This window comes from Heterocephalus glaber, unplaced genomic scaffold (genome assembly GCF_053883595.1).
Source record: "Heterocephalus glaber isolate CG9 unplaced genomic scaffold, H.glaber_assembly_v1.0 deba00001428, whole genome shotgun sequence".
NCBI classification, from domain to species: Eukaryota; Metazoa; Chordata; class Mammalia; order Rodentia; family Bathyergidae; genus Heterocephalus; species Heterocephalus glaber.
This window is the reverse complement of record NW_028258293.1, coordinates 31330721-31387549: the sequence shown is the minus strand read 5'-3', so window position 1 is coordinate 31387549 and position 56829 is coordinate 31330721. Positions and strand designations below refer to the sequence as shown.

At 38.6% G+C, this 56829-nt stretch overlaps 3 pseudogenes; all 3 read right to left on the bottom strand.

Moving 5' to 3' along the window:
• Window positions 1-16925: 16925 nt before the first annotated feature.
• Window positions 16926-17870, bottom strand: LOC101715324 (vomeronasal type-1 receptor 90-like; annotated as a pseudogene).
• A 16452-nt stretch (window positions 17871-34322) lies between these two features.
• Window positions 34323-35187, bottom strand: LOC147828058 (vomeronasal type-1 receptor 90-like; annotated as a pseudogene).
• An 18440-nt stretch (window positions 35188-53627) lies between these two features.
• Window positions 53628-54563, bottom strand: LOC101715673 (vomeronasal type-1 receptor 90-like; annotated as a pseudogene).
• Window positions 54564-56829: the final 2266 nt, after the last annotated feature.

The following is a 56829-nucleotide window of genomic DNA, read 5'->3' as shown; positions in this document are numbered from 1 at the left end:
GAATAGGGTGGAAGTGCCTAGTCTACCACAAGGACCTCTTTATGACAGCTGAGCTAGTTGTCATATTCCTTTGTGCTGAGTCACTGTCTTCTCAGGCCAAGGGACAATCATTCAAATGTTTTTTTCATACTGATTAAGTATTCCACCTCTGGAATGAATAATTTCTTAAATTTTTCTTATATTCATAATGTTTCAGTCTAATACCCCTTCAAGTGCTCTCCTACTTTTCTTTGCCTTGAATAAAGAGTGGGAGATGCCTGTTGCTTTAAATTAATATCTGGCTCTGCTGTGGCAGCTCATTCCATCCTTTGGCTTTCTATGAATGCAGATGCCCCTGAAGGAGAAGCCTGGCTCTGGGCAAGGATCACTATGCACCTTTGCTTGGAGGAGGAACCTGTAGGGAAAGCCCAGTATGACATTTAACTTTGTGCTGGGAAACTTCCCATGCTCATGGGGAGCTGGCTGCGGAGGACGTATAAAGAGATGAGGGAGGGGCCGGGGATTTAGCTTAGTGGTTTTGCCGCCTGCTGCACAAGCGCAAAGACCGGAGTTTGGTCCCAGGTACAAAAAAAAAAAAAAAGAGAGAGATGAGGGAGAAAGCCTGTGCCCTCAGGGATCATGGACCACAGCATCTTCTTAGGAGCCTGGGGTTACTCTTAGCTTTGCACATTTTGAGACTCACTGGTGTCAACCAGCCCAGGGTTGACTTGGCTCCAAGGGACTGTACAAGCTAAGGCCAAGGGAGATCCCCAAATATCACTTACTTTGGGGGTGAAGGTGGGAGACATATTGCTCTTATAAAGGAAGAGCTAAACATGATTTTTCCATTTTCATATTTATTGGTGTCAACTTGGTTCAGAAACCATGCTCCTTTCTGTGTATGACTTGAAGATTAAATATAAACCTTTTGGGAAAACAAGAAACCTCACCTTGCTGAATGTCAATCACAATGTTCTTATTTCAGAAAGGAACACAAGGAGAGCAGTGTTTGCAAGCTGTGGTTGGTCTCAGGAGTGAGACTGCCTTGGTGTATCCTGGCTCTCACCAGGCCTTTCTCCAGAGCTGTGTCCTGTACCTGCATGTTCGACCTTGGCCAAGATCTGTCTCCAATGCCACATGGACTCCTGGGAATCAAGTGTTCAGGACCTTAGGCCACTCGGGCAAGCTCTGGATTATAGAGCAGGGTGGAGCCAGTGTCTCCAGATGGCTCCCGTGAACAGCCCAGCTTCTGAAGGCAGTCTGTGAGGCCCTTCTTAATGACACTTAGGCTAGGGTACAGGGCACTTGCAGGGACTATGAGATTCAAGGTGGGCTACAAGATGTGGTGGTTTCCTTTTTAAAATTTCAATCTCATTCCCTCTCATTCTCTTCCACTCCCCCTCCCTTTCCCCCTTCTTCTTCTCTCTGGACTTGGGGCCTTTGTACTGAGCTACATTCCCAACCTTTTTTGTACTTTTTTTTTTGGTACCAGGGATTGAACTTGGGACCTTGCACCTGCAAGGCAGGCGCCAGAACCACTGAGCTAAAGCCCCAGCCCTCCCAACCCTCTTTTATTTGTTTAATTTAAGAGACAGTGTCTTGCTAAGTAGCTAAATTGGCCAGATTGGGCTCAAACTTGCAATTCTTCTTCCTCAGCCTTCCAGAGTGCTGGGATCACAGGCATGTCAGCCTACCACAGTGGGCTTAAAAATCTATCTTTGTATTACATAAGTCATATATGATCCTACTTAAAAATATAGATAAGGCAAAAGAAAAATATTAGGACACTTCATTTTGGTTTGTAATGTGAAAAACAGAACTACAGTTTGGCAGTGTGATGTAGGCATGTTACCAAACCTCTCTGACCTTGGATTCTCCATGTGTAACAGGGGACAGCAATCTCTCCCCTCTTGTGAGGGTTACATATGGATATCCCTCAGCACAGGTTGGGGAGTTTTTCAAGGAGCCTGCATTTTGAAGACAACAGGCAAAAATCCTTTGGGCTCAGAGTTTTCCATAGAAAGTGCCTTAAATCTCCCCCAGTGTAGAGTGTATGGAACTTCAAGTGTCGGCTTGTGTGTAGGGCTTAGGATGTGTGAGATATATTTGCCTTTGAAATCTGGGCTTTTATTCAGGGCAGGCAGATGTTCAGGAAAAGCCATGGGATGTGAGAACCAGGCTGGGGCAGCAGATGCTTTGTCACTGTGAGGCTCAGTTTAGGATGTACTTGGCTCATGGAGAAGGTGCAGCCCCCACGAAAGGTCAATGGTGGGTCCCCCCACCCCGAGTTCAGAAACATATGACAGGACTACGCAGGGCCCTGAAGAAGGGTCCATGGTCAATTCTTTTGGTGGCCCTGGACTAAGTTGTCCCTACCTTTGCAGCACCTTGTGTGTCAATTCAGGCTGCATCTTCTTCCCAGTGGACTGGACTCAGGAATTCTATTTCTGTCTCACCCTCATTGTTGAAACCTTTTCAGAATCTCCTTGGCTGAGGGTGCTTTTGTGAACTTCTTTACAGAGCCTCAAGGCATAGTGTGGTCTCTGCCTCCTCCATGAAGCCTTCTCTGATGTTCCAGCCAAAAGTAACCTTTCTATCCCATGACTACCACAGTGCTGGCTCCTCTCTTAGGGCACCAATATCTGATACCATGCATGAATTAGCAGTGACTCTTGTGGTTATGATAGAAGTCTATAAATTGCTTAAGTCAAAAAGTGAATTTGAGGAACTGTAAAGCCTATGTATCTTTCAAACTCAGCTAGATGGAGGTCTAATATGATATCACAGTTACCGTTCTCTCTTCCGCAAGTTCCAGGGCTGGTTCTCATTGGCCTGACTCAGGTCACATGCTCATCTCTGAGCCAATCACTGCACATGGAGGGATCTGATGCTCTAAGTGGTCAGGTTGGGTCACATGTACATGGAGCGTAGAGACTTAGCCAAGTCATTTGAGCTAAGTGTGAAGAGAGGGGTCCCAGCATGAGTGGGCCTGGATGCTGGGCAGCCAATCCAACTACGTTTGCCTCAGTAATCATCAATACATAGGCCGGACCTTACTGCCAGCTGTAGCTCTGTGTGTTCCTGCATGTCCTTGTCCACACGCCCTTTGTGCTAGATGAAGGAGCCAAATATGTCAGAGTGGCCCCAAACAACTTTCTCTCTGTGGCATATTTGGAGAAAGGAGAGGCAGCCCTGCCTTTTCATCTTGAGCCACAGGCATCTATTACCTTTATTCTGACCATGGCAGTAGGTGAGTTCTACTTATCTTGGGAGGACATTTCTACATGATCTGGCCTGGTGCCATTGGAGGGCATGAGCATTGCATTGCTAAGGGTTCAAGACCCAGCAATCACCACCTGGGTTTCAGAATGGCCACTTCCTGGAGCATGCAGGACAGGAATTGGAGAGTTGGGTTCCCTTCCATCACTGAGCCTGGCTGTGAGGTGTGGGTGCTGAAGCTCTGGCCATAGAATAGTATCATCTATTACCACCTATATATCATCTAGGAACCACTTTGATATCACCCTGGGTTTTGGTAAGATAATCCCAGGTACAGAAATGCTGAAAAGCAGTCACAAGGCAGAGATAGGACCCTGTGTACTGGGAGTGACATGTGCCTGGATAGTTAGCAAAGTCCTCTCTGAGAAGGTGACATCTGAGCCCAGAACTAAATGGTGAAAGGAGCCAGCAGTGTGAAGAAGAAAGGCTGCTCCAGGTGGTAAGAACAGCAAGGGCATAGGCCCTGAGGCTTCTCAGAGACTCCCATTTTGGGGAGCAGAGCAAAAGTCAGACCAAGTATTGCTCTGAACTCTGAGAGGCAGGATGGAAGGAGTGTGCAGGACCTGAAGGCTGAGTTGGTAGATTGTGTTCTACTCAAGTGTGACCACTATCAGAAGGATTTAAACTAGCAGACCAGCACCATTGAGATTCTTCTGGAGCGTGAGGGAGCAAAAATAATTTAGGTTACCAGAGAGGGGCAAGCATGGTAGTCAAAGAACCAGGCTGATGCAAGGAGGGCGTGGGCTCACAGGCAGGCCTGGGAAAGAGCCAGGGCCAAACCCTCTTAGGTTACTGTGGGGCACTCAAGACTTGGGATTTTGCAGCCAATCCTTTCTCAGACATTGTAGCAGCTAAGCACTGCTCTCTGCTGGAAACTCTGAGCATTGCACCTGGTGTTTCAGCCTGTACCAATGGAGAAAACTTCCCTGAAAATTTACAGGAGCATCCATAACATGGAAGCTTGCCATCTGGAGTTCTTGAGGTCTTCTCCTGGCCTTGCTAGATCTTTGCTTGCTTGTTTGACCCTAGGGACAAGGATCCCATACTTTCCCTTTGGAGGTAGTCTGTTCTGACCCTGCACAGTTCAGAGCAGCATGACCCTAGAAGGATGCTCTTGGTTTTCTCCTGGTCTCAGCCCTACCCTCTGCACCTCAGGATCACTGTGTGTGTCTGTGTATGTGTACTGACTGGATCCCTGATCCCTGAAAGACTGCTCCAGGCTTCAAGCTGTTCCTTCCCTGCCTGTCTTCCAGAGGGAGGTCCTGGTCAAAGAGAAGCCCTGAGGTGGAGGTGGAGGTCCTAAGAGCCTAGGCATTCACAGAGCATGTGATTTTCTCAAGAAAGTCCCTGCACACTTACCTCTGTGTCACCTGTTCTCTGCCTGCCTGCATCTTGGTGTCTGTGGTCACCTGTAGCAACTCTTGGTCGCCCTGAGGCAGAGGGAGGCTGACAATGGGCCTGGCGACAGCAATGGCAGCAGTGAACACAGGGGCAGGTAGCAAAGCTGTTACAGTTGAATGGGCCAATAATAGTCCAGATTCTTGTGTATGATGAGGAAAGAATTAGCAACTGTACATCCAGGAGTAAGTAGAAAGCAGCTATGTTTATTAAAGATCACAGGAAGTTGTGTTCAGGGACAGTCCCTATCAACAAAGGTTCTGGGGCAACTGAAAAGCACTGCATGCCTGGTCAAAGGGAGCAGCACCAACATTAGAAAGAGGGAAAGAGGGCCGGTAAGTCAGGTTTTTAAAATTTAAAGGCTAGACATCTCTACTTTTGGTCCCCCCACTGAATCTGTCACCTGTGTTTTCACTTAGGGCATTGGCTATCTCCTAGGCATTTGTTATTATTATTATTTTTTTACCGCTTTTAGGATAATGGAAGCAGGAATAACTATTGGGTGCTGAGTAGAGTTAAATGGAGAGAAAGGACCCACTTGGCTTCTTTGTTTCTAACTGTATTAGAGCCAGAGAGGCTAGTGGACCAGGCTGAGGCTTAACAGGAGCTGGGCCTCTCTGTAGGACTGCAGGCTGCCCAGCTCTGGGTTTTCAGAACCTTCTACAGCTGCTTCTCTTCTTCTGCAGTAGCCACAAAAGGTGTTCTCAGGGAGGGCAGGAGGAAAGGAGAGGAGAGTGGAGGATGGAAGAGTGGGCAAGTGATGGAGGAATGGGACCAACTACTGCCTTCCCTTGGTATCTGTGGAGTATTAGTTCTAGGACTTTCCTTGGACACCAAAATCTGCATATGCCTAAGTCTCTTACATAAAAGGGCATTGTATTTGTCCACAACATATGCACATCCTCTTGTATACTTTTTATTTATTGATTGACTTATTTTTTTCCATTAAGTTTATTGGTACATTTTAGGTATAAAATACAGTTACGTTCATCTTTGGGATCTTGTACCTTTACATGACATATCTTGGTACTTATTTTCTTGTTCATTCCCCTGCCCTCCCTTCACCCCCTCCACCCTTCCCTGTTTACAAGGACTTTGTTTCCATTTTTATCTTTTCTCATATTTTTTCTTTTCCCTTCTTTCCTTTCCCCTACCCCTCCCACTTTCCCTACTCCTTTAGACCTTTTCTTCCTATTATATAATATCAATTATACACTTTTTAATTACAATATCAAGATTTAGAGGACATTACCACAGATTTTACAGAATTTAAAAGGATATTGAAAGCACATTACAAAAATCTTTTTTGAAATAAATTTGACAACTTTTATGAAGTAGCTTGGAAGACAAATTAATGAAACTGACTCTGGAAGAAATATAAAATTTGAATAGCACCTATTAAAGAAAGTATATTCCTAGCTTGAAAACCCACCTATATGACAACAACAGGCTCATATACATTTTAACTGATGAATTATATCAAACATTTAAAGCAGAAAAAAGAAGGAACACTTCTCCCCTCATTTTAGGAAATCAACATTGTGCTACTCCTAAAACTAGATAAAGATAATAGAAGAAAAAAGTATGAAGATAGATAAAAATTTGCTTAACAAAATAAACTATTAGAGGTCAGATTCTGCAGTATGTAGAAAGTGGTTTTATTATAGGGATGGCACTGTTGGTTCAGCATTGGAAGATCCACCCCCATAAGTTATTTTAACAGAGGAAAGGAGAAAGCCATATGATCCTATCAGTAGTTGGAGAAAAAGTATTGGACTAAATTCTACAACTGTTCATGGTAAAAGCTATCAGGAGATGAGAAGTAGAACAGAACCTTCTCAACAGATCAAAGACATGTGCTCCATACTTCCAGCAAAAATGCCTTATATGAATGGAAAAGATACAATACTTTTTCCTTAAGGTGGGGAACAAGGTCAGATATGCCTACTTTTCATCTGTCCATTAAACTTTGAAACATAGGCCCAAACCAAAATAGTCTGGCAATAAAAAGAAACAAATAGCATAGGATTGGCAAGGTAGAAGAAAATCTTTATATGTAGATGAAATGATCATCTACAGAGAAAATACTAAGAAATCTCTAGGAGCCCCTAGAACTTGTACCTGAATTTAGCAGGATTAGAAACACAAGGTATACATAAAAATTCAGGTGTATGTATACTTGCTATAAATAAAGAATTGAATATTGAAATTTAAGAGTTATGTAGGGTACAAAGGACCTAGAAAAGTAAAAAGAAAAAGAAAAAAAACTGTTGGAAGATGTTTAGTACCTAATTGTAAGACTTCCTCTAAAGCTACAGTACTCAAGGCAATGTTGGTGTAAGGAAAGACATATAGATCATTGGAATAAAACAGAGAATCTAGAAATAGAACCACACATATATGGTCCACTGAGTTTTGAAAGATTATTTAACATTAACATTTTATAGAATATAAACTCAAATCAAGAGCAGAGGAAAAGATAGTGTTTTCAACAAATGGTACTAGAACGCCTGGTAACCGTATGTAAAAAACTAACCTCAATCCTTTATTTCCATACATAAAAATAACTTGAAAGGATCTATGAACCGAAATATGAAAGCCTAAAAGTATAAAACTTTAAGAAGAAATTATAAGGGAAAATATTCATGAATTTAGGGTAGGCAAGAATTTCCTAGAAAGAAAAAAAATTGATAAATGAGATTCCATCAAAATTTTGAACTTTAAAAGACATCATTAAGACAATGAAAAGTAGTCCTTAACCACAACATATTTATAATACTTATAACCTATGACCAGAATATATATTTCTCCATCAATTTTGAAAGATAGTTTTGCAGGGTACATCAATCTGGGTTGGAAGCTATTTTCCTTTAGGGCTTGAAATACATCACTCCAAGCTCTTCTTGCCTTGAGGGTTTGCATTGAGAAGTCTGCTGTGGTTCTGATGGGCTTTGCTTTGTATGTGATTTGTTTCTTTTCTCTAACTGCTTGTAGAATTTTCTTCTTCTGTTGGGTTTCTGGAATCTTAACTATTATATGCCTATGTGTAGATTTTTTTTTTTTTTTTGATCAAGGCTAGTTGGAGTTCTATATGCCTCACTTATCTATATGTCAAGTTCTTTTCCCCTTCTTGGGAAGTTTTCTGCCATTGCTTCTGTGAACAATTTTTTATGTCGTCTGCACTCTCTTTTGTTTCTTCATTGACTCTGATCAGTCTTACGTTATTCTTCTTTGCATCATCTAGCAACTGCTGGATTGATTTCTTGTGGTCCCTTACAATTTTAAAGAAAGTTTTCTTTTCCTGGTCACTAATTGCAAGCTTATCTTCTGTATCTGAAATTCTGTCCTCACATTGGCTCATTCTGCTGTGTAAACTTTCAATGAAGTTTTTAATCTCCTGGAAATCTGTTTGCATCTGTTTTATGGATTCCATTTGTTTCCTATGTTGGGATTCCATCATGTTCCTCAGCTCCTCTGTTTTTTTATCTGTGTCCTCTCTAGATTTAATAATCATGTATTGCACTGTGGGCACAATCTCTGCTGTTATCTGAGAAATTATTTCTGATTTCATTTTTTCCAAATCCTCTTTTGTTGCCAGTTCAGGGAGTCCAGGTGGTTGAGTATCAGATTGTTCCATCACATTTCCCTTTGGAGTTGCCTTAGGTGATTTGGAAGTCTAGTTTTCAGACTTGTTTATGTGTCTTCTCATTTCAACAGATGCAGCCTGCTGTGCCTTTGTTGAGGCAACTTTTTGCTCACTCAGTGGTCTTCAATTCTCAGCAAGCCACATCGCAGACTTTTCTCTGCTGCTCACCAGTACACTAATTCCTGGGCTCAGAAAGATGACCTTCTTGATCCCTGAGCTGACCTGTTGTCTGGATGGGCTTCTGGCTGGGGCCTGTGCACACTTTGGATGGTATCTAGGTGTGCCACTGGCTAGGGGCCCTAATTACCTGTTGTCTGGCAGGGACTTTGGCTGGGAGCTGTGCACCCCAGTTCCTGGTGTGTGAGCAGCTTCTGGCTAGGGTCTCACGCACTTACTGATGGTATTGGGGCAAACCTCTGACTGTTGCTTGTGTGCCTGTGCAGCTCTTTTCCAGGTGGGCCCTTGGCTTGGGCCAGTGTGCCCCAGCCTCTGGGGTTGGGGCAGAGCCCTGGCTGGGATCTGCTTGTAACTGCGCTGCTCTGGTCCAAACTGCTGCTCCCCCAATTAAGGTGGTCTGGTGTGCCGTTATTGCAGTGATTTTCTTTACTTTTCTGGTGGGCTTTAATTTTCATCAAGGAGCCTCAGAGAGGCCCTCTTTCTGTTGTTCACTTCTGCTCTATCTTCTTGAGCTCAGAACAATGTCCTTTATGACCCCTGCAACTCTGCTGTGTGGATCCAGGTAATGGCTTTGCACAGCCACAGGAAAAGGGGGTTGAGAGGTTGCTGGCACCCATGCAGCTCAACTCCTCTGTGCTAGGGAGGGGGGCTCTGCACCTCAGCACTCTGGGGTGGTGGTATGGCGGCCTAAGAGGTCTGCCTCCTCTGCACTGGGAGAGGGGTGCTCTGCTCCTCAGCACTCTGGGGCAGTGGTACTGGCTGCCCGAGAGGCTCACCTCCTCTGTTGGTGGGGGGGCTCTGCTCTTTGGTGCTCTGGGTGATTGATTGATTTTTTGGGGACAGGATCTTGCTATGTAGTCCAGGCTGGACTTGAACTCACTTTGTAGCCTGTCTGGCCTCAAACTCATGGTAATACTCCTGCTTCAGCCTCCCAAGTGCTAGGATTGTAGGCTCCTATATATTTTAAATCATCTCTAAATGAATGCCAATGACATGGAAATAGTTATACTATATTGTTGAGGAAATGGTGACAAGAATAAAGTCTACATATTCAGTACAGACACAAAACTTTCTGAAATATTTTCAGTAAGTGACCAATTGAATCCACAGAATCCAGGAAGGACCACTATACTTAAGTATAAAGCTCAGTGATTGTTTCCTAGATGTCATTCCATCAGCTGTCACGGAAACAGACTCATCAGGCATTTTGTGAGTACTACATACCAAGCATGGTCTAAGCCTTGAGCCTTCATCAGTGAACCCACTACCCTCCTGGAGCCTACATTCCAGTGAGGAAGCAAGACAACCCACTACTTTCTGAGAGTAACAGTGCTCCAAAAGTGGAGCTGGGGCAAGGCACTGAGGAGGGAAGGCAAGGAGCAGAGGTGGGTAGGGACCCCTCTGGATGGCTGTGGTACTGATTGAACTAAGCCTCAATGATAAAAAGTCTGGAAAAACCCACTTTGGGGAAGGCAGGAACCTCATGCAGAATGAGTTGTTAGAAGAGAAGTATGTGGGTGGTAAGAAGGGAAAGAACATGTCAAAGACAAATATGCTTTTAGTCAGCTCCACATATTCCCTCACACTCCACGCACTCCCCCTGTGGCTGAGCTCCTGCTCAGTCCAGGATCTTGGGAAAGGCTCCAGTGGGCACCACTGATGCCTGGGTTCCAAGTGCAGTCCACCTTTGCCTATTTCTCTGGACAGGTATTTTTGTGCATGAGATGGACCTTCTGGGCCTGGAACAAACTCTGAGATTGCTGCTGAGATCATGGAATCACAGGATGTGAGGTCTTCTTTGTGTGTTCCCTCATGCCCATCTGAGTGCCAGGCACACAGCAGGACCCTAGGAAAGTCATGTCAAATGAGGGATGCCAGGCTGTGGAGAGGGAGAAGAAAGGCTTGGGCAAAGTGATGAGCTTCAACCCAAGGCCCATCTGTTCAAAGACTCCCTTCTGTCCTGCAAGAGGCCTGTTGAGGCTGTGTGCCAGACTGTATAAGCACATCCTGTGGAGAGCTCAAGGATACAGGACAGGCAGGGAAGACATAGAGAAGGGCAATATGAACTCACTGTGAAGCTGTACCTTGAACTCCATGTACACACTATATGTTGTAAACATGAACTAAAAATAATAATAACAATAATAATGAAAACAGGGAAAGGAGATTTAGAGATGGAGGGAGGGAGGTGTGTGGGGAGGCAAAGGAGATTAAAAAGGAATCAAGACGTATTATGTACATGTGCTTATTGCTTAAGATGAATGTAAGCTTCAAGTACTGCAAACATGTGATAATAAAATAAAAATTTTAAAAGTCACATTTTATTGAGGAACTACTGTGTCCCAGGCACTGGAAACATAGTAGTAAACAAAAAAGATAAAAATCCTTTTCATCTTGGAGTTTGTTTCTTTATACAAGGTACTATGGTACCTTGGTTCACTAACTCCAATTCTCTTCATGATTCTTGTCACAAACCAAACTGGGCAAGAACCAAATCAAATTTCCCCATAAGACCAACATTGGACCTAACCGTTGAATTTGATTCAGTTCTTGCCCAACTTGGGTTGCGACCAGAATCATGGAAAGAACCAAGTTCATGAACCAAGGTACCATTGTATAGTCAAAATATAAGGGGACTGTTTAAATTTTTAAAAATTATAGTAAAATACACATTCCCATTAATCCTTCTCAAAGTACTACCTCTTGCTTCAAATGCACTTATCATTCTTGCCACTTTCTGAAGCAGTTCTGAAAGTCCTCTTTCAAGTGTCTTTTGTTATGCTACCCTGGCTGCCTCAATGTCCTGAATAGATTCAGTGTGTTTACCTTTCATGGTCATTTTGACTTTGAGGAGGAGCCAGAGGTCTCACAGTGCCAGATCCAGTGACTAATGTGGATGAGAATACACTGTAATTCTTTTATGAGCCTGCCTTCCTGTTGGATGGCACATCACAGTAGTGTTTACTGTATTTTTGATCACTTCTCATAAAGATTCATGTAAGAGTACTTCCAGGACCACTTGGAAAATGGCAAGAACAGTGGGATAAGTATGTTCAAAGCAAGGGGGAGTATTTTAAGGGGAATTAATGGCAATGTGTCTTTACTCCAAGGTGGGATGTGAGGTGGAAGATAGGTGGAAATGTCCTCCATCAAGGTTGGGAAAATTATAGAAGACACAAAGATGAGTATGGATCTCTTTTATTTTCTTCTGCTTGGATAGCAGTTACAGCCTAGTTTATAAGGAAAAACAAACCTAACATGACACTGACTTATTCAATAGAGAAGTTTATTCTTCTCATACATGTAAGATTTCATACAGGTCTAGTTTGGGAACTGCCTAGTTATCAGGTTTCTGTCTGTCCACTTCATCATTTTATTATGTGGCTTCCATCCTCCCTGCTGCTTCATGGCCCATAATGGTAACTGGATCTCCAACCATCCCATCTGCATTCCACATAGTCAGAGAGAAAGAGTTTAGCTTGTAGTTGACTTAATTTCTTTCACTAGCTTTATCAGAAGGTTGAAGGAGTGATTTCCACCTGCATCTCGCTGTTCAGAATGCCACTGTGAAAAATGATTGTTGTTTTAATATGCAAAGGAAAATAGATTTGTTGTTACAAGTGTGATTGCTGCCAGTTAGCCTAAATACTAAAATAAATTATATACTTGAGTAAATCCAGATCATAAAAGAAGGCCAAAGGAGAAAGGGGTTTGATGTGATGAAAATAAGGGCTTTCCCTACAGCTGTGGTGAGAAGATTTTGTCAATACTAAGAGGCAGAGAGATGACTGACAGGGAGAGGCTGTTGAAAGAATGGACTAAATGTGGTTTTTTTTGAAATTGGAATCTAGAATGTAGCTGTGAATGTTACAGAAGGAATCTCTTGTGGTAGAGGAGGTGATAAAGTGTGGGAATGGGAAGCAGAGAAATCAGTGTGGAGGATCCTCAGAAAACTAAAAATAGAATTCCTGTAGGATCCAGCTACCCCACTCTTGGGTATGTATGCAAAAGAAATGAAGTCAGCATGCAAAAGAGACACCTTCGTGCTCACATTCATTGTAGCACTGTTCATAACAGTGAAGATAAGGAACCAGCCTAGGTGCCTGGGTATAGGCATGTGAGGAAAATATAGTGTAAATACACAGTGGAGTGTTATGCAGCCATGGAGAAAAACTAAATTCTCAGGGAAATGATTGGAACAGGAGGACATCATGTTAATAGAAATTAGCCAGACAGAGAAAGACAAGTTACACATGTTCTCTTTCATATGTGGAGACTTAAAAGATAACCTACAAGTAGAAGAGGGATTATCAGGGACTGGGAAGTAGGCTGAGGGAAGGTTAGGGAGGGGGTGGATGGACATGATCAAAACAGAGTATATGCATATATGGAAACATCACAGGGGATGCCATTACTTTGTAGAATTACTGTGAGTTAATTATAAAAAGCGGACCCAAGGCCTCCAGTGCTCAGAGAGAGATTGAGTCCCTGTTCAATAGGCTCAACCTAGGTCTTTGATTCACTGGCAGGTAAGTCCCTCAAACTTTTTTTTAAAAATGTTGGGATGAAGTCAATAAACTACAAAGGGGCTGCAACCAAAATTCTATGCATGAAGCAAAGAGCTGGGTTGTGGAAGAGGGAGTAATGGCAGGAATTTACTTCCCTGGCAGATGAATCAAGGCCAGCCTCATCCTGTTCTGAGACACAGGACATGTGAATATGGTGAGGTCAGAGGACACATCCCTCAGCTGCTCCTCAGGTCCTAGGAGAGGGCAGGGAGGGCTGACTTGGGATCCCAGTTCTGGGGGTGGCATCTGAGTTTCCCACTGTGGGGTGACTTATCCAAGCCATATCTCTAACCCACGTGCAGGCTGGGCTGGCATGCAGGGACCTGTCCCCGAGTCTCCCAGCTGCCTCAGTGAGTGGTGTCAGAGTCAACCCTGGTCCTTGGCAGTACTGAGCAATTATTTCCAGCTTCTCCAAGTCCTGAGGACCCAACAAGGTCTGGTCTGAGGAACTCTCCTCTTCTAGTTGTTTAACAAGTAATCATAAATTCAAATTCTGTGGCATGTTTTGTTAATCCAAGTCACATACACATATTCAGTAAAAAGCAAAAATACAAAGGAAGTTGAGCTCCTAGGAAAACTTCATTTCAGCCCAAAGCCCATCTCTTCCTCTGGGGCTTCTATATGGGTGTCTCATGTTTGGTGATCAGAACTGTTCCAGAGAAGGCTCAGGCTAGTGTCTCCTCTTCCTGGGGCTCTTCCTTATTGGTGGCCTGGAAGATCCAGCCCTCCTATCTCCTTGGGAGACCTTTGCTGCCCAGCCCCCTTCCCTTCCCCACAACAAGATTCCCCAGGGAGTTGAGACACTCTCCTTACGTCACCCTTGCAATGTGGCCACCTGCAGTTTCATGGAATATTGGCACCTGAGCCCTCTGAGGCAGGTCAGGGAAAACTCTAAGACTTGGGGCAATCTAGTGTAATGTGCACACTAGAGTGTGTACTGGTTATTCTCTGCATTAGGTCAGGCATGCTCTCTCTGCCAGCTGATTACTATCTGCATTAGGTCAGAAGAAAGGATGAGGAAGCTGGGTGTGGTGGTGGACTCCTGTAATACCAGCACTCTGGGAGGCTGAGGTAAAAGGATGATAGGTTTCAGCTCAGCCTGGGCAACTCTGTGTCTTAGTGTGTGCTGTCTCAAAATAGAAAACAAAAAGGGCTGGGAAGTAGCTCAGTGCAACAGTCGTGGGATCAATGCCCAGTTCAAAAACAAAAAAGAAGTGAAAGAAAGGGCAGGGAAGAAGCAGAGCTACTGACAGCCATCAGGCACTGTTGCAGGCATGTGGCTAAGCTCATGGTTTCATCCCTATATACTTGTGGCTGCACATCAGGGAGACATAAAATTCCTCATTTAATGACCAGTTCTGATCCTGCAGCTAGATCGTTAAATGAATTGGTCCCTAAATGTATGTAGTATGTGCATTACAATATTCAGAACAAAGAAATGGTCAAAAGGAGCTCCAACGTGATGACTTTGCCTTTATTTGCATAACTCTTACATGCAATACTGTAATATGTAACAGAACATAAAAGTACAGTCTTGTATTGTACAGTACAGTCAGCAAAAATTATAGTACTATGTAAACAAGGTGCATGGTACAAAAGGACATTAAAACTCTATAAACAAGATGCACAGAATGGTACAAAAAATAGAGATGGGTGACAAATCTGGGTAGCGGGTTGTAAGTCTGAACGGTTGTTAACCAGGTAGGCTGTTAAAGGAGGACCATCTGTATTGGCTGCAGGTCCTGCAAAATACTGGATGTGGGGCCTTGGGAGAGTTTCTTCACCTCTCTGAGACTGGGCTTTCTCATTTGAGAGTTGTGGCTCCTGACCCTGAGGCATTGTGGGGGATATTCAAGCACTGCAGGGCTAGAGGGAGGATTATCTTGGCCTGGAGGTTGGCACAGAGCTTTCTAAACACTTGGTTTTCTTTTCAAGAAGAAAATTTGGGAAAGTAGACAAGATAAGTGTGTTCCCTTTGCCTCCTTCAGTGGCCCTGGACTTTCCCTACTCCTGCAGGTGACTAGGCTGGTCAAGAAGTGGGTAGGTAGATAATATTTAGTGAAGTAAATCAGACATACAAGCTTAAAAATCACCTGGTCTCTCTTATACAAGAAACCCAACATATAAGCAAAGTGCAAAATGAAAGATAAATAATAGGAAGTAGGGAGATGGCTCTTTCTCAAATGAGAAGAGGATCAAGAAATAGGGGGACAGAAAGGGAGGGGTAGGGCATGAAATAAAGAATTAAGATGTTATGCACATGTACTAGTCTCCACGAGGAATGTAATCATTGTGCACTGCAAATATGTAATAATTTTAAAAAACTGAAAAAAAAAGAAATGGATTGGTGGATAATTTGGGCTAGAAGCCCTATGTGGCACCATCTTGCCCTTTGTGGCTCTGCCACAGGGCTGAGTAGGATGGTGCTGAGCCAGGCCACATTCATCTCAGGTTGAATATCTGGGCTTTGGTTTAGAAGAAATTATTACAGATAGCTAGGTTAGAAATTAGTATGCAGTCTGAGAGGAATTGGGCCCTTGAGGAAGTCAGCACAAAAAAATAAAGACATCAGAATTGTGGTTGGAGGGAAATCTGAAGAGAGCTAGGCCTCAGGATGGAGATGCAATGGCCAGGCCTTTGAGATAAACAGCAATTTGAGGTTATACTATAATTAGCATCACCTGGTCCAGAGGACTCAGGTATCAGACACATAGTTGGGTGACCAGAACATCTGGACCTCTATTCCCTTCCCTTTCCCAAAATGCCTTTGTTCTTTCCATGTGCCCTTGCTATGTGACTCATTTCCCTATTGAATCAATATTAGCTAAGCAGGTATACTTGTAATCCTATAGGTTGACTGTAGTTTGACCCATGTTGTACCCACGTTGTGAATCTGCTGTATAAAAAATGTTTTTAAAGAAATTCTAAATTTAGCATGTATCTATTTTGTATGGCTATAAATTCTTCAGCCAGAAGAAAATAATTGTAATGATTTTATTTCATGTTTTCAAAAATGAAAATTACTCTAAATTTTGATGTTGGAAACCCTATAATATTAAAAAAGATATAAGGATGGTTGGAATTATTGAGTTTCTGGTTTCCAAAGCAAGCATAAAGAATTGAGGATTTGAATTTGTGTTATATTCTGCCTTTCACTAATGCCTTTTCTGTATTTATAATGTATAGATTTTCTAAGACTGTGCAATATGGCAAAGGAATGGATAATTAAACTTGTTACCATTTTGTGGTTATTTACTGATATTATTAAAATGTCTAGAGAATTACAACCATAGTAATTTTCTTTCGTGGAATTTGAGGAGATTTTTCCTGCATGATATAAGGACAATGCTTACATGTTATCTCATACAAAGTTACTGATATTCTTTGGACAACTTAGATCTCACACACATTATTTAGCAACTTATTAACATTATCAACTGGTTTCTTCAGATTTCATGTTTTCTTTCTCAAATTATTTTTAAATAAGTTTCTTGAAGTATAACTAAAATAAAATAAATTTTATACATGAAATATCCAAATTAATAAATATCAACATATACATGCAGAACTATAATCATGATAAGCACCAAAATTTTTTTCTGCACATTTAAATTCCCTTCTTCTTAGTCTATTTCTATAACACTTATGATGCGGTTCATTTTTTAGAGTTTGAAACTGGGTAAGAGCTCTAGTTGTAACTATTATTAGAATTAGAAGCCCAAATTTCCTTGGAGAGTTATAGTGCTAAATTATCTAGCATATTCTTGTCAGACACATATATGAAAGTAAATATACTACATAGAAAAAGAATAACTCCATATATTTCAAGGAATCCACAGAAATGTAAAGTATTTGCTCATCTTCAGGGAAATTATCCATCACTGGATAATCAAACTTTTACTGTCTTTGCTCCACATATATATTAAAGTGATTATTTGTTTTTCAGTACTGATTAGTATCAAAGGACTTACTGTGGCATAGCCATTGCCCACCAGCATCTGGACACAGTGATGAAGGGTCACTTTTCTATGACATTCCAGAAGTGAAGGTAATAGCGTAGTCCAAAAAGTACATGACCATAAAGAAACTCATAAGTAACAAAACAGTCCAAATGGCCCTTTGTTCTGGGGATGCCTTTGAAGACAAGCTGTTGCTGCCAAGATGCTGGGATTGTCTTTTATGTCTGAACAAGAGAATCGCCATATATCCACTTGAGAGCACCATGAGCCCTATAAAAGAAACATCTCGGATGGTCATCAGTGAGAAATACATGTACTGGAGTAAGTAACTAATAGGCCAAAGAGAGCAGGATTCAGTGAAAAACATAAGGTGTGAGGTCATATTAGCAGTGGTACCAGTGGAGATTAGGAAAAGACTACTGGTGAACATATTAAAGATCCATAAAAAGAGAAAACAAAAAAGGTTGTAATGTGAGGATTTGTGCTTGAATTTTGCCAAATAGGAGCTTCTGGGGCTAAGGATGATGGCCTGGAGGACACTCAGCTGGCAGGTGGTGCAGATAGAGAGGCCTCTCATCAGTCTGTACAAAGAGAAAACAGATTTACATATGGTATCACTCCCCAAACTCTAAACCCAAACATGTCTCTGGTTATGAAACTCAGGATTAGTAGCATCACTGTATGGATAAATGCCAAGTGCCCAATAGTCAGGTTGTTGGGTTTGGGCCTGTGCTCCAGAAGAAATTTAAGGACATGAAAGAGAAGCAGGACAGTGTTGGCAATGATTCCAATGCTGACTTCTAAGAAAAACATGATATGTAGGCCAATAAACTTGTAAAGTGTGTTGTTTTCATTCATCATCATGGAAGAAGTATATATATAATCTTTGAGGAGAAAAGCACAAAAATTATTCATCTTAAAAATTAACACCTTCATCAACCTCAACCATCACTACACCTTTATTATGGTTGATAAATCCCAACATGTATTTTTCTCCATTCTGTACTCAAGTCCACCTAACTTCCTCCTGGATGCATTATGGCTCCCTTTTCTGTCCCACAGCTTTCCAATCATGGCTGGTTTATGGTTCTTACTGCCTGGCTCACGTAGTAGCTCTGCAGTTAAATTTTCATTTTGTGGAAGGTATTTTTGTATTTTTGCCTCACTTTGATTTTTCAAAGACCCATTCAGTATCTGATTTGCTTTTGAATGTCCACTTATTTATTTAGCATATTAAAGTTTGCTCCTGTGATGTTCCCAGAAAGAACAACAAAACATAATCTGATTTTCTGGTTATGAGCTTTGTGGAGCACATACTATCACAAAGCACATGCCCAAAATGGTTTTGTTTTTCGTGTACTCATAAATGACATAAATTTATTTCCTATACATCTATTTTATGTCAGTTATAACATATATCCTGCTAATGTTGAAAAGAACATCCTTAAGAAATATATAACAACATTAAAGATAATAAATATCTTAAAATAACGAGGTGACATGAATTAAAATATAAATTATAAATTTGTCATTTGTGTGATTTCTCTGAAATTTAGAGTATATTTTACTTTTGTTTTAAACAATTCTATTGTTACCAATATAAAATCTTCTAGAAATGGCAAGGCAAATGTTCAAATCATCAATTGAAAAGATATTACTATATTATTTTCACCATCACTTAGGATGATAATAATTTAGGTAGGGTAGCTGGCTGCAAATGCTATATGTTTGTACAAAATACAAGATATTGTGGCATCAGGGAGTCATTACATGAAACTGGCAAATCTTTGGTGCATCAAAGTTGATCCCCTGCTCCACAGCATTAATCTAAGAAAGCGACAACATTTGATGTATTTATGATCACCAATTTATATTAGCTTCCACCGAGATATGACAGAAAATATAATTGCCTCCAAATTTTATAGCTCACACACATATTAGTGAAAAACATATCATAAATATCTTTGTACTGTATTTGTATATAAGTGATATAACTAGAGGTATAAAGCTTTTTCTGTACTAAAATATTATTTTGTGAGGTAATATGTTCTGGAGAATATAAATTTTCATAAAAACAAGCTAAAATAAATTCTTTATCATGTTGTCATCCAGCCATGCCTGATCAATTCATACCTGCCTAGCATTGCAGTTTAGGAGACCAGTGGATGGGACAGGAACTCTCTCCACCAGCAGAATGATCTCATAACACCTCCTGGAATGAAGCTCTTAGGAGAGAGAAGGCACCTTGCTGGCCTAATGTACCAAGCAAAAAATCTCATTTTACACAGTGAAAGGAATAAGCTACTCTCACAGAAACTTGAGAGTAATAAATAAATGAATAAAGGGCTGGGGATTTAGTTCAGAGGTGCCATGCCTGCCTTGCAAGCACAAGGTCCTGAGTTTGATCCCCGGTACAAAAAAAATTAGTAATAAATAAATGAATAAATAATAAATAAATTGAAGGAAAACTGAGACAGAAGAAAGTCCTGAAGTAGTTCACATTCATAAGGCCACATTGGGAAAGAAGTAGGAAAGGCGTAGTGGGAAGCATATGGAAAAACAGAACATAATTGAAGTAATAAATGTCATAGGGAAATCTATTCATTGTTTTTGAATACTCAACTTTGAGAACTCTTGTAGTAAATAATGAAGGCTGGAATACCATGAGGAGAAATGTAACACAGTTCAGTTTCCCAATAATACCCTGATTAAGGAAGAATTCATTTGAAACATTATGTTATTTTACCATTTTCAAGACCATGGGCAATCTTGTGGTACATAGTGTCATCAAATGGGCCAGAACTAATTTAGAATGCTCAGGGTGATTCACTTAGCCAGTGGCCAAGAGAGAACACAAGTACAATATAAAGAGAACTGTCCTCAGAGCTTTCTTTCTATGGCCTTTTGAGTGGTCAGATTACAGGGTGAAGGAAAGTACGGAGCACATGTTTCCCTTCTCAGATGGAATATAAACATAATCCACATATTGTTCTTGTCATCAATCAATTGAGTACTCTTTGCTCTATTTAGGCAAAGAACATGAATTAGCAAAGTATAACTCGGCTGGTGGATCTGTACTTTAACTGCCAATGGCCTTGAACATTCTGGGCTCTGAATGTCTATAGCCCTCAGTGTTTAGTGTTCCACATCTGGTTTTTAGGTTCCTCATTGTTGCTGCTGGACAATACCACCAGTCAGTACCAGTTAATGCCAGTTACCATCTATTGAAACTGCTAGTTGCTGGTCTGTGCTACTGTTAGACACTGCTGCTATTCAACAACAATCAGTGCTAATGGCTTTTTCACTACCAGTTGCTGCCTCTTGTCACCATCCCCATTATTGCCTCTGATGGGATTGGTCTCTGGTCAGTTCTGGCTGGGACCACTGCTTACTACTACTGCTGGTCTTGGTCACCAATATCCATGATTTCTGCCACCAGTTTCTAGAACTCTTTTGAACTAGCAGTACCTAGTGTTTGTATCTCTTTTTAAAGCAAGGTCCTCTGACAACATGACCCAGGATGAAAATCTTGAATAGATTTAAAGGACTTTCCAAGCCAACACTATCCTAGAAACAAATGAATGCATAGATTTACAGGACCACTGAGTAGCAAGGTTCTATTTAGACAGGACAACAAAACAGAAGGAGACCTCCTAGACTAACCTGAGAATTATGAAAGAATTGGTCTAAATTTATGCCTGCAGCTTGCTGATTGGCCCAAATTAAAACTTCTGATTCAGTCTTAATGATTGGCCCAAATTAAATTCTGCTATTTGGCTCAAATTCAAGACTGCTGTAGTCCGATATCTTCTTGGGTGGTTTTGGGGTATAGAGGGCTGATCCACCAGTTATGATAAAAGTTTGGGGGAACATACGGCTGCTTAATTGACAGCTGCTGCACCTCTGCAAAAATGGTGGAGTTAGGCCAGGGATTTAGCTCAGCAGCACCGTGCCTGCCTTGTAAGTGCAAGGTCCTGAGTTTGATCCCCCCTACAAAAAAAAAAAAAAAATGGTGGAGCTAATCTAGGTATAGCTGTCCCTTTTAGGGAAGCTGCACGGGGTCTAGCCATGTTGATCATGGTTTATTTGGGCTTGGGAACCTTGGGGATGTCAACAATTGCTCCAGATTCCTTCTTGATCTCTCCTGATAGGTGCAATTCCCTGTAAACCCCTTCAGAGAGGCAGTAGCTGCACCTAGGAGTGGCACTGTGGCTGTCAGGCAAGATGTACCTTCTGTCAGAGCAGCTCAAAGCTCAGCCACAAATTAACTTCAGGTGGCAGATGGACACTGAGGCAATTTTTTTAGTTCTTTCTCAGAATACTAAGGGAGTGTGAAGAAGAGTGAGGGGAAAGGGTATGACAGCTGTCCGTAGAAACATGACCCCTTCTAGATCTTCAAAAAAAATGAAAATGTTAGGCCATCAGTTCTACTCAGACAGGAGAATGATTCATATCTAGGACTTAACTAGGTGCCTTAGATACACAAAAGGGCCTAGTTGGGTGTGTTACTACAATACCCTATAGGTCAACTTCACATCATAGGTATAAACACAAATTTAAAAGTTTCAGTGCAAAGTGACAAGATAATATCTTCCTTGTGAATTGATTTAGCAATCAAATAAAGACATTTAACTCTGAAAAATGAATGCAAAACTGAAATTAGCTGATTTACTGTTTTATATATAAAGACCCACTAATTTTATGTTATTAAATTAAACCATTAAAAGTACTAATAAAATAATTTATCCTTGCATTACAGAGTAAACCATCCTCTGGGATGAGTGATGGTTGTAGCTAGATAGCTCCTCTGAGTATACCAAATTCTTCACTAGGCTTCTTTTCCTAGCCTGCCTAGGACTCTCCCACCTTCTGATTCTTCATTTCTGGAATAAGGTGACACTTACCTACAGGGATGTCGGGGTTTGGGGTTCAGTGCACACGAGAAGAACTTGCGTAGTTTTACGTTAAAGATCTCAGTGTATTTCTCCATAAGCCTGTACTTTCGGTGTTTGTAGAAAGGTAACAAGATCCCACTGGGGAGGACAGAAACATGAAATCCTCAGTGGGACATTTCAATTGTCTATTAATTTTCTCTTGCTCTCTGCAAGAGATCACAGCCATCTCAAGAGAGCTATGTTCAAAACTTTTCTCTAAGTTCCCTGGACACATAAGTGTTAGGGAGCAGATGGGCATTATCATGTAGATGATAGCAATTCTTTCATTTTGATCCTAAGTTTAACTGAGTCTAAATTCAAATAATGCCTTCTAATGTCTCTGCTCAGTAGTTAGAGATTCCTGGAAGTTTCTTTGAGGGCCCTTTCCCAACAAGGTGTCACAGGCACACTCTTCACTTGTCCATTTTCACGTGGAGACACTGGTTTTTAGGGATTACTGGTCACATATCCTATGTTTTCAAGTTCTTAGCTTGTGATTTAGAACAATGAGTTTAAAAAGATAAAATGCCCTTAATCTCATTCATGAGTCAGAAGTCCTTATGGCCTAATCACCTTTTGAAAGCTCTACCTCTCACCTCTCTAAGCCTTCACATAAGCCATTAAATTTCAAAAACTACTCTTTTTGGTACTGGGAATTCAACCTAGGGCTTTCATACCAAACCACATCCAATACCCTTTTATTTTTTATTTTGAGATACGGTGTTGTTAAGTTACATAGGTAGTACTCAAACTTGTAATTCTCCTGCTTCCACCTTTCAGAGTGCTGGGATTATAAGCATGTACTGTGGTACTCTGCTTCAGCCCCTACATTTTGCAGGGGGCAAACTCAAGCAATAGCACAACTTATAATAAGAAGCATGGTCAGTGGTGAAATATAAAATGTTTTCATCACTAGGTCAAGAAAGGAGAGCAAAGATACCTATTTTACCATTTATCTTCAGTATAATACTATTGTTCTAATGTAAAACAATGAAAGATTTAAAAGAAAAGACATATGAAAAATCAAGCAATTCATTCCTTACACACAAACAACATGCTCATGAATAAAGAAGATACAATGTTGTATTCATCAGAAATACAACTAAAACTAAGAAAATTAAGTAAAAGTCCCAAATAAACATTTATAAATGTCAATTGAAATTCTATTTATCAGTCTAAAGGAAAATAAAATTTAGACATACTATTAGAATGAGCTAAGTTTTTGGGGGAGTGTACTGGAGATTAAACTCAGGGATGCCATACTACTGAGCTACATTTCTAGCTCTATTATTTTATCTTTGAAAAAGATTTGTATTAATTCCTGTCATTTTGTTGTTTTTCTGTTAGATCTTTACTAATTCTCCCTTGATTTTCAAGTATTTCTCTTCTATGTCTGGGATCACTTTAAGTATCTTCTGGAATACTGTCTTAATGGTCATGATTTCCCTGTGTTTATTGCTTGTCTTGGAAAGCTTTTAGTTCTCCTTCAGTTTGGAAAGATTGCTTTGCTGGATATAGTAACTGAGGTGGACAGTCACTTAGTTCCCTTCTGAAATGTACCACTCAGTTCCCTTCTGGCTTTTATACTTTCTTCAGAGAAGTCTGTAGTTACTATGAAATGGATTTGATTTATAAATTATGTGGTATTTTTTCTTTGTGGCTTTCATTATTCTTTTTGTGCTGTGACCAGTTTCATTTAAAAAATGATCTAATGAGGGAAGGTTATTTCCTGCTCTTTCCTCTTTAGGATTGTAAATGTCTCCTATACATTCATGCCCTTATCTTTCTGAAGATTTGAGAAGTTTTCTGCTGTTATTTTACTGAAGAGATTTTGTAGACCTTTATTCTGTACCTCAGCCTCCAGTTGATATTTGATGCCACTGTTGTCACTAAGTTTATTACTATAGCTAAGGTGACATTGTTGTTGCTGTGAATTGGTTTTCTTTGTATGCCAATATTTGGATTTCTTGGGGATCATAAACAATACTGTGGCTTACTCCCAAAGAACCAGGCACTGGACCAAAGAAGCCACAAATGCCAGGATAAAAAACCAGCAAACAAAAAAATAGAAACATGAAAACATAAGGCAACAGAATGCCTCCAAAAACTCCCAACTCCCCCAAATCCAGTTCAGGGAGAATTGAGGGGGAGGAAATCAGAAGCTACACAACAGAAAGGGCATCAGTGGAGGTAAAATAATTCAATAGGTGCATGGAAAGCTGAAAGAAGATGCAATTACAGTAATCAGATGATGACTCTAACAAAACAAATGATCAGTGAGTCTAGAGAAGACACTAATAAAAATCTAGTGGAGCTAAGAAAGAAGTGCAAAACATGAATACCCAGCATAGGAAAGAATGGTAGTCTGTCAGAAAGTTCCAAATAGAAATCTAGATTAAAAACACAATTGAAAGTATGGGCAGTACCCGGGAGGAAGCTCCTCTGCTGCCATTCCATGCTCCTAGGGCAGAGAAGCTGAGCCAGTCCCAGCACCTAGAAGTAAGCTCCCCCACCACCATTCCATGCTCCTAGGGCAGAGAAGGTGAGCCATGCAGGTGCCAGAAGTACCCATCCCCCGTGGAAATGAGAAGAAATGTAAACAAGCCTCAAAAACAGACTTCCAGATCACCTACAGCAAGCCCAAAGGGAAATGAGATGGAACAATCTGATACTCAACCAACTGGACTCTCTAAACTGACAACAAAAGAAGATCTGGGAAAAATGAAATCAGAAATAATTACTCAGATAACAGCAAAGATTGTGCTCATAGTGCAAGGCATGATTAATAAATCTAGAGAGGATACAGATTAAAAAATAGAGGATCTGAGGAACATGATGGAATCCCAACATAGGAAACAAACAGAATCCATAAAACAGATGCAAATATATTTCCAGGAGATTAAAATCTCCATTGAAAGTCTGAGCAGCAGAACGAACCAATGTGAGGATAGAATTTCAGATATAGAAGATAAGATTGCAGTTAATGACCAGGAAAAGAAAAATTGCTTTAAAATTGTAAGGGAACATGAGAAATCAATCTAGCAGCTGCTAGACAATGCAAAGAAGAATAACACAAGACTGATTGGAGTCAATGAAGAAATAGGAGAGAGTGAAGATGGCATAAAAAACTGTTCACAGAAGTGATGGCAGAAAACTTCCCAAGCAGGGGAAAAGAACTTGACATACAGATAAGTGAGGCATATAGGACACCAGCTAGACTTGATCAAAAAAAATCTACATATAGGCATATAATAGGATTCCAGAAATCCAACAGAAGAACAAAATTCTACAAGCAGTGAGAGAAAAGAAACAAATCACATACAAAAGAAAGCCTGTCAGAATCATAGCACACTTCTCAATGCAAACCCTCAAGGCAAGAAGAGCTTGGAGTGATGTATTTCAAGCCCTAAAGGAAAACAGCCTCCAACTCAGATTGATGTACCCTGCAAAACTATCTTTCAAAATTGATGCAGAAATAAGATACTTATAAGAGCACCTCAGGAACTTCATGAATACCAAACCGGCACTCCAAAAAATTTTAGACAATATCTTAGGAACAGACAATGAGGATTACAACCCCAGGAAGCCCAGAAGAATGAATCCATTGGGCGTGACAAATTAAATGCAAAGGGGGAAAATCCAACAAAAAGAAAAAGTCATGACAAGGCTTTTAAAACTTTTAACTTCATCTCCCTAATGAGTGTATAATTCAATCTTGTTATTATAATGATTAGTATTTTTCTGATTCTAGAGTTGCACTACTTTCCTTGTGCTGTACTGGCTATTTATCATCTTCTTATGTCTACTTTTTAACTGGGTTGTCTAGTAATGAGCTGTAAGAGTTCTTTATTTATTCTGGTCATAGGTTATATGCATTGGAAATATGGTCTGTTTAAGGACTGCTTTTCATTTTAACAATGTCATTTAAAGTTCTAGATTTTGATGGAATCTCATTTATCAATTTTTTTCTTTTATACATCATTTTTTTTGTATCCTAAGAAGTTCTTGCCTACTCTAAATTCATAAACATTTTCCCTTATAATTTCTTCTTAAAGTTTTAAACTTTTAGGCTTTCATATTTCTGTTCATAGATCCCTTCAAGTTATTTTTATGTGTGGAAATAAAGGGTTGAGGTTAATTTTTTAATATATGGATACCAGATGTTCTAGAGCCGTTTGCTGAAAACACTATCTTTTCTTCTGCTCTTGAATTGAGTTTATATTCTATAAAATGTTAATATTAAATAATCTTTCAAAACTCGGTGGACCATATATGTGTGGTTCTATTTCTAGATTCTCTGTTTTATCCCAATGATCTATATGTCTTTCCTTACACCAAAACTGCCTTGATTACTGTAGCTTTAGAAGAAGTCTTAAAATTAGGTACTAAACATCTTCCAACACTGTTTTTTTAAAAAAACTTTTCTAGGTCCTTTGTACTCCTACATAACTTTCAAATTTCAATATCCAATTCTTCATTTATAGAAAGTATACACCGATCTGAATTTTTATATATACCTTGTGTTTTCTAATCCTGCTAAATTCAAATACAAGTTCTAGGGGCTCCTAGAGATTTCTTAGTATTTTCTCTGTAGATGATCATTTCATCTACATATAAAGATTTTGCTTCTACTTTGCCAATTCTATCCTAATTGTGTCATTTTATTGCCACACTATTTTGGTTGGGCCTATGTTTCAAAGTTTAATGGACAGATAAAGAGTAAGCATATCTGCCCTTGTCCCCTACCTTAAGGAGAAAGCATTGTATCTTCTTCACTCATATAAGGTGTTCCTGCTGAAAGCATGGAATACATGTTTTTTATCTGTTGAGAAGGTTCTGTTCTACTTCTCATCTCCTGATAGCTTTTACCATGAACAGCTGTGGAATTTAATCCAATACTTTTTCTCCAACTAGTGACAGGATCATATGGCTTTTTCCTTTCCTCTGTTAAAATGATGACTTTTGGGGGTGGATCTTCCAATGCTAAACCAACACTGCCATCCCTATAATAAAACCACTTTCTGCATCCTGCCAGATCTGACTTCTAACAGTTTGTTTTGTTAAACAAATTTCTATCAATGTTCATACTTTTTTCTTCTATTATCTTTATCCAGTTTTAGGATTAGCACAATGTTGATTTCCTAAAATGAGGGGAGAAACGTTCCTTTTTTTCTGCTTTAAATGTTTGATATAATTTATCAGTTAAAATACACTCAAGCCTGTTGTTGTCATATAGGTAGCTTTTCAAGCTGGGAATATACTTTCTTTAAAGCTGCTATTCAAATTTTATATTTCCTCCAGAGTTAGTTTCATTAATTTGTCTTTCAAGGTACTTCTCAGAAGTTGTCAAATTTATTTCAAAACAGATTTTTGAAATATATTTTCTATATCTTTTTAAATCCTGTAAAATCTGTGGTAATGTCTCCTAGATCTTGGTATTATAATTTTAAAAATGTATAATTGATATTGTGTAATAGGAAGTAAAGGTCTAAAGGAGCCAGGGAAGTGCGAAGGGTAGGGGAAAGGAAAGAAGGGAAAAGAAAAAATATGAGAAAAGGAAAAAATGGAAACAAAGTCTTTGCAAATAGGGAAGGGTGGAGGGGTGAAGGGAGAGCAGGGGAAGGGGAAAAAATAAGAACCAAGATACTCATGTAATGGTACAAGATCCCAATGATGTATGTAAATGTATTTTATACCTAAAATGCACCAATAAACTTAATAGGGAAACAAATAAAAATAAAAAATAAAAATATGAAAAAAGAAAAAAGAAAAGAATGAATTCTTGCATGTATGTGTGGAGAAACAATCACTCTTACCCTATTAATGGGTATACAAGACATTTACATTTACATTTATCACTGCATGCTTGTACCTGTGCATGATGTACCCTGATTCTTATTTTTTCCCCATTCACCCTTTCCCTATTTACATAGACTTTGTTTCCATTTTTTCTCATAATTTTTCTTTTCCTTTCTTTCCTTTCCCCTTCCCCTCCCACTTCCCCCACCCACTTGAATCTTTTCTTCCTATATAAAATTATCAATTATTCATTTCAATCCGCATTTACACTTTCAGTTTCTCAAAGCAGAGAAACTATGCAGCATTTACACATGTGTGTCCTGTTTATTTCACTTAAGAGTATGGCCTCAATATGCATCCATTTAGCTATAAATGTCTCTAGTTTCTCATTCTTTATGGCTGAGTAGTACTCCATTTTATATTAAAAAAAAGCACATCAGGGGCCGGGGATTTAGCTCAGTGGTGCCCTCACCTGTCTCACAAGCACAAGGTCCTGAGTTCGATCCCTGGTACCAAAAAAAAAGAAAAAAAGCACATCTTCTTTATCCAGTTTCCAGTTGATGGACACTCTGGCTATATCCAAGCTTTAGCTATTACAAACTGTGCCACTATAAACACAGGTGCACATATATCACTGGGGTATGATTCTTTTAAATCTTTTCGGAAGATACCCAGCAGGGGAATCACTGGGTCAAATGGTATCTCTAGTCCTAGTTCTTTGAGGTAACTCCACACTGATTTCCACAGTGGTTGCACCAGTCTGCACTCCCACCAACAATGGAGAAGGGTTCCTTTCTCCCCAAACCCCTGCCAGCATTTGGTATTGGTTGATTTCTTGATAGCAGCCATTCTTTCTGGGGTGAGGTGGAATCTCAGTGTTGTTTTCATCTCCATCTCTCAAATGACCAGTGACGTTAAATATTTTTTCATATGCTTATTTGCTGCTTTTACTTCTTTGTCTGTGAAAGGTCTGTTCATTTCAAATGCCCATTTTTGAATGGGGTCTTTGAATTTGTGGGGTCTGATTTTTTAAAGTTCTTAATAGATTTGAGATAGTAGACCTTTGTCTGAGGAAAAGCAGGTGAAGATTTTTTCGCACATTGTGGGCTGTCTTTTCACACTGCTGGTGGTTTCTCTTGCTGTGCAGAAGCTTTTTAATAAGAAGAGAACCCATTTGTTGATTGTTTGTGCTAGTTCACGGGCAACTGAGGTTTTGTTCATAAAATCTTTTCCTACACCAATGTCTTCAAGAGATCTACCTAACCTCTGTTCCGGCTGGTTCAGCGTTTCTACTTTAATATTTAGATCTTTAATCCATTTCGATTTTAGTTTAGTGCATGGTGAGAGATATAGGTCTAGTTTTAATCTTTGGCAAGTTGAAGCCCAATTTTTCCAGCACCATTTATTAAAGAGGCTATCTTTCCTCCAGTGAGGGTGTTTGGCTCCTTTATAGAAGATGAGATGGCTGAGTGTGTCTGGTGTTGTTTCTGCATCTTCTAATCTGTTCCACTGGTCTTCAGGTCTGTTTCTTTGCCAGTACCATGCTGTTTTTATCACAGTAGCTTTGTAGTATAGTTGCAGATTGGGGATTGTGATATCCCCTGCCATATCTCTGTTACCTAGAATGGCTTTTGCTATTCTGAGTCTCTTCTTGTTCCAAATGAATTTTTGGATTGTTTTCTCAAGGTCTATGAAGTATGCTGCTGGGATCTCAATTGGAATTGCATTAAATCTATATAGCAGTTTTGGAAGTATGGCCATTTTCACTACATTAATCCTTCCTCCCCAGGAGCAGGGAATGTCTGTCCATTTTCTGATATCATCTTCAATCTCTCTTTTCAGAGTGCCATAGTTTTCAGAGAAGAGGTCTTTGATTTCTTTTGTTAGGTTGATTCCTAGGTATTTCAGTTTTTTGGATGCTATTGTGAAAGGAATTATTTGTCCTATTTCTTTCTCAGTGAGTCTGTCATTCATGTAGAGGAAAGCCATTGATTTTTGTGTGTTGACCTTGTAATCAGCTACTTGACTGAATTTGGTTATTAAGTCTAGAAGACTTTTGGTGGAGTTCTTGGGGTCTTCTATATAGAGTATCATGTCATCTGCAAATAATGACAATTTGACTTCTTTATTTCATATCTTTATTCCTTTTATTTCTTTCTCTTGTCTAATTGCTGTGGCTATTGTTTCCAAAACTATATTGAACAAGAGTGGTGATAGTGGACATCCTTGTCTTATTCCTGATTTTAGTGTGAAGGATTTCAGTTTTTGATCATTTAGCATGATACTGGCTGTTGGTTTTTCATAGATGGCTTCTATCAGTTTGAGGTAGAGACCATCTATTCCAATTTTTTGTAGGATTTTTATCATAAATGTATGTTGGATTTTGTCAAATGCTTTTTCTGTGTCTATGGAGATAATCATATGGTTTTTGTCCTTGGCTCTATTGATATAGTGTATTACATTGATTGATTTTCATGTATTGAACCATCCCTGCATCCCTGGGATGAATCCCACTTGATCAGGGTGTATGATCTTCTTGATGATCTTCTGCATTCTATTTGCCAGTATCTTATTAAGGATTTTTGCATCTGTGTTCATTAGTGAGATTGGCCTATAGTTCTCCTTTTCGGTTGAGTCTTTCTCTGCTTTGGGGATCAAGGTGATGCTTGCTTCCAGGAATGAATTTGGGAGTATTGCTTCCCTTTCAATTTGATTGAAGAGTTTAAACAATAGTGGCAGTAGTTCCTCTCTATAAATGTCTTGTAGAATTCAGCAGTGAAGCCATCAGGGCCCAGGCTTTTCTTAGTTGATAAGTTTTTAATTACGTTTTCAATTTCATTGGTTGATATTGGGTTATTTAGAATTTTTAGGTCTTCTTCATTCAACTTTGGTAATTCATATGTATCTGGGAATCTGTATTTCTTCTGTGTTTTCCATCTTATTGGTGTATAGGTTCTGGAAGTAGGTATGGGTGATCCTCTGGATTTCTGCTGGGTCTGTTGTTATTTCACCCTTTCATTCCTAATTGCATGGATTTGGGCCTTTTCGTTCCTTTTTCTGATAAGGTTGGCTAACGGTTTGTCAATTTTGTAGATTCTTTCGAAGAACCAGCTCTTGGCTTCATTGATTTTTATTACCAGTGCCAGTAAGTTTTATGAGAGAGAATAAAACCCCACAAATCCATGAGTATAAAGAAAAGGGAAACAGGTACATATGTAGGACATATTTCTATACTTTGCTTCCTTTTATAATAGGTGTGCTTTAAAATTTATTTTCTTAGGATCCTCTTGTAGATTTTTCATAATTGTTTTTTGCTGAAATTCACATAAAGAGTGGATCACATCACAGTAGAACTGCACATGTTTTAAAATTTGCATTTCATTTATTTTTGAATCTTTTCTATAACTTTATTGTCTTTTAGTTAATGAAAAAATAAAACAAAATTTTATGATGAATAAGAGAATGACAAAAGTTACTGCACATAGTTAACTTCTAAGTAGTTATTCAGAGTACAAGGCATAAACCAAAAAGATTCTTGCAAAAACAAAATAGATAATAATACAAAACTTTCTTTATAAACTAGTAGTATAAATAAACCAATTAAAATAGTTTTGAAACAGCAGAATACTTAATTTGGAGAAGTGTATGAACTTCTCCTTACTTCCTATTTATCTCTCTCTTATCTTACTCTTTATATATTTGTATATCTTTATATATTTGTGTATATATATATATATAGTTTTTCATATAAGAGAAACCATGCGATATTTGAGCTTGTGTGTCTGACTTATTTCACTTAACATTAAGTTCTCAAGTTATGCCCACTTATCTATGAGTACCTCAGGTTTATCTTTCTTTGTGGTAATGTAGTACTCCATTGTGTATAAATACATTTTCCTTATCCATTCATTTGTTGATGGACATGTACTCTGATTCTAAGATCTAGCTATGCATTATAAATAGTGTTGCTATAAATATGGATATGGATGTATTCTTGCAATATGATTTTAAGTCTTTTGGGGAGGTACCTAGAAGGGGCATTTTAAATCCAGAATTTTCATAATTTCTTTATTATTTATCACATTTGTATTACACATGGGATTATGCCAATATCTAAGATGTTGGAGTTCTAATTTTTTCACTGACTTCTACTGAAAGTACATTGTGAAATGTTGTGTAATTTAAAAATATTTACTCAAATATATATATATATGATTAAAATCCAGGTAATTGTTGAGATAAAATTTTTTGAGATAAATTTTTACTTCCCTCTGCTATGCTCTTGAGTATACCACCAGATATTTGAATCACACATATGTTAAATTTGAAATTAAACTGGGTTTGAAGGAAGACTTGTGTTGTCACCATATCCATGCTGAAGTACTGGCTTTACTGCCTTCATTGTCACTTGTCATGTTAGCCCATCTCTCCTTAAAGTTCCTGTTTAATGTGGACCCTCAATTTTTACCACTGATATGCTGCTTACCTAATCAGATTATGAAAATTAAGTATCCTGCCCTTTCAGAGCAGGTAACTATGAATTATCTTGCATATGTTTGAATGCTCCAAGGGCAGCACATTTTTTTAAAGCAAAACATTTATTGATATATTTTAGACATACATAATGATAACATTCATCATAGGGAATTTGTACCTGTACATGATAGTTCTTGCTTCTTCTTTTCTTCCCATTTCTCCCTCCCTTTTAGCCCTCTTCCCTTCCTTGTTTACAAAAGCTTTGTTTTCTTTTATTCTCTTTTTTTTCTTGTCCCTTCTTTCCTTTCCATCTCCTTCCTCCCTTGTTCCCTTTGTCCTTTGAATATTTTCTTCCCATTTCCCAATAAGTATTATATATTTTGGTCCTTATTTCACTTTTGGTTTCTTACACAAGAGAAACAATGCTATATTTAAACATGTGTGTCCAATTTATTTCACTTAAGAGTATGGTCTCAAGGTGCATCCATTTAGCCAGAAATGCCTCAAGTTTATCCTTCTTTATGACAGACTAGTACTCCATTGTATTAAAAAACTGCATCTTCTTTATCCATTCCTCAGTTGATGGGCATTTGGGCTGTTTCCTAGATTTAGGTATTACAAACTGTGCTGCTGTAAACATGGGTGGGACAGCACAGATTTGATTTGCTTAATATTCTAGTTTTATATCAATTTTCATATTTGGACTCTGCGATTATATTTATTTTTGTAAATATTTGTAGGTGTTCAAATGAATGTTTGTCTTAATTCCTCCAAAATTTCAAGCATGAGGTTGTCAACTGAGAATCTATTTGTACCATCTTCACCAACAATACCCACATGATAAGTGTTTAGAAATAAGATTCTCAAACTCACATCACCAGACACTCTATTGCAAAAAACAATTGTAAGAAGCTCTGAATTTGGCATGTATATGCTCTTTGTTATTTCTAACATTCTTCTATAACATGAAAAATAATTTTAATGATTCTCTTTTGATTTTTCAAAGTGGAAATAACAAAATTTGATATTGCAATCACAATGCTATTAAAAAGGATACAAGGGTTGGGGATTTAGCTCAGTGGTTCCGGTGCCTACCTCACAAGCGCAAGGTCCTGAGTTCGATCCCTAGTACCAAGAAAAAAAAAAAAGATATAAGAATGGTTGGGACTTTGAGTAGGTGACAAGCATAAAGAATTTAAAATTTGAACTTATGTTATATTATATTCTGCCACCACTATTCGGAGCCATTTTTGTAATTATAATCTATAGATTTTAATGAGTGCATAAATTCAGCCTTGAATACAAACTTGAACTTGTTACCATTCTATTGTTATCTATTAATATTATTAAATTATGTCTGGAGAATTAAGACCATAATAATTTTAGATTATAGACTTTGTGAAGATTTTTTCCAACAATCTGCAAGGCCAATGTTTACATATTATTTCATACTAATGTACTACTATTCTCTGGATACTCAGATCAGAATACTACTTGATAAATTTTTTTTCTTTTTTTTGGTACCGGGGGTCAAACTTGGGACTTTGCACTTGCGAGGCAGGCTTCTGCACCACTGAGCTAAATCCCCGGCTCTTTAATAAATTTTTAAAGGCAGCAAATTCTTTATCCAAGTTTCATGTTCTCCTTTTCAATTTTTTTCCATAAGATTCTTGAGGTATGACTGAATTAAAATAAATTGTATGTATGAAAACATACAATCTGATAGATAACTAGATACATAACACATGTAGCATTGTAACCATAACATCTTCTAAAGTTTCTTTCTGCATATTTGTAATGCTTTCTCCTTTTTTCTTCTTAGCCTCTTTAATTATTCCTAGAGAACCAGTGAGCATATCCTATCATATGGATGTGAAATCATGTAAGAGTTCTAGTTCTTATAAATAGAATTAGAATCAGAAACCTTTGGTCCCTCAGAGAGTTATGCTTTCATGTTATCCAGTATATACTTGTCAACCATATATACCAAAGTAAATATGTTTAATAGAACAGGAATAATTCCATATATATATGTGTGTATATATATGATACAATAGAAATGTAAACCATTTGTTCATCTTCAAGGAAATTACCTGTCACTGTATAATCAAATATTTACTGTTCTCCACCACATGGATGCTAAGCACTTAATCATTTGTTTTTCAGCGCTGACTAGCACCAAAGAACTGACTGTGGCATAGCCATTGGCCAAGAGCATTTGGACAAAATAACAAATGGGGTTTTGGTTCCAAAATATTCCGGAGGTGGAGACAATAACATAGTCCAAAAGGTACGTGATCATAAAGAAACTCATGAATGACAGATTGGTGCTGTGAAGATGCTGTGACTGCCTTTTATGCTTGCACAAGAGAATTGCCATGTACCCACTGGAGAGCACCATGAGTCCTATAAAGGACACATCCCTAAAGGTCACTAGTGAGAAATATATGTGCTTGAGTAAGTAACTAATGGGCCAAAGAGAGCAGGATTCAGTGACAAACATAAGACTATTTGAGGACATATTAGGAGTGGCAATAGTGGAGATTAAGAAACGACCACTGATGAGCATGTTGAAGACTCTGATGCAGGGACTTCTGTTTGAACTTTGCCAGACAGGAGCTTCTGGAGCTGAGGGTGATGGTCTGGATGAAACTCAGTAAGCAGGTGGTACAGATGGAGAGGCCCCTCATCAATCTGTACAAAGAGAACAAATTTACATGTGATGTCATTCCAGAAATTCTGAAAACCAAAAATGTCTATAAACATGGAACCCACAGTTAGCATCACTATGTGTGTAAGGGCCAAGTGACCAATGATGGGGTCAGTGTGCTTGAGTTTGTCCTCCAAAAGAAATATGAAGACATGGAAGAGAGGCAGGGCAGGACAGTGTTGGCTATGATCCCAGTGCTGATTTCAAAGAAAAATATCTTTTGCACGTCGATAAAACTGGGAAATCTCCTGTTTTTATGCATCTTTATGTGGAATGAAGCCTATGGTAGATATTTAAGAAAAGCACAAAAATTCACTATCACAAATGTTCTCAATTCATCATCCTCAACAAACACTATGCACTCATCAAAATACATGGATTCATATTAATGCATTCTTTTCATTCACTATATTTAAGAGCCTTTCACCCCGTTTTGGATGCATCTCAGCTCTCTTCTGAGATCATCAGTGTCCAATTGGTCTCCCTGTTGGGTTCCCACACCACCTCCTTACTAAAACTGTCATAATATGAAAGTTATTTTCATACTTTTGTCTCACATTTAGTTTTCAAATTCTTGTTCATTGTCTTATTTGCCTTTGTATCTCCACTCACATAGTCAACAAATTAAGCTTTGGTCTTACATTATCCCCAGAAAAAAGAACAAAACATTTTAATCTGATTATCTGGCCATCTCTGAGTTTTGTGTATAACATGTTGACTTAAAACTACAGAGCCGTAATTGTCTTGTTTCTCATGAGCTTAGAAATAACATACATCTATATCTTATTCATCTATTTCATGTAAATTAAAAAATATATTGGTAATGTTTAAAAGAGCAACATTTGTAGGTATTTAACAGCATTCAAATATGTTTTAAAACAATGAGATTAAATAATTAAAATATGAATAACAAAATTGTTTTCTCATGTAATTTCTCTGAAATTCAGGCCATAGTTAGTTAATTTTCTTTCAGTTGAGTTTTAACCAATATATGATCTTGTAAAACTGGACATTGAGAATGATTAAATTATTTATAACAGAGAGGATATGAGTACATTATTTTCATCATATTAGGGGGACTATGAACCTACAAAAACGAATGATAAAGGCATGGCAGAGGCGTGCAAATGTCACAGGTTTACCTAATACTCAGTGTATCATAGCATGATTAGGTCATTACCTGCAACTGGTAAGTCTCCTTTGGAGCATATAAGTTGATCTCCTTTCTCCAGAACAGTAATCTACGAAAGTGACACATTTGATACTTTACTTACATTAGCTTACATTAGCTCCCATGGAACACTTGGAGAGATGACAGAAAGTTATCCAGAAGTTTCCAGATTTTATGGACCACACAAATCTAATTAGTAAAAACACATCCTCCAAATATCTTTGAATGGTACTTGTACATAAGTAATAAAAAGAATTCTGTATCAGTAAATTCTGTATTAAGATTATTTTGTAAGTCATATTCTGTAGAATATGAAGATTTCATGAAAACAATCTACATGGAATGCTCTAGCATGTCCCCTTCCAGCCATGCCTCACCCAACTCATACCTGCCTAGCACAGCACAGTTTAGGAGATGAGAGGACAGGACAGGAATTCTCTCCATTGGCAGGGAGGACTAGGAGACCTCTCTTGTAACAAGGCTCTTAGGAGTTGCTGAGAAGGTGCCCGCCTGGCCTAATATACTGAACACAAAAAATCTCATTTTGCATACTGAAGGACACAAATTGCCATCACAGAGCCTTGGGGTTAGTAAGCACATGAATAAATCACAAGGAAACAAACACTGAAGGAAATCATGAGATGTTCACATTGTGGGAAGAGGTAGGAAAGGCCTAATAGGCAGTATAGGGAAAAACTAAACCTAAATGGAGGAAGAAATGTAAAAGGGAAATCTGTGCATTCCTTTTGACTAGTTACCTGAAAGAGCTTTCATAACTCACAATGACTCCTGGGGTACTCAGGAGAAATGGAGCATAATTCATTTTCCTGTTAATATCCTGATGCAGGAAGGCTTGTGAGGCAGGCATGGGAACTGCTGAGCTAAATCCCTGGCCCTTATTCCCAGTCCTTAATGAGGTGACTTAGCAAAACAAAAGTGTACACCTTGTTTTCTTGTTGATATACCCCATGCATCAATTTAACATCACTGTCCTTAACATTTTCTTTATTGATAAATGAATGTGAAAAAGAAAACAGGGCCAGAGAAGTGACATTCATCACATACATGTGAGTGGGGTAGTGTGTATATTGGCCTACAAACTCCATTGTTTTCCATGATTGGAGATGAAAAATTAAGATTAAAATAGGGGAGAAACAGCTGGTATCTAAGGGGAAGGCAAAGTCATCACTAACTAGATGGTCAGCCCTGGGGACAGAGCACTGGTGAGATGTTTCACTTCCTGGAAAAGGAAGAAAAAAATTTCACTTCCTGGAAAAGGAAGAAAAAAATTTCAGCACATGAAATTTGAGCACATGAATGGCAGCTCCCCACAAAGGCTTCCACTTTTATTTGTCTCCATATTTTTTGTAATTTATTACCAAGAGTTTAGTTCACATTTATCTGTTTTTAAAATAAATGCTGTTAAAAGAATCACTGTTAGAGTGGAGGAATCTAACAGTCAAGCATAGAGATGAAGAAAGCTGAATATATTATATTCTAAATTTTTCCCCTCATGAAAAATTCTGGCATGTCTATTGTCAATGCATACAGGAAAGGTTCTTGTTTTTTGTAAAAATGAAGATATATGGAGAAAATATGAATGGACACAGTCTTTTTCCTCACAAAGCTCTGTAAAATTATATTCTAGATCATTTTTAAGAGGGCAGGGGAAATTCCTATTGTCATCAATTTTCTTTCTTTACTTTTTTTTCCCCTTAAATTCTTTTATTGGTACATTTTAGGTATACAACACGTTTACATTTATCATTGGGTGCTTGTACCTGTACATGATGTATCTTGGTTCTTATTTTTTTCTTCATTACCTATGGACCCTTCACCCCCTCCACCCTTCCCTATTTACATAGATTTCATTTCCATTTTTAATATCATTGTAGCTCAATTTGTATTATCCACTGATAAGTGATTTCCTAAAAAACATGGCAAATATTTAAGTGCTTACACTATTAAGTTGAAATTTGTGGAATTAACAATGAGAGAAGGAAGTCACTATGAGAAAATGCTATCACCTATTTCATAGAAATGAAGTTAAATTCTCTTAATAAGCATATGCTTTTAGCAAAGAACTTTATTAAATAATTCAAGATACTTTAAAAATAAACCAAACTCTAACAGTCACTTATTCAATAACAGTTTTAGTTGCCATATAAAGATGTTCTTAAAAATTGACTGTATTTAATGAAGACCCATATTGAAAGTTTTTGTCTCATTAGGGGTATAAATACAAGTTTAAAAGTTTTGGTCTAAAATGACAAGATAATGTCTACCTTGAGAATTGACTTACACAGTAAATCAAAGTTAATTCAGAGAAAAGAATTTGTACTTAAAATTAATTTAATATTTCATATGAAAAAGTCCATTAATTTTATGAGTCATTAAATTAAAGCACTAAATATACCAACCAGAAAATTTCTCAGTGCACTGCAGAGTGAACCATCCTCTAAGCTGTATGCAGACTGCAGTTGAATGCAGTTGAATGGCCCATTTGAGTCCATCAAACTCCTCTCTCAGCTAACTGGCCTCCTTTCATTGCATGCTAATGACACTGCCACACACTATTCTCCCTGAAATACAATGGCACTTACCTGGAGAGATGTGTGGAGAGGTTTGATGCACCTGAGAAAAGCCAGTATAGTTTTAAGGAAAAGGTATCATCAGTCCATTTCTAGGCATGCTCTAATTTTATTGTCAATATAAAGGTGGAAAGATACCACTGGGGAGGATTAAAAGCTCAGAATCATTGGTGAATATTTCACTTGTCTCTTAATTTTATTTTACAGTATTCTCTATTGAATCATTGCTACCTGAGGAGATGTGTTCAAAATTTTTCTCTGCATTCCCTTGACACAAAGTATAAAGAATCAGAAGGGCCATAATCATGAGCACAACAATTCTCTCATTTTGATCCTAAATTCAAATTAGCCCAAACCCAATGTAAAGAAAACAGTACATTGTTGATATAGAATATCTGCACAATTAAAATATAGGTCAGTTGAGAAAAATAGGGTAAAAGGAATGTAGAGCAAAGGCTTTACATTTTACATATAATTTTAACTGAGGGTCCTGGGATGGGTTAAGCATACATATTTTAATCCCTTAAGTGATAATTCTCCAACATTTAAGTGATAGGAGAATTTGCAACACTTTAAATTTATCAGTGACATCAAAGAGCTTTTGTTCATATGAGTTTATATAAAAATTTACTATATTAGATATTCACACTGAAAAACTGAAAATATTTATACAGATATTCTTTAAATTATCAAGATGAAAATATTGCAAATCAGAAATGCATTCAATGCACCTGACGTACTGAACTTCAGAGCTTAGGCACAGAGTACTTCATAGTGCATCAGGTTTTCACACTCTCACCATGTGACTGGCTGGAATCCTCAGCTTACTGCAGTGGCCCAATATCAGAGCATTATGCTGAATATTGCTAGTATAAGAAAAGGTCCAAATTTAACATGTGGTTCTTACTGAATGTGTATTGCTTTCATGTCATAAAGTTAAAAAAACTTTAAGCTAAAGCATAGTTGGGGACCATCTATATATTAATTGATTATAAAGATTATTAATTCTATGTCAGTTAAAAGAATATTAATAATAAATAGTTCTATTTTTATAAATAAATTCTACTGAAATGATATTTTTATACTTTTTGCCAATTTCTCTTTTTTTGGCTCTAGAGAATAGATTTGGATTCCTTTAGTTATTATTATATGCAGTCTGTTACAAAATACCATAGTGGCTAAAGTATATGGAAAATATCTCATATAAACATGTAACAGATATAAGGAGTGGTATTGTTCTCACCTTTCAGGTATGTTGTATACTGTTTTCTGTGCAACAAAACTTGATGAACAGGAGGCCGTTGGATGTCAGTCTCTAGATGGAAAAGAGCTACCATGAAACCAGTAAGTAAAATAGTCCTGGCATGGCTGATTGTTTAGATGGTAAAGTGGGTAGGCATGAGTCTATTCTGACTCTAAACCCCCTGTCCTACTCACAGGTCATGACCACATTCATCAGAGATTGGCTCCAGGCCAAATAACTAATCATAAAGCATGTCCAAGACAAGCAATACACAGGGAAAGAATTGTATGAAGGAGCTGTGTCTAAAAGGAACGTGTGGAGGACCATGAGTCTTTAACTTTGTATTATTCAATCCCTCTTAGGCACAAAAGTGTCCTAGAACCCTTTGCCTTAGGAACAGATTAATAAAGCAGCCAATGAAGTACACCCAGTGGGTGTGCAGGCTCCTCACTTGGTGTAAGATCTCAAATGCATAGGCAATCTATATGGGAGAGAGAAACAACCCCCCCCCCCCACCGCTGTAGATAAGACCTTCCCTTCTCTTGGGTCCCAGATTGTACAGCTGCACACTGAGCCATGTCATAGAGAGGCTCTGTGTGGTGGCAGGTGACATTTCCAGTAAATAGAGTCCAGACAGCTCTTCACAGGGACATTCACACTCAACCTGGACCCAGAGAACCAAATGGGCTTGGGAATGGGGTTTTCAGGCCCCACATGCAGCTGTTTGGCTCAGAGCTTCCTGGTCAAAGCATATAGACTCCATTGACAGTCATGGGATGAAAGTTAGGCACAAGGAGACCCCTAGACCCATGCCAGAGGTTTCTAGCACAAGTCACCTTAAAGTAGAACAAGGACACACCAAATGCCAAAAGCAGACATGGCTGTTGAGTAACTGGTGTTGAACACTGTGGAAGGAAAGGCTCAGAGGAATTCTGGGCAGGGTTCCATGAACAGTGGCCATGACATCTTTCTTCTGAGCCCCTATATTCTACTTTCACAACATCCCCAAGTGAGCTTAGGTGAGGATTAGACATAGGCACTCCTGTTACTGGTGCCAGATGCTCCCTGCTGCATGAAATCATAACTCCTAACTTGGTGTTCAGTCATCTCCTTGATCTGACTTAGTCACTTTACATCTTATACCTACCCCATCCCAGGACTTCTAGCACTAGCCACACTTCCTGCCTCTGGACCCTTCTGTTCCTTGGCTCATCTGTCACATGTCCCTTGAAACTCATCATTACATCTATGATATAATGGGGATTTGTTAGAGATCCTGTCATCCCCAAATACTGGAAACTTCACAGAATAGATAGAGTGGGACTTTTTCCTGGGTTCTATTTCTGTAACTGGAGCTGCCACCTCCAAAATGTCCAGGGACCAAACTGGCATGATATAATCAGGGAACTCTGCAGCATAGTCAACTGACACTTAAGCCCCTCTGGCAACCATTCCAGGCCACTTCTATGACTCTCAACATAGCCTGGTTCATAGGATTACCCTATACTATTGTGGACGTCATGGAAGAAGGAAGACAGTACTTACTTCTGCAGCACATATACTAAAATTGGAAGAAGGAAGACAAGCCAACAGTGTCCCCATTGGAACTTTGGAAAATGGGAACCCAGTAAGGTCAGCGTGTGAAGGTCCACACCAAGGTCTGTATTTCTGTCCTGCAGGCAGCTCACAGACTTCTCCCTTCAAAAGTGCTTTTAGTCATTTATTATTATTGGAGATATCATTCATACATCTTTCAAGAAACATTTCCCTGTAGCTTTTTAGATTAATTCTCAGGGCCACATTAACACCTACTCCTCAAGCTGCAATGTGCACACCCTGAATCTGTGAAGGTGGATAAAAAAGAGTGAAACCACCCTCTTTCAAGAGCATCAATTTTATTATGAGATTAGTTACAAATAGAAATTTCTTAAGAATCACCACCACTGCCAAACTGCGAATGTGGGAGTAAGGGCAAAGAACAGACACTGTACTCAGCTTTAGGCTCAGCATCTGGAAGAGGTGTGGTTCACAGGCACCAGTCAATGTGGTCACTGCTTCAGAGGCTGAGAGGAAGCCATGATGAGCTGAACTGATCTCACCCAGCACCCATGCTGCCCTGGAGAAGACTCACTGCAACCTGCTCAAAGCTACCACTCCTCCAAAAACACAGTCCTGCTACCACCAAGTGCTCATTCTTCAAGGTGCTGTTCCTCTTGGCTCAGTGTTCAAGAGCTGAATTCCAGAGGCCAATTCAAAAACTCTTCAGGGGACCAATGAGGGCTGCCTTCAGTTGCATTATAGCTTCAAAAAAGACACGTGCTAAACAAAAACAGCAAGAAACTCCATTATATACCTAATCATACATTTCATAAAAGGATATTTTGATCCAAGAAAATAAGATAAACATTAATTAAGGAAAAAAAATCCTTCTTCCCAAAAGATCTCAGTTGCTATTTTAGACTACCATGAATTTAGAATGTCAGTATTTTCTACAGTTTTATTGACTACCAATCAGCCAGGAAAAACTTTGCACACACCATAGTGTGAAATAGTGAGCTAGGCCCCAAACCATCACTCAGCTGGGAACAGTTCTTTCCTGTTTCTCCTCTTCAGCTGTATCCCAGGGACCCTACCTGTCCTCAGGAAGCTACACACAGGGGCATATTATAAATCTTGCATCATAGACACCTGCCATCTAACCTAACTGGAAGAAGGTTAGAACTAACTGGAACTAACTGGAAGAAGGTTATAACTAACTTCCTAACTGGAAGAAGGCAACACCATGGATTGGAGAGACCACTGAAAAGGGGCCTGTCTGCATCTCCTTCCAATGTCAGCCCTCCAGTTGTGCTGAGATCTCCTTTACCATAGCTGCCTCGATGGAGCAGGTAAGAAACTCTTATTGGCCCAACATCCCCACATTTAAACCCCTGGTTTCTCAGTGCAAATTTCTCCTGGAGTATTTCGGAAAAAAACACAATCATGATGTTATTTCCATGTACGGAGACTCAAATCTGCCAACCAGGAGAGAAGCTAATTAAGCCAGAAGTCTTGCTGTCCAGGACAACAAAACCTAACATTGAGAAAAAGGACTTATGTTCAGTGAGGCCGCATCAAGTCTTCTTCCCAAGACTCTATACAACAGAACCAGGCAAGCCTATGAATACAGAAAAAGAAAATATAATTGAATAAAAGTGAAGAACAGCACAAAGATTAAATTGAGTTTTCAACAAAATTGAAAAGGCACAAAAATCAACAAAGTATTGTACTTGTTCTTAGCATGGATTAATAAAATTTATAAATCCCTAAAAATGGGTCCAAAAATAAATAAACAAAATTGATGAATATGAGAAGTCATGGATAAAACAATATGGACACAAATGAAGAAATACTATGAACAATTTTCTGGTAATTAATTGACTTTTTTGTTTTTTATTCATTAAGTTTTTTGGGAGACAGGTAGGTCTGCACACACCTTACCTAGGTCGCGAGTCATGTGGAACATGCCGAATTAGCCCGCTGCAGACAGGCAGGTCTGCGCATGCCCTACGGAGGTCGCGAGTCATGTGGAACACGCTGAATCACCCCACACCCTGGCAACAATCCACTGGACCTCCCCCCGCACTGCTCCTCTGTACAGCCACCTGGTTCCACACTACAAAGACCCAGAGGACACCGGACCACCAGACCATGGTACTGAGTCCCACCACTACCAGCCCAGAGGTAGGGGCTTCTGAGCTGCCATCCCACTGCTCCTGGTCCAGAGGAAGGGGATTCCTGGCCACCATCCCTCCCGCTGCTCCCAGCCCAGAGGAAAGGGCTTTGGGGCCACCATCCCTACCACTGCTCCTGGCCCCTGTCCCACCTCTCCCAGCTCAGAGGAGGTAATCTGTGCAGGCGCCAACAGTCCCCCCTCCAGTTGAAATGAGAAAACATGTAAATAAGTCTTAAAATCAGACTTCCACATCACCTACAGCAACCCCAAAGGGAAATGAGATGGAACAATCTGATACTCAACCACCTGGACCCACTGAACTGGCAACAAAAGGGGATCTGGAAAAAATGAAATCAGAAATAATTTCTCAGATAACAGGAGAAATTGGGCTCCTAGGGCAAGACATGATTAATAAATCTAGGGAGGAGCTGAGGAACGTGATGGAATCTCAACATAGGAAACAAATGGAATCCATAAAACAGATGCAAATAGATTGCCAGGACATGAAAAACTCCATTGAAAGTCTACGTAGTCAGAATGAGCCAATGTGAGGACAGAATTTCAGATATAGAAAATAAGACTGCAATTAGTGACCAGGAAAAGAAAAATTGCTTCAAAATTATAAGGGAACATGAGAAATCAATCCAGCAGCTGCTAGATGATGCAAAGAAGAATAACATAAGACTGATAGGAGTCAATGAAGAAAATTCATTGAAAATTCATCTCCTCTCTCAGGAGAGACTAAAGATGACATAAAAAAACTCTTCACAGAAATAATGGCAGAAAACTTCCCAAGCAGGGGAAAAGAGCTTGACATACAGATAAGTGAGGCATATAGGACTCCAAACAGCCTTGATCAAAAAAAATCTACATATAGGCATATAATTGTTAAGATTCCAGAAACTCAACAGAAGAACAAAGTTCTACAAGCAGTTAGAGAAAAGAAACAAATCACATACAAAGGAAAGCCCATCAGAATCACAGCAGACTTCTCAACACAAACCATCAAGGCAAGAAGAGCTTGGAGTGATATTCCAAGCCCTAAAAGAAAACAACCTCCAACTCAGATTGATGTACCCTGCAAAACTATCTTTCAAATTTGATGGAGAAATAAGATACTTTCATGACAAAGAGCACCTTAGGAACTTCGTGAATACCAAACCAGTACTCTAAAGAATTTTACACAATATCCTAGGAACAGACATTGAGGATTACAACCCCAGGAAGTAAAGCAGAATGAACTCATCTGGCATGACAAAAATTTAAATGTAAAGGGGGAGAACCCAACAAAAAGAAAAAGTCATGGCAATGATAAGTCAATATGTTTCAGTTATAATCATTAACATTAATGGTCTCAATTCACCAATCAAAAGAAATAGACTGGCAGAATGGGTCAAGAAGCAAAATCCAACAATATGCTGCATATAAGAAACACACTTAATTCAAAAGGAAACTCATAGACTGAAAGTTAAAGGGTGGAAAACAATACTCCATGTGACAGGAACCCGAAAAAAAGCAGGCGTAGCTATCCTCTTTGCAGATCAAGTAGATTTCAAACCAACACTGATTAAGAGAGATGAAGAAGGACATTACATCCTTGTAAAGGGAAGAGTCTAAGAGGAAAAGATGACAATCATGAATATCTATGCACCAAACACTAGTGCACTCAACTATATAAAACAAATACTAATGGACAAGAAAAGTCATATATGCACTAATACAATTGTAGGGGGGGACCTCAACACCCCACTGTCACAAATAGATGGATCAACTAGACTAAAAATAAGTGATGAAATACTAAAACTCAATCGAACTCTTGAACAAATGAACTTAACAGATGTTTACAGAGTCTTCCACCCCACAAAATCAGAATACACATTCTTCTCAGCTGCACATGGGTCATTCTCCAAAGTAGATCACATACTCACACATAGAACATGTATAAGTAAGTCCAAAGGAATTGAAGTTACCCCCTGTATGTTATCAGACCATAGTGCGATGAAACTGGAGATCTATAGAAAAAGAAACTTGAAAAATTTCATAAATACGTGGAAATTGAACAACACACTTCTGAATAACCAATGGGTCACAGAGGAAATTAAAGAAGAAATCAGACAGTTCCTTCAATCAAATGACAATGACAATACAACTTATTGGAATCTATGGGACACAATGAAAGCAGTCTTACGAGGGAAATTCATAGCAGTGAATACGCATATTAGGAAAACAGAACAAGCCCAATTAAACAACCTGATACTTAACCTCAAGCTTCTAGAAAAAGAAGAGCAGGACAACCCCAGAACTCATACAAGGGAGGAAATTATAATGATCACAGGAGAAATCAGTGCAATGGAGACTAAGGGAATGATACAAAAAATCAATGAAGCCAAGAGTTGGTTCTTGGAAAGAATCTACAAAATTGACAAACCATTAGCCAACCTTATCAGAAAAAGGAAAGGAAAGGCCCAAATCCATGCAATTAGGAATGAAAAGAGTGAAATGACAACAGACCCAGCAGAAATTCAGAGGATCATCAATACCTACTTCCAGAACCTATACCCAATAAGATGGACAACACAGAAGAAATGGACAGATTCCTAGATACATATGAATTACCAAAGTTGAACAAAGAAGACCTAAAAACTCTGAACAACCCAATACCAACCAATGAAATTGAAAATGTAATTAAAAACTTATCAACTAAGAAAAGCCTGGGCCCTGATGGCTTCACTGCTGAATTCTACAAGACATTTAGAAAGGAACTGCTGCCACTACTGTTTAAACTCTTCAATGAAATTGAAAGGGAAGCAATATTCCCAAATTCATTCCTGGAAGCAAGCATCACCTTGATCCCCAAAGCAGACAAAGACCCAACCGAAAAGGAGAACTATAGGCCAATCTCACTAATGAACGTAAATGCAAAAATCCTTAATAAGATAATGGCAAGCAGAATGCAGAAGATCATCAAGAAGATCATACACCCTGATCAAGTAGGATTCATCCCAGGGATGCAGGGATAATTGAATATATGCGAATCAATCAATGTAATACACTATATCAATAGAACCAAGGACAAAAATCATATGATTATCTCCATAGATGCAGAAAAAGCATTTAATAAAATCCAACATGCATTTATGATAAAAACCCTACAAAAAATTGGAATAGATGGTCTCTACCTCAAACTGATAGAAGCCATCAATGAAAAACCAACAGCCAATAACATACTAAATGGTCAAAAACTGAAATCCTTCGCACTCAAATCAGGAACAAGACAAGGATGTCCACTATCACCACTCTTGTTCAATATAGTTCTGGAAACAGCCATAGCAATTAGACAAGAGAAAGAAATAAAAGAAATAAAGAAAGGAAATAAAGAAGTCAAATTGTCATTATTTGCAGATGACATGATACTCTATATAGAAGACCCCAAGAACTCCACCAAAAGTCTTCTAGACTTAATAACCAAATTCAGTCAAGTAGCTGGTTACAAGGTCAACACACAAAAATCAATGGCTTTCCTCTACACAAGTGACAGACTCACTGAGAGAGAAATAGGACAAATAATTCCTTTCACAATAGCATCCAAAAACTGAAATACCTAGGAATCAACCTAACAAAAGAAATCAAAGACCTCTTCTCTGAAAACTATGGCACTCTGAAAAGAGAGATTGAAGATGACATCAGAAAATGGACAGACATCCCCTGCTCCTGGGTAGGATTAATATAGTGAAAATGGCCATACTTCCAAAACTGCTATATAGATTTAATGCAATTCCAATTGAGATCCCAGCAGCATACTTCATGGACCTTGAGAAAACAATCCAAAAATTCATTTGGAACAAGAAGAGACCCAAAATAGCAAAAGCAATTCTAGGTAACAGAGACATGGCAGGGGATATCACAATCCCCAACTTGCAACTATACTGCAAAGCTACTGTGATAAAAACAGCATGGTACTGGCAAAGAAACAGACTTGAGGACCAGTGGAACAGATTAGAAGATGCAGAAACAACGCCAGACACACTCAGCCATCTCATCTTTGATAAAGGAGCCAAACACCTTCACTGGAGGAAAGATAGCCTCTTTAATAAATGGTGCTGGAAAAATTGGGCTTCAACTTGCCAAAGATTAAAACCAGACCTATATCTCTCACCATGCACTAAACTAAAATCGAAATGGATTAAAGATCTAAATATTAAAATAGAAACTCTGAACCAGTTGGAGCAGAGGTTAGGTAGAACCCTTGAAGACATCAGTGTAGGAAAAGATTTTATGAACAAAACCTCAGTTGCCTGTGAACTAGCACAAACAATGAACAAGTGGTATTGTTGTATCCAGATCGCGAAGTCCCCAAAGACCACCAAGGAGCCGTTTCCGATGTAAACACACGAGGGTCGTTTATTCAAGCTCGAGCAGGGGCACTCAACCATCACCGATGCAGGGGATCAGGATTGAGAGCCCCGAATTCCAAATCAGCAGGGTTTTTATTGTGGCTACCACAAGGTTTGGGGATGTTCCATTTAGCAGTTACATGATTGGTTGATATTTAGCAAGCATAGGGGGTTGAGGGGTGGCTACATGTAGAGTTTATGGGAAAAAGGAACAATCAGCACATTGACAGAATGTTCTATAGATAATGGGCCCGGGAGCATCTGTTTTCTGGGCAGACAGAGGATTGAGTTAGGAGCTGTGTCTCTTTTTTTATCTGTTGTCCCACAGCAAGGACATTTTATCATTAGTTTATGGGCACAAAGGAGACTAGGGGAATAGTTGACTTCAGTGAAATGGAATTTATGTCATGGCCACTTTACTGTCTTATATTTAAGATGGAGTCAAACTTTAAAATGAAGTTAGTTGGGTCTCACAGTATCTCTTCTTATTAATAGGCTTCTGCACAGCAAGAGAAACCACCAGCAGTGTGAAGAGACAACCCACAATGTGGGAAAAAATCTTCACCTGCTCTTCCTCAGACAAAGGTCTACTATCTCGAATCTATAAAGAACTTAAAAAGATCAGATCTCCCAAATTTAAAGACCCAATCCAAAAATGGGCATCTGAAATGAACAGACATTTCTCAGAAAAAGAACTAGAAATAACAAATAAATACATGAAAAAATGTTCAACATCACTGGTCATTCAAGAGATGCAAATGAAAACAACACTGAGATTCCACCTCACTCCAAAAAGAATGGCTGCTATCATGAAATCAACCAATAACAAATGCTGGTGGGGCTGTGGTTAAAGAAGAACCCTTCTCCACTGCTGGTGGGAGTGCAGACTGGTGAAAGCACTGTGGAAATCAGTATGGAGATATCTCAAAGAACTAGGACTGGAAGTTCCATTTGACCCCACTATTCCACTGCTGGGGATCTTCCCCAAAGAATTAAAAGAATCATACCACAGTGATATATGTGCACCCATGTTCATAGCAGCACAGTTTGTAATAGCTAAAACTTGGAAACAGCCCAAATGCCCATCAACTGGAGACTGGATAAAGAAAATGTGGGGTTTTTTAATAAAATGGAATACTACTCAGCCATAAAAAATGAGAAATTAGAGACATTTACAGCTAAATGGGTGCACATTGAGGTGATACTCTTAAGTGAAATAAATAGGACACACATGCATAAACACCGAATAGTTTCTCTGGTGTGAGAAACTGAAAGTGTAAATAAGGACTAAAATGTATAATAGGTAATGTGAAATAGGAAGAAAAGGGGCAAAGGGGAAGGAAGTGGGAGGGCTAGGAGAAAGGATAGAAGGGAATGGGATTAATATGAGAAAATGGAAAAATAGGAACAAAATCTTTGTAAATAGGGAGGAATGGAGGGGTTGAAGGGAGGGCTGGGCAAGGGTGAAAAATAACAACCAAGAGAGACTATGTAAAGGTGCAAATTTCCAATGATGAATGTCATTATATAGTATACCTAAAATGTACTAATGATTAGAATGAATAATCGATAATGCAAAATAGGAAGAAAAGATCCAAAGGGGTAGGGGTAGTGCGAGGGGCAGGGGAAAGGAAAGAAGGGAAAGGAAAAATGCTGAGAAATGGAAAAAATGGAAATAAAGTCTTTGTAAATAGGGAAGGGTGGAGGGCGTGAAGGGAGGGCTAGGAATGGGGAAAACATAAGAACCAAGATGCATCATGTAAAGGTACAATTCCCAATGAGAAATGTAATTGTGTTGTATACCTACAATGTACCAATAAAACAATTTAACAAAAAAAAAGTTTTTTGGTACATTTCAAGTATACATTATGATTGCATTCTCTATTGGGAATGTGCACTTGTACATGATATATTTTGTTTTTGTTTTTTCCCATTCCCTTCCCTCCCTTCCACTCCTCCACCTCTCCCTATTTACAAAAGCATTTTTTCCAACATTTCCTTCTTTTCTCATTTTTTCTTTCCCCCACCCCTCCCTAGTTTCCTTCCCCTTTGAACCTTTTCTTTCTATTTCACAGTATCAATTAATTGAAAATGTAGCTATAGAAGTTATAAGCTGTCCAAGATTCAATTTATCTCACACAAATTCATTCAGAAATCAGAGAAGGGAAATATTATAAGTCTTGTCATGAAGAAAGAAAACATTTGACAACAGCTGGAAATGATATTATAAGGAAAGGAAATTATAAGTCCTTGTTATCCATTAATAGAGAAGTAAAGCTCTTTAATGCAACATTTAGAATGCGAATCCAGAATTAAATAAAAGGATTAAAAGTTACCTATGGAATTGATCTCAGAAATGCGCGCTAAATTTACTTTACAAAATCAATGTAATTAACAAGTATACTAAAAAAATATGATCATAACAGGTGCATGAAACATTTGAAATATTTCAAGACTGTTGTTATTTTAATAAAACCTTTTGATGATATTATCTGCTCTCTTCACAAATTTAAAGTTTTAAAATTAATATAGTTTTTATTAATACATTAATACTATCATCATTATGGAATAGGTTAAGTCTCTAGAACTCATTCATTTAAGAACTGTAGCTTTGAGCATTTTAACTACCTCTCCCTATCTTTCCCACCTCCTGAACCCTGGTAACCACCCTTATACTCTTTTTTGTTTTTTGTTTCCATGAATTTAGTATTTTAAAAGAGATTCAACTCATAAGTGAGATAATACACTATTTATGTTTTTATGTCTTACTTATTTAACTTTGCATAATCACAAAAATGAACTATGTGAAGTGATAGCTATAGTATTTCACTTAAATGTGGCAATCATTTCATGCTGTATATGTAGATAACAGTATCACATATGTGGAGCAAATATTCACTCCTATATATGAAATTAAAATCCAGGAGATTATTGAGATGAATTTTCACTTGCATCTCTCTTGCTCTGGCACACTGACACAAGATAACTAAATTTACACATGTGTTAAATTTGAAAGCAAACTGAAGTTGAAGGAAAAATGGTATTATCACCACCTGCAAGTTCGAGGACTGGCTTCATTGTTACCTGTGCCACTTTTCATGCCACCCAATTCTTTATGGAAAGGTCTACTTAATGTGGTAGCTCAAATTCACTACCCAACTGCTGATGCTCTAAAGAGAGATTGAAAATTCTGTATCCTGTCCTGTCAGAAGACATAATTTTTTTTTGAAGAAACATGACATAAAAGATGGCAAGTTATATTTTCATGTACATCCAAATTACCACATTTATAATGCCTCCAAATCACTCAAAGGAGCCTTGAAGTCCTTTAGAAGGCCTTGAGATCTGCTAAGAGAGCTGAACAAGGGGCCTGGGAAATATACTTCTTCCCACTAAATCATTCTGTGCTAGCTGCTTTTCAGGGCAAAGTTTTCTGTTTATAGAGTTTGAAAATTTCCTCAACCTCCTGTAAGTAATCTTTGAAGAAGTCAATTAAGTCTGAACTCAGCCACTCTAGCCCCAGTACAAGGGATGGGGATACAGCTCAGCTAAATTAGAATGAAAGAACCATAAAACAGTGATGTCCCTGGCTGAGTTTTGAAAATTCAAACATCAGGGTCCTCTGGACCTGAGATCTTTAGAGTTAAGTCACAGAGACCTGAACTTTTTACAGATTCAGATTTAGTAATAAACAATGGTGCCGGGTAACTTTTTTTAAATTCAAAGGTAACTGACTACTGCAAGTGTTCTACAGTGCGGCATAAATTAAAGAACAAATACATCCAGAGACTCAGCTTGAAAACCCCAAATCCCTCCAAGTGCATCAGTGGAGATAAATAACACCTGGCCATGGTTTTGGGAGACAGTGGACTCCTTGGCCGGAGAAGGCGAAGGGGCAGGAGGTTCGGTGGAGTAGGTCTTGTTGGGAGAAGTCTCTGTCTCAGTGTCCGAATGGAAGACCATCTTCTTAGCGTCATCATTTTTCTCAGTAATTGTCTCTTCTCTGTTGGCCATAGCGACCCTGTGCCTGATCACCTAGGAAGCCAGGTCTTGGTAGGGCAAGTTGATACTGTTGTGCACAGCGCTCTTCTGCGCTATGCCCGGCACCCAGAGGCTAAAGGTATCTCGATGCAGTGCACCTGGGAAGCTTTCAGTCCCTCTCAGCTTAGTGTTTAACCGCTTTCATACCTCAACGCATGGCTTGGCTAAGAATTGTACTCTGTTCCTACACCTGAGCTACTGCACCTCCCTTGTGGAGGAAATAGGCACCAAAATGACCACCCAGAAGACATAATTTTAATTACCTAGATTATCTCTGAATGCCCAGGGGACAACACACATTTTGGATTGTTTCATATCTTCCTTTTAGATAATTCCTCAAATTTGGATGCTGGAATTACAATTAGTTTTGTCTCAACTCCAGGCATTTAAATGAATGTGTGTATGACTTATCCAGAATTTATAGCAGGAGGTTTTCACAGCAACTGGCTTGTAATGTCATTTGCAGCAACACTATCCATGTGATACATGTTTAGGAACAATATTCTCAGAATCACATCACACAGATATCCTACTGCAGAAAGAGCATTTTAAAAGAAATACTGAGTTTAGTATGTGTATACTTTCTGTTGCTCCTAACTTTCTGCTATTACAAGAACAATAAATAAATGATTTAATTTGATTTTTCCAAATGAAAATTTCACACAAATTTCATAATGAAATCACATTATTACATGTAATTCAAGAATGGTTGCAATTATTAACTTTCTGATTTCAAAACAAAATCATGGAGTTGAAGATGGAGGTGAATTTACGTTGTATTCTGCCTGTGATTACCTCAGTCCATTTTGTTTTTATAATGTAGATTTTTATAAGTGTGTATAAATTGAGCAAGGGAACAGACACTGAATCTTATCACCCTCTGAGGTTATGTACTGATATTAGCTCAGTAAGTAATGTGTAGAGAATAAAGATCACAATAATTTAAAGATCATAATAATTTTACTTCATGAAATTTGTGGACATTTTTCCAAACCCATAAAGCTGATGGTAACGATGATCTCACACAATGTTACTTGTATTCTCTCATCTCTTAGAGACATTGCACACATGCTATTTAATAATTTAGTAAAGTCATCAAAGCCCTGACCCAGGTTTCCTGTTCTCTTTTTCTATTTTTTTAAATAGGGTTTGTGAGGTGTAACTGAAATAAACTTCATATATGAAAACATACACACTGATAAATATCAACATATAGAGCATGTGTAAATATATAAACACGACAACCTCTCAAATTTTTCTGCAGATTTTTAACACATTCTGCAGACTTCTAATTATAATACTAAACTGTTTCTGAAAAGCACCATATACTTAAGAAAACAGGTAAGAGTTCTAGTTCTTTATGTATAAGACTGTAGCCTGTATTTTATCAGAGTTATACTGTTAAATGATTATATACTTCTCAGCCATATATATCAAAGTAAATATGTTTAACAGGAAAAGCATAATTCTATATATGTTAATGACCCAATAGAAATTTAAAGCATTTGCTCTTTGTCAGAGAAATTACCTATCACTCATAAAAAAGATTAACTGTCTCTCTGAAACACTGATGTTAAACACTTGATCATTCATGTTTCAGTACTGATTAGCACCAAAGGACTGACTGTGGCATAGCCATTGCCAGCCAGCATCTGGACACGATGATGAATGTGGTTATGTTTCCAGAACACTCCAGATGTGGAGGTGATAACACAGTCCAGAGCATAAATGATGATAAAGACGCTCACGAGGAACAAAATAGTCTGAGTGGCTCTTTGTTCTGGGGACGCTTTTGGAGACAACTTGGTGCTGTGAAGATGCTGGGACTGCCTTTTGTGCCTGTGCAAAAGAATCACCATGTACCCACTTGAGAGTCCCATTAGCCCTATAACAGAAATTTCCTGGAAAGTCATCAAGGAGAAAGTGATATACTTAAGTAGGTAACTAATGGGCCAAAGGGAGCAGGACTGAGTGACAAACATAAGGTTATGGGAAGTCACATTAGGGGTGGCAATAGTGGAGATTAAGAAACGACCACTGATGAGCATATTGAAGACCCATAAAAAGAGAAAGCAACACAGGTTCCATTGCAGGGATTTCTGTTTGAACTTTGCCAGACAGGAGCTTCTGGGGCTGAGGGTGATGGCCTGGAGGACACTCAGCAGGCAGGTGGTAGAGATGGAGAGGCCCCTCATCAGTCTGTGCAAATAGATAACATATTTACATGTGATGTCATTTCCCACATCTTGATACCCAAAAATGTCTAAAGCTGTCAAACACGTTGTTACCAGCATTATTACATTGGTAAAAAACAAATGGGTAATGGTCAAATCAATGGGCTTGGGCCTGTGCTCTAGAAGAATTATGAGCACATATAAAAGAAGCAGGACAGTGTCGGCTACGATTCCAATGCTGACTTCAAAGAAAAACAAGTATTTTGTGTCAAGAATCCTGAAAAATTTAGTATTTTTATTCATCTCCATGGAGAAAAAAGCACATAGTAGATGCCTGAGGAGAAAAGCACAGAAAATTATCACACAAATTACCTCTTTCATTCATCTCAACCAACACAACGATTCATCAAATTATGTGGATTCATCTTGATGCATCCTTTTCCCATTTCTGTAATGAATTTCACTAACACTCTCCTGGACTCCTCATGGTCCTGTCCCCTGTCCCTCATATCAATCATGATTGGATTATACAATCTCAGTTTGGGCTCTCATAGTTGCTCTGTAATAAAATTGTCATATTATGAATGGTATTTTCATATGTTTGTCTCACTTTTAGGTTTCAATGACAGATCCCCAGTCTTTTTTTTTTGTACCAGGGATCAAACTCAGGACCTTGTGCTTGCAAGGCAGGCATGATGCCACTGAGCTAAATCCCTGGCCACAGATCCCCAGTCTTAATTATCCCTGTATTTACATTCAAATATTCAGTAAATTTAGGTGCCATATGATGTGCCCCTGAAAAATAGCAAAACATTTTAATGTGATCTGGCCATCTGTGAGTTTTATGGATCTTATACTGTCATAAAATAGAGTCACAAAGGATCTTATAATTCATATACTTATATGTGACATACAATTATTTTCTAATTTCTCTTTGTGTAAGTTACAGCATATATACAAATCATGTTTCAAAGAATAATGTTAATAGACATATAACAATGTTTATATATATTAAAAATGTGATTTTATGTCATTTTCTGAAATTCAGACTATAGTTAAATGTTACTTCAAGAACTTGAATCTTAAACAGTACAGAATATTCTAAAAGTTGGCAAAGAAAATATTCAAATTTTCTAAACTCATGCAGTAGGAGTATACTGTTTTATGATTATGTATGAAAGTGTGGTCCTACAAAGATGGTGACTAACATATGGCAGATGTGTGCAGATGCTACAGGTTAACAGAATATGCAAAGTGCCTTGGGCTCAGTGGGTCATTGCCTGAAACCGGTAACTCTTCTTTAGTGACCTTCCTTCAGAGCACAGCAAATTGACAAAACTTGATACATTCACAATATAACCCAAATATGGTAGCCCTATGGAGTGATGATGAAAATATAGTGAATCATCCAGCTGTCTCTCTCTCTAAAGCTCTTTTTTCCCTTTAAGCTTTATAAATCACATAAATCTGTGTTCGGTATACACATACTCTAAATATCTCTGCAGTGTATTTTATATAAGGGATTAATGAAAGATATATAGATACATATGTAGGACCGTATTAATTTATAAGGAAATATATTCAGTGAAATATGAACATCTCATGAGACAAAGGTAAAAGTAATCCTCTAGCACGTCTCTTCCCAGCCATGCCTCATCCAGCTCATACCTACCTAACACAGCACAGTTAAGAACATCAGGGGACTGGACAGGAACTCTATGCATCTGCAGGTTGATTGAGAAGCCCTTCCTGCAACACAATTCTTAGTTCTTTCAGACAGTGCTGTGAAGGCATCTGGATAGCCTAACATATCAAAAGGAAAAATCTCATTTTAACATTGGAGGAAACAAGCTTCCCTCACAGAGATGGCAGGTTAATAAATCAATGAATACATTTAAAAAAGTAACACAGGAGAATGGCCTGAAGAATCTCACATTCAGAAAGCCACATTGAGAAAGAAGGAGAAAAAGTGCAAAGGACAACCAGGATAAACTATGTACCTGGAGGAAGAAATCTCAAAAGGAAATGTGTGCATTCTTTTTGATAATCACCTTCGAAAGCTCTCATAACTTCACAGAGAAACTTCCCTCAAGAGAAATGTAATACATTTCCATTAATACCATGATCCAGGAATGTCACATGAAACGTGATATTTCTGTCATTTCTCAGGCCAAGGACAATCCTCTCATACATGTAACCACAAAAGGGCAGCACTTGGGAAGAAAGCTCAAGTTTGTGTACTACCTCCGGAGACCAGAGAGAACTGGAGTCAGTAGAAAGAGAAGAGGTCTCTGTAGATCCCTCTACAACAAGTGTGGATGCCTCTGGCCTTGTGGGTAGACTGATTACAGAGTATATAATTGAAGGCAGGGAGGACATATCTCCTTTCTCAGCTGCAATATGAGCAGGCTCTGCATTGCTCCATGATGAATTGATTATCTCCAGCACTTAATCAGGTACTGTAGGTATATGACAGGAAACACCTTGTTTTCTTATTTGTCTTCCCTATAAGTCAAGTTCACATAATGTCCTCAACACTGGGCTTATCTATAAGTAAAGGCAAAAAACAAAACAG